The sequence below is a fragment of the Phragmites australis genome, chromosome 24 (genome assembly GCF_958298935.1).
Source record: "Phragmites australis chromosome 24, lpPhrAust1.1, whole genome shotgun sequence".
Classification (NCBI taxonomy): domain Eukaryota; kingdom Viridiplantae; phylum Streptophyta; class Magnoliopsida; order Poales; family Poaceae; genus Phragmites; species Phragmites australis.
Window position 1 is genome coordinate 10182850 of NC_084944.1, and position 71257 is coordinate 10254106.

The 71257-nt window shown below is 44.3% G+C and overlaps 3 protein-coding genes and 1 long non-coding RNA gene across 6 annotated transcripts; 2 read left to right on the forward strand and 2 right to left on the reverse strand.

Annotated features, from left to right (window-relative positions):
* The first annotated feature begins 24404 nt into the window (after window positions 1-24404).
* Window positions 24405-28716, forward strand: LOC133907680 (shewanella-like protein phosphatase 1). Of its 3 annotated transcripts, none has more exons than XR_009908002.1 (11): window positions 24405-24866; window positions 24962-25065; window positions 25310-25423; window positions 25518-25733; window positions 25928-26063; window positions 26420-26595; window positions 26722-26813; window positions 26900-26969; window positions 27367-27470; window positions 27702-27835; window positions 28312-28716. XR_009908002.1 is itself a non-coding variant. In XM_062349752.1 (10 exons), exons 1-9 carry the CDS (start codon window positions 24659-24661, stop codon window positions 27451-27453), a joined length of 1203 nt encoding a protein of 400 aa, XP_062205736.1. In that variant the 5' UTR covers window positions 24405-24658; the 3' UTR covers window positions 27454-27470; window positions 28312-28716. The 3 variants fall into 3 exon arrangements, 1 of the variants encoding a protein (XP_062205736.1); XR_009908001.1 differs by having other exon boundaries at window positions 24408-24866; window positions 27716-27835; XM_062349752.1 differs by lacking the exon at window positions 27702-27835.
* Window positions 28717-30543: 1827 nt separating this feature from the next.
* On the reverse strand, window positions 30544-32262 carry LOC133907763 (GDSL esterase/lipase At1g28590-like). The gene is made up of 5 exons (XM_062349846.1): window positions 31990-32262; window positions 31667-31879; window positions 31404-31552; window positions 31042-31321; window positions 30544-30928 (listed from the first exon to the last, which is right to left on the reverse strand). The coding sequence occupies exons 1-5, from the start codon at window positions 32243-32245 to the stop codon at window positions 30663-30665; spliced, it is 1164 nt and encodes a 387-aa protein (XP_062205830.1). The 5' UTR covers window positions 32246-32262; the 3' UTR covers window positions 30544-30662.
* A 4605-nt stretch (window positions 32263-36867) lies between these two features.
* On the reverse strand, window positions 36868-39398 carry LOC133907579 (SPX domain-containing protein 3-like). Its single transcript, XM_062349647.1, has 3 exons — window positions 38727-39398; window positions 38494-38635; window positions 36868-37602 (listed from the first exon to the last, which is right to left on the reverse strand). The coding sequence occupies exons 1-3, from the start codon at window positions 38961-38963 to the stop codon at window positions 37226-37228; spliced, it is 756 nt and encodes a 251-aa protein (XP_062205631.1). The 5' UTR covers window positions 38964-39398; the 3' UTR covers window positions 36868-37225.
* Window positions 39399-41395: 1997 nt separating this feature from the next.
* LOC133907559 (uncharacterized) lies at window positions 41396-42873 on the forward strand. The gene is made up of 2 exons (XR_009907981.1): window positions 41396-42045; window positions 42600-42873. It is a non-coding gene; the product is annotated as an uncharacterized LOC133907559 (long non-coding RNA).
* Window positions 42874-71257: the final 28384 nt, after the last annotated feature.

Sequence of the window (71257 nt, forward strand, 5' to 3'; positions counted from 1 at the left end):
AGCCCTACCTTCTACTACACGATCTGCTACCCCCTGCTCGAGTAGGGAACATTCAGCAACACCTCCGACACCATCACATGCACCTGAGGTAAGAAAACTAGTCTGCAGGCTCCATCCAAGAGTTCTTCTTTGGTTGCTTCTATGGGCTGTACAACTGTGATTGTTTACCGTCATTGCAAGGGAATGAGCCACATCATGAAGCATTGCCCAAGTCAGCGAGCGTGAAGAATATTGAGGATGTGGGAAGAGTGTTTACCGCATATTAAGTTTGCTTACAATAGGCCGGTACACTCTACTGCCAAAGTAATTCCATTTCAAGTAGTGTATAGTTTTAATCCTTGTGCTCCTATTGATTTACTACCTTTGCCTATCTCTGAAAAACTTAATTTGAATCCTAAGAAGGGTGCTAAATTTATTCTTCAGTTGCATGAAACAACTAAAGAGAATATAGAGCGTATGACTGAAAATGTCGACGATTGGTGAACTGCCAATCTTACAAATTTATAGAATAGAAGGGAATTTTCTCGAGTAGACGAATCAAAGGAACACACAGAGGGAATTTATGATAGGTTTGGGTCTCCCTTGGGATAATAACCCTACATCATGTTTATCTTATATTGATATGAGCCTGTTGCAAGAGGGTGCGTGGCTAGCCTAGATAGATTTAAACCTAGTTGGTCACTTCCTTGCTCAACTTATGGTGTCTTCGAGCTTCTGCGGCTTGTAAAGACTTGTTGGCTCTCAATGGCTCGTAATGGCTTCCAATCATTTTTCATCCATAGGGGCCCTAGGTTTCGTATATATAGGGGGCGTCGTACGTCTTGTGGAATCTTCCTTCTCATTCTTGTAGATAAACTTCCTTATTTACGAGATATCCTGGGTGCCTACAAGTAGTTCCTTTCATCAAGGGATCCCTTTCTCAGAGATAGACATATGCCACAAGAATTGCGGGAAACCATGTGGTGCTAAGATATGGTAATTATCTAGTAGTCATCATCTAGCCCCTCACCAGTACATAAAATGAGGCTTTAATGACTCAAGTGCTTCAACGGGTCAAGTACTTGGCTAGCAAAGGTAAGCATTTTATCTGACCGCGCCATCAAGTAAGACTCGGGTTCCCGTTTAGGATGATGCATCAAACCGAGCTATCTGGGTTCTCATATTATCTACTAGGGGTTTTGAACACCTACGGAGTTTTCAAACGAGTCTTCGAGAAGGTGTTTCATCTAAGTAGGTTTTCTAATCAGCCCAAAAGTATCATCCTGTCCCCACGAGAGGACAGGAAGGAGAAGACTTGTTACTGGTCAAGTTTAAAAGTTGGACCGTCGCAGCGGAGATTTCGGGTAGTGGTGAGAATCTTTTTCCTGACAGGAGACCATGATTACAGTGGAAAAACGCACGCGAGAGGTGGCATGGTGCACTGAGTTCCTCGGGTTACTACTCCAACTGCTATGCATGCGCCGGGCATTAAATACGATGTGGTGGTAAAGCAGGGGATCGTGGCCTCAAATCGTGCCACAATGTCAGTCGAAGAGCCGTTTCCGAGAACCACCACCCTGTATAAAAGCAGAGGGGCTCCACTTCATCATTGACCTCACCGTTATTATTTGCTTTCCATCATCCTCTTTGTGCTCCTCGCACCTTTGTCCCAGCCCCCCCCCCCACCCCCAAAAAACTGTCCTTCCCCAACTCCTTCAGCACCATGGGCCGAAAGAAGATAGAGAAGGAAAGCTCCAACACCAACAAGATGGCAAGCACAATTCCGGCCTAGCAGGAGTCCAAAATCATAGAGGAAGCTCTGGTCAAGGCGTAGATCGATGAGGTGATCCTTCCTCGGGCCTAATCGCCTACGCGCCAGCGGCGGGACAAACAATCCCAAGCTAGGACACCACCTGGACGATGATGTTCCTTGACTTCTTCCATTGCGACTTCTGCTTCCCCCCTTGTAGTTTTCTCCTTGAGGTGGTTGATTTCTATGGCATGGAACTAATCCACCTCAACCCCATCTCCATCATCATGTTGAGCATTTTTGCACATTAGTGTGAGGCTTTCTTGGGCTTTTGCCGTCCTTTGAACTCTTCAGGTACTTTTACTTGCTGAAGGGGTTCCAGAACAAGGTCACCGGCGGCGCCGGATTCTAGCTTTGGGAGGGCAAGTCGGTGGAGTATATCGATTTCACCGCCATGTGCTCCAGGTCGGGGTGACATAAGAAATGGTTCTGCTGCTAGCCCAGTCCACCGGGGCTTCCTTACCGAGGCCTCCCCCGTTGCTGAGGCCCACTTGGATGGAAGAGCCAACGATGGCCGCCCTCTGCTGGAGTCTCATTAGAGAGATCCGGCACCTAAAGGAGAGAAAGTTGACAGCGTATGACGTTGCCAGAGACTTCATCAGGCGTCACCTGAGTCCTCTAAAGTTGAGGATTGCTGGTGCATGGAAATTTCCGGCCAAGATGGACCCGGCCCGAGAAGGTGAGGTAGGTACATACCGATCCTGAGTAGCCACTTTTAAAGGAACTACAAGCTTAGTCCTCATAATTTATTTGTTGCTTCTCGCATTGCTTTCGCTGGAGATGGACGCCAAGAAAACCAAGCTCTTGTTTGACGTAATCTCCTTTTCTAGCCGCTCGTACATCTCGGTCCCCATCGAGGAGATGGATGCCGACGCTCAAAGGAGGATCATGTCGGTAAGTCTCATGAATCTTCTCGCTTTCTGATTTTCTCTTCTTTCCTGGTAGTTTTAACCATAATGACAACCGTCATGGACTTGTGTAGCTCCCCGGGCGTGGGCATCCTAACCCGAAGACTGAGAACATTGGGACTGCAGCTGCAGACCCGGATGAAGTTATGATTACAAGGAGCAAGGGTCCGAGAAAGAGCGGCGGTAGTGACACCACATCGTAGGCCACATCCTTCGCCAGCGGCATAGTGCCAAAGGCGGATGACTATGCGGAGGCCGACTCGCTGGCGGGTGATTCCAAGCCACCGACACTAACAGCTCCAGTCCCCTCAGTTCATGCCGACCCTGTGCTTGCCCTGCTAGCTGGGGATCTGACCTTGGTGATACCTTTCAGAGGTTCGGTACAAGCTCTCGAAGCAGCGGGCTTAACTTTGGTAAGTTAAGGAATTATCCAAAGCATTTTTAGCCGTACTGTTTTCTCTTTGTTTAGCCCCCAACTCAAAATTGCGGAAAGGCGATCATTGTCACAGGTTCATCAAGTGGCGCTCCCCCAACCCCGATGGGGTCGGGAATTGAAGGAAGTGTCCTCGAGAAGACACTCAAGAGGTAGGCGTCCATTCTGATCCCGATGAAGTCTTCCCTAGTTTAGAAATATCCCAAGTATGCATCATTGCCATGAATGTCTTTCTTATATTGATAGGAGCACATTATTCAAACCTCTTTTGTTGCAGGCTACTCAGAGCGCCGTCGACAGCCCTGACCCCTCAGGCTCTAGGCGTCACCTCCTCCCAAGGAGGTGAGAGCAAGCCAACAAGCCCCAGATATTGGTTACCGACTATCTGGAATTAACGATCGCTGCACCAAAGGCCACCGTAGCACTCACAAAGGGGATGTACGGGATCCCTCCAGACACAGCTTGGAGGGATATCGTTGAAGGAATGATGGGTCGCCACCCAGACTCGACATTTAATGCCCTCTTTGGGTTAAGCATATGCCTGTAGGTTAGCCATTTAATCAATGAAATAATATATTCTAACCTGATGTTTTCTGTAGTTGTTCGTGCATCATTTGGGCAAGTCCTGCAACGATACCGACAAGGCTACCACCCAGGTAGCCAAACTCAAGAAGGAGGATACCGACATGCACCATCATCTCTTCAAAGTTGTTGCGAAGAAGGAGAGGGCGGATGCCGTGCTAGAGGACCAAACAAAGGGTTAGTATCTGGTATTCCTGATATGCCATCTATTCACCTTGTCACTTTAACACACTGCTATGCAGAATTCTCCGTGGCCCAAGAAGCCATGGCCCAAGAGGAGGCCCAAATGTCAGTCACCCGCCAACAACTCACCACAACCCTCAACATCTTCTAGGAGGCGCTTGTTCGGATTGGGATCCAGGCGGAGGATGCAGACGATGAAGGTGCTGCCGGGCTGGCCACCTGGGTGACCAAACATGCCAAGGCATGCGAGAGACTACAAGGGAAGGTGGCTGAGCACGTCTCGAGCCAAGCCAAGTGGAGCGTGGAGCAAGCAATTGCCTTTGTGCTGGCCATAATGAAGACCCGCTATCCAGACATCGATGTCGACGTTCTCGAGGAGAGCTTCGAGGATGAGTCAGAGGAGTTATCATCATAGAAGGTGGAGGAGGCGACTTGGGTAGCCAAAGCTTTTGTGGATGAGATGTACTTCGGGCTCGGGCCCTCATCATAGTTTTTCTTCTTCTTTACCCTGCGGTTTGTAATAAACACTTGTTAGGTTTTGTTAAACTTAAGGTACACAATATGTTAGGCTTTGTTAAACTTAAGGTACACAATATGAGTTAGAGGAGTTTCTTCTCATTGAAATTTGCTTTCAGAAGGTACACAATATACTGTTTTTGGTTTTCAACACCTAATACTTGTTAAGCCCTCGATTGTCTACCAGAAAAAGTTTTTGGATAGACAGTCTAAATAGAAAAAATGTACTAAAGCGAAGAGAGGTCATATTGGCTTTGGGTCAAGAAAAGCTTTTCACCGCCCTGGGTGCACGTTTGGGATGAAGAACTCGAGAAGCGGCTCACCCCATTTGTCAGGCATGAGGATGCACAATCAGATAAGTAAAGCAAAAAAAAGAATTCGATTGACTTTCTAGGCAATATGATCTTTATTATTACGAAAGGTACTCTTAGTACTTACACTTGGGACTTACAGAGTTTCTTGATGACTCACGAGCTATTATAGACCTTATTATCTTAAACCTAAATGACACAAACTAGATTAAGCCAACAAGCAGTGACAGTTATTACTTTAGGGGTAGCGTAGGTGACGTTACATGGGTTCCGAACTAGACGTGGAACCAAGTCCCTGGGTTTCTAAGTTTGCGTTTCGAGGTGTTGTGGTCACGGTCATGACTAATGCTTCTTGAGCTCTTGAGTTCCTTTCTTGGTTGGTGTTGAGCTGCCATATCTAGACTCTGCATGTCCCAATGGAGACCGGCCTTGGGGAAGCCCCGGACGGTGATGACCCCTTCGGGTCCCGGGATCTTCATGCATTGGTAAGCATAATGCGTGGTGGTCATGAATTTTGTGAGAGTAGGTCTTCCCAAGATGGCGTTGTATGCCATCTTGAAGTCAACCCCGTCGAACATAATCTTTTTTGTCCAAAAATTGTCATGCTTCCCGAAGGTAACATGGAGTGATATTTGACCGATAGGAGTGGCTGAAGATCTGGGTACTATACCGTAGAAGGCTCTGTAAATGGCTTGATGGCAGATCAGAAGATCTGCATCCCTTCGAGTGCGCCAATGAAAAGGATGTTCAAGGTACTTCCTCCGTCAATGAGTACTCAAGTGACCCTGCAGTTGTTTATCGTAGGCTTGACCACTATCGAGATGCAGCCTGGCCGTACGAAGTTCTCAGGGCAATCATCTTGGTTGAAGGAGATCTCTACATTTTTTCCATTTAACAGCCTGACGACCCTTGGGGATGGCAGCTAAGACTTCCCGAGCCACCATATTCTACTACCTCTTGGACTCGTAGGATGCAGAATTTCTGAACATATGGTCGACCGTCCTCTCGTCCGGCTGAAAAGACATTGGGTCTATGTCGTCCTCACTACTACTGGAGCTGGAGTCCCTACTCTGTGCTATGACCTGGTCTTCTTTCCTTTGGTCACTTTCTCAACCTCAGCCTTGACCATCTTCTTCCAGAGGTGGCACTCATGGAGGCTATGGTTGTTGGTCTGGTGGAGGTCGCACCAAGGCTTACTGTCGTGCTCATCATAGCCTTGTGTGAAGATCTTGCCCCGGGAAGAGCCGAAATGCTTATCGGGACGAGTATCAGGCAGATTTGCAAAAACTTTATCAGATTTAGCTTTCTTGCCCTTACCTTCCTTAATGTTCTTCTTGCTCTTCCTCTTGACCTGTCGCTATCGATCCTGAGTTGAGGATGCTTGATGCCTAGGGTCTTCTCTTGACTTAGCAGAGCATGTTCTCAGCTATGGTAGACTTATCGACGATCTGGATGAGCTCTTTGATAGTTTTAGGCTCCTTTTTAGTCATGTCGTCAACATATCGCCGGATCTTAACCCCTTGAGTGAACGCCTGGATGAGATCATAGTCATTGATCTTGGGGATGGTGTTCCGAGTATTGCTGAAGCGGCGCACAAACGCACGCAAGGTTTCATTCTCCATATGCTCCCAATAGTGGAGGTCATTTTTCGTGTCGGGGCGGAAGTACATAACATGAAAGTTAGCTCAGAACACATCGCAAAACTGCTCCCACGAGTAGATTGTCCCCGGTGATAGATTGGTCAACCATGTCCTGGATGCCCATTCAAGGGCTGTGGGGTGGTAATTTGTCATTACCTTCTAGTCCCCCCTAACTACTTGGATGGCTGTGGTATAGATTTGGAGAAACTTAACAAGATTCGTGCTCCCGTTGTACTTCTCGGTTGATCCGAGGTGGAACATTGCCGGCCAGTTTACGTTCCGTAGGTTCGTAGAGAAAGCGAGACACCTGTTGATGCAGCCTTGCTTGATTCCAGTAGCCTCATGTGTTTTTCCATGGGGGTTGGGGATCAGCCCTGACTTGAACGGTGTCAGAACGTCCCTTGATTATATTGCCGAAGGGTAGATGATGTCACCTCGGGGGTCCTTGGACATCTTCGTCAGCTGTCGATGACCTCATGCAAGTCGATGATTGGATGACCTTTGACTGGCGAGGCCCGGTGACAGTTATTCGCCCGGTTATCATCCTGGGAAGCCTTGTTCCAGGGACTATGCCTATCTAAATCCGATAAATCTCGTGATAGGGCATTGCACGATCTACCCCGATTAGATCTGTTCCTGGCAAGGGCTTGATGGGAATTGTTAGTCTGGATGAGAACCTCCTTCATCATGTTGATTGTCGAATTCATCCAGTCCTTATTGACTAGGGTCGCCAGATCTGTAGTCGGAGGACGTATGAGGGCCTCCTACAGAAGAATGAGCCTCTTAGAAGTCGCAGATCTAAAGCGTTGAGCCCCCCGCTGATGATCAGGAGATTTTGGACCCTGCACCCCATTATGGTTCAAGATCTGGGGTGGCGTGTTCAGCTATTGCTAGCCATCACCTGGAGCTAGAGCGGGAGGGACTTGCATTTTGCTGGGTCATCATCATGATTGCTCAGACTGTCACTCTCGTCTTTGATGGTGAAGACTTCTCGGGGGTAACCTCCACTAGAGGAGGAAGTGTCCAGATCCATCATGAATTTTTCATCGAATTGCTCCGGATAGGTGTCTTGACAATCCATGTTGTCGGAAGTTGTGGAGATGATCCCGACTTGTGGTGAATTAGGTATTCACGGTTGTCTTGGCAGTCGAGTGGTTCAAACTCGATGCTGTAATCCTTGGTGCATTGATCCTTGAAACGACTTACCTCATTGCTAGAATCGTCACCGAAAAGATCTTCATTAAAATTTACACGAAAGATCGCCGATTCATCGGGGGAGAGTTGTCATAGAACTCCTCATCCGAGAAACCGGTCCTCAGCGTAGACTTGGGCGAAGCTGATGACATGTTTTGTGTAGAATCTTCAATGCCTATTGTCCTAATCCCCACAGACAGCGCCAGCTATCAATGATCAGTGAGTCGCCGATTTTACGAATTTGTAGAATAGAAGGGGGATGCCTCGAGTAGACGAATCAAAGGAAGACACAAAGTGGGTTTTTAGACAGGTTCGGGCCTCCATTGAGATATTAACCCTTCATCATATTTGTCTTATATTGATATGAGCCTGTTACAATAGGGTGCATGGCTAGCCTAGATAGATCTAAACCTAATCGGTGATTTCCTTGCTCAGCGTATGGTGTCTTCTAGTGTGACTTGTAAAGACTTCTTGGCTCTTGATGGCTCGTAATGGCTTCTAATCGCTTGTCCTCCACAAGGGCCGCAAGCTCCGTATATATAGTGGGTGTTGTACGTCCTCTAGAGTCTTTCTTCCCATTTTTGGAGATAAACTTTCCTGTTTACGGGATACCCTGGGTGTCTACGAGTAATTTCCTTTCATCCAGGGATCCATTTTCTGTATATAGAGATATGCCTCAAGAATTGTGGGAAACTCTAGGGTGCTCGGATATGGTAATTATCCAGTAATCATTGTCAGGAAACTATAGGGTTGCTGGAAGTAAAGGTAGGAAAGAAATAAAATTTGAACCAGGTGATCTAGTTTAGCTACATTTATGAAAGGATAGGTTTCTGAATTAAGAAAACCAAAATTGATGCATAGAGCTGATGGGCCATTTAAAATAATTGAGAAGATAAATGACAATGCATATAAATTAGATCTACCTGTAGATTTTGGGGTTAGTCCCACGTTTAAGATTTTAGATTTGAAACCATACGTGGGAGAAGAAGATGAGCTTTAGTTGAGGACAACTCCAATTCATGAAGGGGGGGGGGGATAATAAGGATATCACTCCTTCGAATACGTGCAACACTAACATTCCTCCTACAGACATACAAGGGCTAATTATAAGAGCGTGTGCATGACAATTAAACAACAAGGTAAAATCGTTACTCGATGTTCATGCTTTTTTGGTAAAGAATGGTATGCTACTAACTTCTTGTGAAGTTTTGTTGCTTAGAAATATGGGAGAAGCACCACAATATCACACGGACGTCACTCCTCGATGGCCAAGTCAAATCGGACTACAAGTTGGACTCCAAATTTGGTTTGGAGTCTGCGGACATTACGTTAATAAAACAGATTACAATTGTCGATGGAGTCGAGAGGGATGGGGAATTCGATGGGCATATGGTGAGTGGCATGGGTCGTTCGAGTCTCCCTCGGGGGAGATAGTTGTCATCCCTTCTGCTTCCTGCCACAGCTGCATGTGTCAACGCCTTGCTGGCCGGCCGCTCTCATGATGTGCTCTGGGCGGCTGACGTTCTTTAGCCAGCGCCAGCATCTGTGAACATCGTCTTTGGCTCCTTCAAGGGTGCGTATCACATCCCGTGTCCCATGCTTCTATTGCCTTTTCGCATGTTGCCATTCTGCACATCACAGGCTGAGGCGCTGGACCTAGCTGCCATCCCCTCCCATGCCCGTGATGACGCACCTTTTAGGGGCTACGACCCAATGAAGGATGAATGCCTTCCCCGCGTCACGGGGGCTGTCTGCGTCGCTAATAGACCTTTGGCACCTCGGCACATAAAGCTGGTCTACTCCAGGTGGCGCTATCATGCTATCAATACCGGAGGTCAAACAAGGCAGGTGACTCCTTCGGACTCTGCTTCTACAGCTGGGCTTGGTGCTCATGTGACTTGGATCAAACTTCTGTGAGCCCACCTTCCTTGGGCCGCTCGCGTCTCATCCTGCCTTCCATGGGCACTGGCCTCTCACCCCATACGGTATGTGCTTCGTGTGGCTCACCATTGCGGCCAGATCATCATTTTTGTTGCCGGGTTTGTTGTTGGACAAGCAGCAGTAGCCCCTCCGCATGGAGCCGGGCTACTAATTCAGACTCTATCAGTGACATTGCTGTGCCCACCACACGGGCGCCCAGGACAGTCAACTCTACGGTGCTATCCTTTCTTCAGGATCTCACGAAGGAAGTCCCAGCACTCCTGGCAACACCTACCCGCAAGTCTACGCTGACGCCATATTTAGTCCAAGGTCCAAGAAGGAGCAATCGGCTTGCAACTAAATCCAGTCTCTCAGCTATTCGGCCTTCCAAGCGTGGGGAGGTCCTGCTGATGCGTAGGCTAGGTCTCCTAGGGAAAGGCGGTTTCGCCGCAGCTACACCAGGCTTGCATCCGTTTGTTTGAGAACCATTTGTCAGTGCAGCACCTCCAGGCGATCCAGGAGCTCTTCCTCAACCATGCCTTGGCAGCCTCATCACCTGTGGAAGATGCCGATGCTCAGGCTTGCTAGGGGGTCCGCTCCACAACATTCTGAGCTATAATGTCCAAGAGCTCAACAACCGAGCCCGTCGTGACGTTGTTCGTACGATGATATCTGATCACAATGTATCGGTTGTTTGCTAGAAACTAAGCTTGATGTAATCACCGCCTTCCTAGTTAATGAGATCTGCAGATCCGCATTCTCTAAGTACTCCTTTTTGCCAGCAACGAACACAAGAGGGGTCATCCTCGTGGCCTATTGTCCGCCGCTGTCCTTGGCCATCGTCCTGGTGTGGCGTTTCTCTGTCAACGTTCAGATCTCGTCACAACGAAGGATTCTACTTTTTTCTTGACGACCGTGTATGGTCCAACTGACGAGGCTCAGAAGGATTGCTTCCTCGCCGAGCTCACTGAAATCTGTGTGTCACTGCCGGGACCTTGGTTGCTCATGGGAGACTTCAACATGATTACTGCTGCCTCTGACAATAACAACAGTAATATCAACAGGCATTCCATCGCGTGTTTTCGCAGGTTTATCTTTGAGCAAGAGCTAAAGGACATGCATTTGTTTGGCCGCCGCTACACTTGGTCGAACGAACGATCTTCCCCTACCCTCGTGCGTCTTGGTAGAGCAGTGGCCTCCACAGAGTGGGACACCGTAATCCCGGACTGCTTCTTACAAGCAATGTCATCCGACTGCTCCGATCACTATCCCTTGTTGCTCTCAACATCGCTGCGTACTACCAGGCGCTGATGCTTCCATTTTCAGGCTTTTTGGACCAAAATGCATGGGTTTCTTTCTGTGGTGGAGAGAGGATGGGTTCTGAGGCCTGATGAGTTCTCTAAACCCCCTCTTTTACGGCTAGATATCCTTCTCAAGTGCACTGCCAAGGAATTGAAGAGCTGGAGCAATAGGAGCGTTGGCAACATCAAGGACCAACGTCTTGTCGCCTGTCTTGATGCTTCTCAGGATGGTCAGTCGCTCACGCCGGTCGAGTCACAATTGCGTAGACACCTCAAGGTCATTTGTCTTGGACTCGCCTCCCTTGAGCGCTCGATCGCTCAGCGTCAGAAGGGGCCTTAATCATCTGAACAATGCGCTAATCACTTCGCTACCTAAGAAGGAGTCAGCCTTCTCGGCGTCGGATTACCACCTAATTAGCCTCATCCATAGTGTTGGCAAGCTAATCACCAAGACCCTTTCTCTTCGGTTGGCTCCTCAACTAGATTCTATGATCTCGAACAATCAGAGCTTCTTTATAGCTGGCAGATCCATGCATGACAACTACAAGCTGGTTCACTCCACCACGCGTTTGCTGAAGAAATCCAAGTGACCAAAGGTATTGTTCAAATTAGACATCTCTAAGGTGTTCGATTCTGTTAGTTGGGCTTTCCTCTTGGAGGTTCTACGGGCCTAGGGTTTCGATCCCCGTTGGATAGAGAGCATCATGGGATTTTCATCAACTCAGATCCTTCTCAACTCCATTCCTGAACATAGTCTTGGCCATGCTAGAGGTTTGCATCAAGGCGACTCCCTCTCATCCTTTTTGTTTGTGGTGGTTATGGATACCCTTGCTCGCATTCTTTTCAAGGCGAACGCCGCAGGCGTTGTTGACTCGGCGGGGCACAGCTCCATCTTGCACCGCTGCTCGCTCTACGCGGACGACGTGGTGCTCTTCTTGTCGCCTACTTCGGAGGACATTCATGCACATTTTGCCATCCTCCGTTTCTTCAGGGAGGCTACCAGACTAAAGACTAACATCGACAAGTGTACTATGGTCCCCATCAACTGCGCTGATGAGGAGATAAACCTCATCCATGCCAGGCTCTCGTGTAGTATGTCATCTTTTCCCATTCGGTATATGGGTGTGCCCCTGACTGTCGGACAGCTACGCAAGAACCACTTGCAGCCACTAGTAGACTTGGTGGTGGCAAAGCTGATATCCAAACTAGGCCGAGCCACCTTGGTGAGATCAGTGTTGTCTGCTACACCATTAGACACTCTCATGTCAGTCTCAGTCCCACCTTAGGTGATCAATGAAATTAACAAGATTAGGAAGGGGTTCCTTTGGGCTGGTGATAGAAATGTGTCCGGTGGCCGATGCTCCGTTGCTTGGACTAAAGTTTGTTGGCCATTGCACTACGGGGGGCTCGGAATCTAGGACCTAAGGTTGGCTGGTTTGGTACTACGCCTTCGGTGGCTTTGATGGTAGAGGTGCGATCCCTCCAGGCCTTGGGCCGCTCTACCTTTGGAACATGAACGAGGGGCGGTTGCCGTCTTTGATGCTTCTACCATCTTTGAGGTGGGCAATGGGAAGTCCACCTATTTCTAGACCGATGCATGGATTGGCTGTCAGTCTATCCGTTCGTTGTCTCCTGATCTATTTGGTTGCGTCACTTGGGTAGCTGCTAAGTGTAGAACAATTTCTGAGGCCTTGCGAGAATGAAGATGGACCAGGGACATTACTAGGCCTTTATCCCTACTGGCTTTCAGTTAGTATCTTCAGCTTTGGGGACTCTTAGACTCCATCCATCTGAACAGTGGGGAAGATCGAATTATTTGGAGATGGACATCCTCGAGTTAGTACTCCGCTAGTTCAGCTTATCAACTGATGTTCCAAGGAAGTATACGCTTTGGTGGAACTAAATTAGTTTGGGAAGCTTGGGCTCCTAGGAAGGTTAAGTTCTTTGCTTCGTTGGGGATCATTGGTACACTTTGGACAGCGTCCCGAAGGCGACAACATGGCTTACAGTCGGATGATTCATGCTCACATTGTGCTCAACTTCCTGAGACTACCGATCACATGGTCTTACACTGCTTGGTGGCGTGGGAGGCATGGTGGCGGGTTTTGGTAGTTCATTCCCACCAGGTGGAGACCGCTTTCCTTGACTAGTGGCTTGATCTCCATGCACGTGTGGCCAAAGAGTTCCGCAAAGGGTTGGATTCCCTAATACTTCTGAGTAGCTGTAGAATTTGGTTATCCCGCAATGATATTGTCTTTAACAATCGTTGCATCTCTTCCGACTCGTTGGTGGCCCTCATCTGGGAGGATGTCAACAGATGGTGCAACGCCGGAGCCGTGCAGCTTTCCGTTGTTAGGGCTCATCTACGTAGTTTTGGCTCGGTGATCTAACCGCCGCTGGGTTCTCGAGCTTTTCCCTTGTTTCCTTTCATGTAATATAGTATGCTGATGTTAAGGCTCTTGGACCTTGTAGGTCGTTGTGTACCATGTACCACTTGAACTCGTTTTCTCCATCTTAATACAAAGATGTGCAGCTCTCTTGCGTATTCAAGAAAAAAATAAATACAACTTTCGTATACAGAGTTCAATTGAGGTGTTCTTGTACTTGTTAGAAATCTTACGGTGATTCCTTTCCAACGAATCTAGTCCCACCTCTAGAATGCTTAGAAATCAATTAGAATCGAAGAAATGATGCTCTACCCACTCTGCCTAACCTCTGGGTGCTTGGTGTTGTCGAACCCTTATTAAAGTAGGGTGATGCATCACTGTTTTGGGTTGTGTCGGGCCTTGTAAGCGTGTTGAGGTCCAAGACCAGGTTGTGTGCGTCCCTCCCCATAGCCACACAACCCTAGGTTGACCTCATCATATCTCCCTCTTATATATTTAGTAGCCGTCAAAGTTTAGGCTCGGTTTTTTTAGATTATTCCGCCAAAATGCAATTTCACCGCTGGTTCGATTTGAGAAATCTCACTTTGTGAACTTCATCTATATTAGCAATAGTAATTTAGATTGCATCTTATATTCTCTTACTTGTATTCTCGATTCGTATGCACGGAAAGCCTTCTTGGCGAGGTCAACCACGTTTGGTACGGTTGATAACCACAGAGTAGTGGTATAGTGGCTGCGAGAGTTTTTGATCTGTTCTGATCAAAGCCTTTATATCATCAATATCAAAGCTCCACTAATTAATGTATCTCAAACCTTTCGAAAGATTGGACCATTCTTTCATTAGGAACGTTTCGGCAAAATTTCTACTAGGCGTGTGCACTTTACTGCCCCTGGTCATGCACGACTTGGATAAGACCGACCACTTGAAGCGTTCGTTGCTCTCTATTCCTCTTCACATTCCCACTGTTCTCTCTCTCCTCTCCCTCTCTCCACTCACTTCCGTACAGCCGCACACACATAGATCTAGAGGGTCAGGAACCAGATTAGGGTAAAGCAAAGCGCAGCGGCCGATAGCCAGCGATCGGTGAGGGCGCACCGCCCTGATCTCTCTCACTTCTATCTCTGATGTGAGGCTGGGAAGGGAGCATGAGCGTGAATCAGAGACAAACTAGCGCGCTCCACATCTACTTGTGGCGACCGCCGGCGAGGGCACCACCACCATCCATCTCTCTCCTCTCTGTATCTCACACACAAAATCTTTTGTGCAAATTTTGCATGTGAAATTTTTTTGACAATTATTTGTTTCAAACTTTTAGCCACAAATTTATGCCAAAAACTTCTTTTCCTCTATTTTGAAGCGGGAAGAAGGGAAGCTTCCTGAATGGGAACTGTACATCGCAGGAAGAGATGCGGTTCTATCTTTTTCGGGGTTGCCTGAAAATCGTGCGCTGGACAGGCTCCTAGCGCGCTAATTAGTCCCCCCCCCCGCCCACGTTTCGTGGTAGAAACTGGAAACCGCGCTACGAGGCCTCTATCAATACTCTAATATTTTAACATAGCTAGCTTTTTAAATATTAATTAGATGTCTACGTAAATAAAAAAACTGATATGATAAGCTATTTAAAGATAAGAGAGATAAATTTTATTTTCTTATAGAAAAAACTAGCTTCTTTCTTATCTCTCTCCTCGCACCATATTTGATCTTCTGCGCTCTACATGGCAAGCATTATTCACCCCTCCTCTCCGTAAAGCAACATAGTTGGTCACATAATTAAAATAATAGTTTTGATCATACTACATATAATCATTAATTGTCTTAAAAGACATAAAAAATAACATATAGACACCATATATTAGAAGCTTATTTTTTTAACACTAATTTCTTAGTCTATTTTTCTTTCCAAATATAAGCATTGAAGTGGGTTGAGTACGATGCATAACCAGTCTCATTTTCTTTAGTCCACAGCGCTTCTTCCATCGGTCCAAGAACGTCATGCATGGAACAGGCTTATACTACACTCCTATGTTGTCACGATTCATCCAAATCGGAAAGGTAGTATCCTTCTCGTATTCAAACCACACACGGCGTCCATGGTTCTTACGATCGCATTATGTATGATCTGCGCATCGATATCTATATATGTGTGGTTATATTGATACACGGAATTCATCTGTTTGTTCGAACATGGCCGTCGGCTCCGACACCATCCACGACGATGCCGTGGCAGAGATCCTCGCAGGCTACAAGTACGACTGCACCGTCCGCCTTAGCAAGTGGCTCAACTACACCACGGGGTTCGCCGTGTTTTACTCGGCGGCCACGTTTTACTCGGCGGCCACCGGCGTGGTAATCTCCTTCTTGGAGCACCCCGTGTGGCCGCTGGGCGTCGCCGTGGGCTCCGCCTACAGCGTCCTCCTCCTCTTGGTGTGCCTCTTCGGGTACTTATCCTTCAAGCGCATCATCCGCGGCGTGGACGAGTTCCAGGAGGCCACGGTCGCACGCTTGGGAGTTGCCGTGGCCGGCGTGCTCCTCGTCTTCCTGGCGGCGTACGTCCTCGACACGCTGGACCGAAAGTACGCCGCTGCAGGGCTTCTTTGGGCCGTCAACGCTGCCACAGCCGCCGGAGTTCTAATCTGGTGGCTCTTCGAGGCGAGAGATTGCGGTGGCGCCTCTGCCGCGAGCTATGAGCTCACGTCGACGGAGATCTCTCCCGTGTAATCTAATCAATTCAGCTCGCGCTAGATATAGGTCACCGCGTGGATTTTGTGCTCGGAGTTTTTCAAACATTTACTTTTGATATATATGTGAACGATTTTCACTACTTTTCAATGGAGTGTACACATTAGCGAGTAGTCTGTTTCAGAATTTAGGCCTGACTAGTCTTTATTCTAATCAGGGTTTCCGTTGTTGCGCCTGGCGCATGTAATCTCTTTTCCTTCTTATCAATACCTCACTGCATAAAAGGTCATCCATGTTTATCTTTTACTATCAGTTCAGAAATAACTAACAGTATTAAAGTATTATTGTCGGTTTTATAAAAAATACTGACAGTGATAATCTCATCAGGCAAAAATTAGCAGCGATAATCAAGTATCATTGTCTGGTTCATATAATAAACCGATATTGTTAGTATCACTGGCACTGATAATAAAAACATTATTACTAACAATTTGTTATATTAACTGATAATGATAATAAAATATAGTTCATCTTCAAAAATTCATAATTTTTTCATATAGAATCAGATAAATACAAACTTTATATAGAAATTGTAACTCTCGATGAGATCTACAATTTTTTAGTTGATTACTTTTTATTTGATATCAAATAAATGCCCAAATACTTATCTAAATACTGTCAAAAGAAAAAACACGCACTGGACCGTAAAGTAAATTATCGGATGTGGTATAACACTAGTAAAAATGATTAAAAAAACCGCACACCGAATCACAAAGTTGAAAACTGCAACTTCAAATATTTTTATCGCGGGTTTGATGACTCTAATTGATGAAACATCTATGTAGCATTGAATTTCTAATGTAGTATTATGTCTCAAAAAATTTCAGGCAAATTGAAAAATATCAATATTCAACCAAAAACTTCAGAGGTTCTATCGATGGTCATCTAAGCCCTTTTTGAGGTCAAGAAAGATAAATGTGCAAACAATGTATTTTTTTTTATGTGCGTCTGCTCGTTAGCTTCGAAAGTAGAGATTAGACGTTGAAATCGGACTCCGTATGCAAAAGTTATAGCTATTTTTCTGAATAGCGCACGGATTGATGATCTCAAAATTATTAACTTTTTCATATGGAGTTTGATGGAGAAAACTTTATATGAAAATTGTAGCACTCGATAGGATATACAACTTTGTAGTTGACAACATTTTCATTTGAAGCAATTTAAATCTCAAATAATCATCTAAAGATTTTAGCAAGAAAGGTCAAAAGAATAAATTACTATATAGTCATCAGGTAAAACTGTGAGGTGAGGTCACATGTTCAACTCCCACAAACAGATCATCAAATTTAGGACCGAAAACTTTTTCATGCGACACCCAGTGTAGCTCAATCCAATTCTCAGCTAACGCACCTCAAGAATGAATCACAACAAAACGCAACACAAAACCTAGCGGAAACATCACAAAACTACGCTCATAGTGATCACCGAAAGTTCTAATGTGCAGAAGGAATTTAATGCTGGAAATACTGTTCATCAGAAATTCTAATACTGTTCACCAAAAGTTCTGATGTTGAACTCGAAAGTTCTGATTGATCGGAGTATCCGAAAATAACAAAACTCGAAACCTCGAGAAAGAGTCACTGATTTAATCGAAAGTTCCGATTTTGACACTAGAATATGCGAAAATCACGAAACTCAAAGCCTCAGGATGAAAATATTGAATTAATCAGAAGTTCCAATTTTCTGATCGGAAGTTTTGATGAGTTTAAATTTCTGCGAAAGAACAGCGTTGGGAAAAGTGTTCACCGGAAGTTCCGATGTGTATAAATTTCTAGAAGAAAACTGCAGCTGGAGAATCCAAAATGCAAACTTGAAATCCAATCAAACGTGATCCAAATCCAACAAAATTTTAGCCATAGATTTGCACGTACATGGTGAATCTTTGCCCAAAAGTTCTCTTAAAAAGATTAAGATTTTATCCTCGATTTTGTAGATTTGACCAAGAACACAAAATGGGAATTTCTGGGAAAAACCAAATTCAAGGCGCTCATGTGAGGGAATTGATTTGAAATCACCCTAGATGTTCTCACACATGTCCTAGCAGCCTTTTGTCCTAACAAAATTCATCTAAAATCATAGCCAAATACGAAGAATGATAAATCCACCAAAACTTCAAGAATAAGAGACTAGGAGCGAGACAAAAGAACCACGAATTTGCTAAACAACTGAGGAATTAAATTAAGATCTAGCAAGAATCATGGATACATGGCTTGAAAGTCACCCATCATCCTCCAACTCTTGATGAGATCAAGTCTAGAGCAATTAACCATAATCTCTCTCTCTCTCTCTCTCTCTCTAAAGCCTAACCAAGCCTAGCAATTAGCAAAATTTAAAAAGGTCTTAGAGAGGTAGTTTGCAGCCAGCCATCTCCCTTATTTATAGGCGAGTGGATATTTCCCAAATTGCCCCTTAAGTCTAATACATGACACACCCCCGAGGGGCAAAATGGTCTAAGTTTTTTATTATCCATCTGATGGACCTGGCGCCTTCACGACTTCGCTTCGTCTTCACGCAAAAGCTTCGCGATGGTGCCACGCATCCCCCCGACCTTGTCCCCGGTTTTTAGGAGAAACCAGAAAACCGCCTTGCATGCTTCTCAAATCATGATTCATCTCCACTCGTGTAGGTTCTAAGCAAGCTCCTCGATATTGACGTGTGTCCAACTTCCGCCACGGTCTTTGACACCTTCAAGCCTTTGCACTCCCGCCACCGGGCTGCCTCTTGACTTGCCATCATCTTCCTGCCTTGACTTGATCAATGTTGTCTTCATCACCTTCTCTTCACATCATGTCTTCTTGCGCCCTCCATGTGAGCGATGCGGATCGCCCATGGCTTCACTTGGCCTCGCACGGTTCGTCGGTGCCAAGCCTCCACTTGCTCTTCACCGCCTTGCTGTTTTCAGCCATGTCACATTCGTACACCTACACATCATGAGTCAAGAAACATGTTTCTCCACCATCCTCAATTCCCTCTTAATCACCATGTCCAGTTAGACAAAAACATAATCAAGCACAATTGAAACATACTATACAAATCGAAAGTTCCAAATCGATATTCTCATCAATCACTCATCATCATCAACACAAAGGCATTGACAACACCAATGCACAAAGATGTTGATTTGAGAACAAAAAGAAATGAAATTCACCCAAATGACCAAAAGCCAAGCAAAAGCAAGCACAAGGTCACTTACATGAGAAAAACAAGAAAAGCAAAGAAGAACTTCTCAGTTTCCAAAGAAATAGGCAACGGCTCAACACAACCAAGAATACATGTGGCCCCCAAAGAAACGAGTTAAAGCTCAATGCGGCCATGAAAAATCAAAACTCACACAAAAGCATTGGTTCCCAAGATAGGGGAAAAGCTCAACGCAATCGTGCAAAATGAGTACAAGCTCTTCCTCAATATGTGGACACTTTGCACAAATGAATGCAAAATTCCCCCTTTCTTGTGCATCTCTCCCCTTTTCTCTCCCTTTTTAGCAATTTCTTCCCTTCTTCATGCAATCTCTCCCTCTTTGGCAATGCAAACATCAAGAAAAGCTCACAAACAAGCATTCCATGAAATGTTATGCAAATGGGGTGTAAGCCTACAGAGCTTCACATGTAGATCACAAAGTGCTTACACGGACTAAAAATGTCAAAACACTATGAGGAGTAAACTATGTCACAAGCACTGGGAGCAAAACAAGTTTTGATCATGCCTTTCATATATTAAAATATGCCACCACAAAAGCATCCATAGTTCCATTATCAGTACAAGGATTAAGAAAACAACTAGTGATATGTCAAGCTCAAACTAGGCAACCATGTTCCACATGATGGGCTTTGCAAACACCCACAAAGAAATCCAAGCCTTAGTTTGACAAGGTGAAAAAGAACACACTTAGCACATTAATTAGCACAAGTTGACTTTATCATTTGATAATTTAGTATCCAATATGACAGGTGGGTAATATTACAGGTGGGTCCCGCTGATATCGTGAACACCGGATTGTCTGATGATGACGGGAGTGAGCACCAGACAAAACACCGCTCTATTTAACAGAACCTTTGAAATTTTGCATCTTCGTTGAAAACTGAACACCGGACAGTCCGACGTCTAACCATATGTTCACCAGATCATTCTGTCTTAAAAATCCCAATAAGCACACCGGATGATCCGGTGAAGTGAAATTTGAACTCACTAGACTATTTCTTTCCACCGAGAATTCTCTGCCTCTAAAAAGAACACAGGAAGGTCTGGTGAAGCCAATTGAAGAGCACTGGATAGATTTCCAGAGATCATTGCAAACGCCGACAACCAAGCATCCGATGATCCGTCGGGAATAACCAAGAGAGCACCAGATCATCCTGTGAGAAGGAAAGATTTTTGCTGAACTAAAATCTCGCATTGAGTCCAAACTTCAAACAACCACATAAAGAAAGCACATGTTTGGACCAGTTTGAGTGAAATCTCACCCTCTCAAACACTCATTTTCAAATATTTGTCAAAAGGCTATCTTATAATCATTTTGAAATGGGCAATAAAGATCAAAGAGAGGGGAGGAAAACTCCAAGGAAATGTTTGAGCCATATTGCCTATGAATTCAAAGATTAAGGCTTTAAATTTGCTAGGACATGACTCAATAGGCATTAAGTACTTATATCTTTCTAATCACACTTATAGAGGTGTATGTTCACATGGAAAGCAAACAACATTCTCATAGAGTGATATTCTCCTTTGTGATCTCTATCACCAATACCCATGCAATACATAACAAGTGCATGAATTTAAACATGAGTGCAAATTATATGGCATGTGAGTGCATAGTATAAATTAAACTATCTTGTCATATTACTTCCCTTCTCGAGCTTCTTAATGGTGAACCCAACAATATATCTTGAGAGAAACTAAGGAACCACCGTCTCAAGCAAACCCAATGTTCACCACTATCTTGAGAAGGTTAGACAAGTGCCTATCATGAATGCATCTATATGACAAAAGCATCACATGACATTTGAAGCATCTATAACATTTAGCTCACTTCTCAACCTACTAAAAGTGGCTTCATCTAGAGGTTTGTGAAGATATCTGCCAATTGATCTTCTGACCTTACACCACTAAGAGATATATCATTTTTAGCCACATGGTCTCTAAGGAAGTGATAATGAATATCAATGTGCTTTATGCGAGAGTGTTGAACCGGATTAACACTAAAGTCTAACAAGGTTTGCTTTATATAAAGGATTTGAGCATAACATACTCCGGTGGCTATGTATTCGACTTCCGCAGTAGACAAAGCTACGGAATTTTGCTTCTTAGAAGACCAAGAAATAAGGGACCGCCCTAGCAAGTGGCACCCACCCGAAGTACTCTTACGATCTACACGGCATCCAGCAAAGTCTGAATCTAAGTAACCTAAGAGTAGAAAACTAGCACATTTGGGATACCACAAGCCTATGCTAGGTGTATGCTTAAGATATCTCAAGATTCTTTTTACGGCGCTAAGATGAGATTCTTTAGGATTAGCTTGAAAGTGAGCGCACAAGCATACACTAAACATGATATCGGGCCTAGATGCGGTAAGGTAAAGGAGAGACCTAATTATAGAACGGTAAAGCTTTTGGTCAATCTATTTACCCAATTCATCCAAGTCGAGATGTCCATTTCTAGGCATTTGAGTCTTGATTGGCTTGCAATCATCCATCTTGAATTTCTTGAGAATATCCTTTGTGTACTTCTCTTGATGGATGTTGGAGCAAGAATTTGGCTTGCCCCAGCAAGTATGGCGAGAGTTTCTTCTAAGGAGGAGACTCAATCTTGGAGATGAAGTTTGAGAGGAAGGAACACCACGAAGATATTGATGATAGAAAAAATGTATCACTCTGGGAGGAGTATCACAGCGTTCACCGTCTTGCATATTCTTTCCCACTGTGTCCGTCCTTTGCCCAGAGGACCATGGCCTCCTATTTATAGGGCTATGCGTAGCTTAGCGTATAAGTTATCATAATGTACAAATATTCGAGATCCGACCAAATTACTGAGCTTTATCCCAGATAACTATCTTCTATCCTATCGGGAGATAAATATCTACCGTGGTAATTATTATGGTGCCTGCCCCCTGAAGGGGGCGGGCCGGTTGCCAATTACGACCTGGTGCCGCACTGTCAGGGGCGTCAAAGCAGGCACCATCATGCTGGGGTATTAGAGCGGCGTCCACTAGCCTAGGCATTTAATGCCTGTCACCTCCTCGCAGGAAAAGTACGACCGGTTCTTCCCTTTTGGCAGATTTTTCCTGAGGCCTGATGACTCACCCAGTAACCTCCGGGGAGCCAGCCCGGGCAGCGGGAGGCCGAGCCTTCAGGAGGTTGAGCTCTGGAAGGCCGGGGCTTTGGAAGGGGGAGGCTTCGAGAGGTCGAGGCCTCGGAGACCGAGCCTTTGGGAGGCAGAGATCCAAAAGGCAGGGGCTTTGGAAGGCGGAGGCTTTGAGAGGCCGAGCCTTCGGGAGGCTGAGCTTCGGAAGGCCGGGGCTTCAAAAGGCGGAGGCTTTGAGAGGCCTAGCCTTGGGAGGCTAAGCTGATTAAGCCATGGGGTCGTCAGGGGTCCTTGATAACAACCCCCAACAATGGATGAAAGTCTCTTCTTTTAATTGCTTGATTTGAAACCCAAGGAAGTAGTTGAGCTCGCCAATCATTGACATCTCGAACTCTTTTGACATCAAGTCCCTGAATTCCTTGCAAAATTCCTTGTTAGTTGAACCAAAGATTATATCATCAACATAAATTTGACAAATAAAAAGCTCATTGTCGATGGTCTTTGTGAACAACGTGGTGTCCAGCCTTCTGATCTTGAATCCTTGATTGATTAGGAAGTCGTGAAGGTGCTCATACCAAGCTCTTGGGGCTTGCTTGAGTCCGTAGAGTGCCTTGTATAACCTGTAGACATGATTAGAATATCTATGGTCCTCAAAATCGGGAGGTTGTTCAACATATGAAAGTTCATTAATGAAGGCATTTAAGAATGCACTCTTCACATCCATTTTATAAAGCTTAATGTTATGATGTGAAGCAAGTGCAAGAAGGATACGTATAGCTTCTAGTCTTGCCACGGGAGCGAATGTTTCGCCGAAATCAGCGCGTGTGGGCAAGCCTCGGAACACACAACTCCGAACTGCACCAACACAGAGCTCCTCCACCTAATCTCTTCAATCACCGAATCACCAAAATCAAAAGCCGAGCTCCTCTCAACTTCAGATCAAGTGTGACCAACAAAAATCAAAGAGGAAGGAGTGAGCAATAGAAGGGAAAAGGATTTTTCTCTACCCCGATCTGGAGAAGGAACCGACCCTCTTGTAAACTGAGCCCAGGAACATTAAAATTCCTTTATTTTCCTCAACAGACACCAGGTCCCGAGCTCATTGAATTTCCCTTTTGATCACTCTGGATCAGTTTTATCAGCTCATCAGGGCCATCCTGGTTCAGTTGTTCACCCACTGGAAGAAGCATCAGCCTTCTAGCATCAACAACACCGCCAGAGATCTATGCAGACATCAGTTGCGTCATGGTATGTATTAATCCTTCGGCTCCTCACAGAAGGTCCTCCTTGCTTAGGCCCTTCAAGATATCTACCCAATATTTGAGAAAAGAACAAACATGATATATTATTTCACTAGGATCATAGATAAGTTTATCCTCAAAACAAGCCTTGTTCCTGGCATTCTAAATGGCCCAGCACACCACAGCCAATCCAATAACATGAAAAATTTGACCCTAAGATTAAAATTTCTCAATCCAACAATAGTATTGCTTAACAGCCCTAACAAACAAAGCTATATAACCCTACACAACTTAGCTACAGGGTATAGGAAAAACATATGCTTCACATATTCATTCTGTGTGGAGAAATTACAGGTACCATCTCCCCTCCATTTTTTTAATAATATTATCTTTAGTTAGCAATGCACCCAACTCTAAAAACCAAAGAAAGATTGATCTAAGTGGGATATGCATACCACGAAGAAATGCCAGTAGGTAGGAGTGGATCCACCGTGGGGGCGAAGGGGGCTCAAGCCCCCTACACCGGGCACATCTGGGAGCCTCCAATTCCTTTCAATTTTTGGTCTTGTAAAAGAAAGAAGAAGAGATAGAGAAGATGAAGAGAAAGAAAAAGAGAGAACTCCTACTTGATGGTCCTAGATCCGTCATTTTTAGTGGATAATATTAGAATCACCCTAAAGAACTTTGTTGGTTATCATGAGGAAGAGATGATCGGTGCAATACGACACGACCGGCGGGCGCCTTTCGAACGTTTCCTGACGACAGTGATGGGGCTGGGTTGGACCGCTCGGCATTCTTATCCATGGCTCTGGGCTTCGAAGGCCTGCAAACTTGCAGACGAAGGCGATTCTGCATCCTCGGCCAACTGGCCTTCGTCTCGTCTCCTTCCGGTGCACGGGCCGTGGCCAACCTGCTCGGCCGTCTCGACCGCAGCGCAGCATGCGGCGAGAGCGAGCAAAACGTCCAGGGAGAAACTCAATCCACAAACGACTGGCTCGGAGGTCACCTCACCACCGCGAGAGCCGTGTTTGTTACAGCCGCTGGCTGCTCAGTTTTACAGCGCAGCCACAGCAGCTTGCTGCCGGCCCCGCCCTCGGTCCTCTGTCCTTGCCAATTACCATCGCCTCTGCTTCCCTTCGAGAGCTCTGAAACGGAGTGGGCGCGCTCCGGCACTGCCTACTGGCTAGCTCGCTAGCTGGTGGCGGAGGCGACATCCATGGCCGTTCTTTCTCTCAGGCTCGCCGGGACCGCCGGTTTCGCGTCTCTGCCTGCTTATCCCGGCCGCCGCCGAGCTGCTGCCGGCAGCGGCAGGTTCGCCTTCTCCACCTCATCCTGCCGGGCTGCCACGGGAGGACCCAGCCCGATCACCATCGCCGGGGACCCGCCCACGGTCGTGTCCGCGCCCGGCCGCCGCATTGTCGCCAGTACGAACGTCATCTCGTCTCAGCTCAGCTCAGCTCAGTCGTCATACTAATTGTACGCGCGTGCGTAATTGCTTATGGTAACTTGGAATTCGCAGTTGGTGATGTCCACGGCGATCTCTACCAGACCAGAGCAGCGCTAAAGATGGCCGGCGTACTGAGCGCGGAATCAGATGGCCATGTGTGGACAGGCGGACGGACGGTAAATCCTCTTCTACCAAACAGTTGAAATGCTTGATGTTGCACATTTCAAGGCTTCAAGCCATACATATCGTTCCATCAATATTACTAACCAATTTCTCAAGTTAACTTGCTGCCAAGATAGTGAGTCTGTTTACATAAGCAACTTCATTTCAGTATTTCACCGATCTTTTCTATTCTGTTCTCCTTTTCGACAACACAATTGCAATGCGCATTGTCGGTCCAATCGTTGCGCTTCTGTACAGGTACTCGTTCAAGTTGGGGATATCCTTGACCGCGGCGACGATGAGATTGCCATACTCTCTCTTTTGAGTTCACTGAACGTGCAAGCGAAATCTCAAGGGGGTGCTGTATTTCAGGTTTGTCTATCAATGTATTACTCCCTGCCCCTCTAAATGCTAGTATTTTGTTGATGATTATTCTGATACAGTATGGTGCTTTATTTTTCGGTAGGTCAACGGAAACCATGAAACCATGAATGTGGAAGGTGATTTCCGGTATGTCGATCCGGGAGGCTTTGATGAGTGCATACACTTTCTCGAGTACTTGGATGAATGTGATGGCAATTGGGATGATGCCTTTCTCAACTGGGTTAATGTCGCTGAAAGGAGGAAGAAAGAATATGGAGCTTCACCGAATGGTGACTGGCGTCCTTGGAACTTTGTCAAGGTAAGAGAAAATCATTTTGCATTTTTTATGTTTCAATTCAATCACTTGGTACAAAAAATCCATCATCAAATAAACTCTGAATCTGAATTGACATAGATAATTTACAGCTACTACTCATTTGCATAAATGAAAAGATGCATTGATGAGGTATTATCTTCTACCTCTGAAATGTTCCCCATTCAATGTTGACACAGAAGCAAAAAGGGTTTGCTGCAAGAACATCGCTTTTCAAGCGAGGTGGCCCGTTAGCGTGTGAACTGGCACGGCATCCTGTTGTCCTTAATATCAATGATTGGATATTTTGTCACGGTGGCCTTCTTCCTCATCATGGTGAACCCCCTTTTCCTACCATTGCATCAGTGTTAGCCTACGCATCTGCTTACGTGATCCTACTCTAAAACATATATGGGCTCCAATTTATATCTGAACTTACTTAACAGAACTGTGCAACCTAAATTCAGGAAGGTCTTGTTTGAGCGTAGCATGAAAAAAGCGTGGTTTTTGTGTTCTAACAAAATTTCAATTACAAATAATGTTCTCTATGATATCATGTTCACTTTATGCAATCTATTCTTTGCAAAACTTTTTTCTTGTTTTGCCCTTCTTCAATAAAATCTCGGCAACTCTCGTACCGTCCTTTCGAAAAAAAAAAGATTGCATAAAGTTTGTTCTTTTCGTCTTCACAGTTGAATACGGGGTCGAGCGTATGAACAGAGAAGTATCAATGTGGATGAAATGTTCAGGTGAAGACAGTGATGATGAAACAGATATCCCCTTCATAGCTACTAGAGGTTATGACAGTGTGGTATGGAGCCGTTTGTACTCGCAAGACCCTGCAGAAAGCACGCGCCGTTCTTTGATGGTGCGAAAAATCCAACCCACTAACCATATGACGCTTCCTCTTGGATTATGGAAATTATATGTGTGCTAGTGACAAAATTGTTTCAGACTTCACAAATTGTTACACAGATGTTTATGTTGGTTTCAGCTATCTTCTGTTGTTGCTGAAGAAACTCTGAAAATTTTGGGAGCCAAGGGGATGGTCGTAGGGCACACGCCACAAACCCGTGGAGTGAATTGGTATCATTCTCAAATCTGAATTGGAGATTTCTGAGATACCAAATGTTCTGACAAATAAGTTAATAAATGGCTATTTTTGGTGTCAGCAAATGCGATGGCAAAGTTTGGTGTGTTGATGTGGGCATGTCTTATGGTGTTCTCTACTCAAGACCGGAGGTAATGTTTTCTTGAGGTGGAAATCTTTTTGAAAATAGGATCTCCTCACACATTGACCTACTCTGTTTTAAAAAAATCTATTTATTGTTGCCTTGACACTCGAACATGTTGCTAATGTGTTCATGCGCTGCATTTGGTGATCCTCTGCATGGCATGGATACTAACATTTTTTTGCTGTAACCTGTGTATCTGAACTATGGCAGCATCAATGGAAATATTGATGTAGTTCTTTTGAGTAAATGACTTGCTGTTTTTTCATTTAAAATTCCATCCTCCTTGATTCTTAGAACTCTATGTTGATTCTGATAAACTTGTTTTTGTCTTCCTTATTCTACGATGGTCTAGATTGCAGAAAAGGGTACTATTTTGGTGTTTGATGTTTGACTTTATGAACTAGGTCCTAGAAATAGTCAATGACAGACCAAGGGTTTTGAAGAAGCAAAGAGACTCATATGATGAGATGGAAGTGTTGGACTATTTATAAAACGTTGACAAACTTATGTAAGCACTCTTCATCTGAACCTCTTTGTCATTTCTGAAAATAATTGAAGGATGCCTGCTGTTCGTAGAGCTTCTGAAATATAGAAGAGTCTATATTTTGTACCCTGTTTTGTTCTTCTGAGTTCTGATAACTATTTTGTATCTGCGAGACTGTTGATTTCATTTGGACGCCATGATACATCCATACATAGCTATTGCTTGATGCACACCGAAAGTTCTTAGATGAAATAGTCATGTTACTGCAGGTATATAATAGCAAACATTCTTTGTCCTGAAAGCTACTGTACCGGACACTTTTGGTGGAAATACATGAAGGAAAATGCTAGAGAGATGAACATAAACATCAGGAAGGCTTCCACATTGTGGTCAGTACATTTCCGTTGGTTAAAAGTGCATTTCATGTTTGGACAAAAATGCACTGCATTAAAAATTTATATGTTTGCAGACTATATATATATATATATATATCCTTAGCATGTATGATTTACGATATGTAGTTACGCAGAAATTAGAATAAAAACAAACATCCTGGGTCTCCTACATTACCACTTGGAATTGGACGATTGGATCCATCGCTTCAGATGGTAGTATGTTAGATTACAGTTAGCAAGCACAACGCAAGGAACTGCATTTCATGCCTGAAGTACTCAAGGGTGTGGCTACATTTCCTCAAGTATTCAGAAGGAAGTATGTTCATTTATGATTGAACAAAATACCATGAAACCAGAACCATCTTAAATTTTCTGAAGTACCGAGTACCTCAAGTATGAAAAATAGAATATTTGCACAAACCCTTCGGTTGCAGTCACAATTCTGACAAAATCTTTCAAACGACATGCAGATCAACCCTTGTCAACAACGGCAGCTGAACGCGCAAATGAAAGGCGGAGGTCCACGGCTTAATTGTTTCACCATGCCGGACCAATTTTTCGGCGGTCTCACTTGCATCAGCATTCAAGGTTCTCCACATGAGATTGCTCATAGCCTTCTTCATGGCAGATCTGTAGGCATCAGGAATCATTCAAGTAGCACAATGAGCCGGAGAAGACACGAACATATGCTCAGGCTTCTCATGTAACTGCTCTGTTACCATAAGCAAACTTGTCCTCTTTCTTTCTTTCATGTGTCACCTCTCAGTAGCAAAAGGCAGGTTTGTATAGGATCTGCAAGCAGTAATGTAACAGCAAACCACAGAAGAAAAATCACAGATGAACCTATTATGCAAAGCCCAGCCTAAAGCACTCAATTGACCCCCATCGTATGTGGTGTGGCAGCAACTCGTAAGTTCTTGGCAAAAAAAAAAACTTTCGTTCATCTGATAAGAGCTTTTTTTAAGTACTATGTCCCTTCACAGAACGTGATTGAACTTTTTCACAAGACACGATTTTAACACCTCGACTCGACGCTGCCTAAAAATATCTTTAAGAGAGTCAGCCACTGCAGGGGGGCTGCTTACATATACTGAAAGCTGCCTAAACATCTTTTTTCCAGCACTAAAGCTGCATGCGTGCATAAAAGCTAATCGTTTTTGATACATTCATCTCCTATTGCTGGTACTAATTCCTTTAAGGAAAAAATAATGGTACTTTCCATCGCGATATCGGAATGGTTTTAGCTTTTTGTGAGCTATTCTCAAATAATGAAATTAGATTGGTAGCCGGCGATTGTCTTTAACATATTAGTCACAAATCAGACAGGGGAAAGGTATAGGCTCCTACCCTCCATCCTTTGATTCACCTTGAAAGCTCCAATTTTATCCTATAATTTACAAATGCTTATCACACTTCACCTTCAATTAAACATGTTCAACTTTACCGCCGACAAATTTAAAAGTGCATCGTTCAAAAAAATATCATTGTGAGCTCTTAGGGCATCTTCATTGTTCGATTAAGTCACCCGTTCAAAGGAGGAGAGAGAAGGCTGTCCAACTGAAGAAAAAAAAGTACGTTTGCAATTGCCTATACGATGTGTCATCAAGTTGTCTTTTTGCTTTTACAATTCTATGATTTCGCCATCCGTTCAAAGGAGGAGAGAGAAGGCCATCGAACTGAAGAAAATATGTACGTTTGCAATTGCCTATACAATGTGCCAAATTGCTTTTTATATCTACCTTAATTTGCGTGTGAAGAAGTCCTTTTGCTTTTACAATTCTACCATTTTGCTTATCAAATTAGCTTGAATTGTATTAAAATTGTTCCATTCTGATTTTGCCTTTTGAATATGGAACAGATCGATCCAATTTGCATTTCATACGGTTCTAATTTACCTCTTGAATCAGTTTGATTTGCTTACATTTTTTTGTTTAAATAGCTTATAAACCTGGGGTGAATGGGGAAGAACGGTTGGTCTTATAACAATTTTTTTTTGCTTCATTTTTACCATCAAAGTGGGATCATAAAAACGAGCGATAGAGACTAAGATGTTAGGCAACAAACAAAAGTAAGGGGTTTTTGTGTTCATACCATTTTTTTTTCCAAAAAGAGGGGCGTGCATGCCAAATGATTATAGCACGCATGGCCAGAGTTTAGCACCATCCATTTTCTTTTGTTCTTTTAAGGTCAGATGCATAGCCCAGGTCTCATAAAGGCATGTACTTGGGACTACCGTGGGCAAAGTTGCACCTAAAGAAAATGCATATATTGGTCGTCAAAACAGGATCGAGTTGCAAGAGCTTATGGAATAAGTTCATAGGCTACGCCCAACGGTTTTCTTTCGGAGATGAAAATCTTGTCGTGAAGGGATTTTCGTTCCCTTCAGTGTTCTAACGGTTTCCCTTCAAGATTTCCTTCACGACGGAATTCTCAAGATCATTCTCTTCAGGACGGGATTCTCTCTCCTTTCCCTTCGCGATTCTCCTTGAAATGAAGCTATTGAAGATGAGAGAAAATAAAAAGAATGTGAACGGAAAAAGGAATCGGAAAGAGAACGAAATGAAGGAAATATGATTGGAAATGATCTTATAACAATTTCTTCCTAAATGGTTATATACCATTTATCATCCACCCATTTTAAATGGTTATATACCATATACCATCTATTCATATACACCACCACCACCATCATCAAACTCGCTCCTACATATATTCCTAAGAAATGGCGGGCAGCCCTACCAGTCAAAAAGTAGATGACTCAAAGCGAGGGCATCAGCGGGCGCCACGTTATTAGCCGGCCCACGGCCGGCTCGACCGGACTCTAGCCGACGCACCGAATCCTACGTCCGGTCTCCGTCGTGGCCCAGGACATCGACAGGGTAGGCGCGTCGGCGACGTACGATCCCTCGAGCACGGCGCACGCGATGCGCCTGTTGGCGGCCTCCGTGAAGTGCACGCCGTCCCAGGAGACGTACTCCGACGGGTCGGCGCACGCCGCTGTTCCCGCCGCGCCGCAGAACGCCGCCATGTCGAAGTTGTACGCTCCGATGCCGCCGCAGCACGCCGCCAACGGCCTATCCCTGAAACCTGCGATTGACCGAGACGTACACGACGCAAAGAAATCAGTGCTCTGTTCATGCCTCTTGTATCGCGAACGTGATCACTGATGAACTAGGAGACGTGTGTCCGTGGAATCGCACCGTATTTGCCGGGCGACACGATGATGTCGGTGACGGCGCGGTAGAGGTCGGCGTAGACGATGGCCGTGCCGGGGTTGGCGCGCCGGAGGCCGCTGATCATGCGGCGCAGGCCGCGGTTGTGCAGCTCGGCGAGGTCGTTGAGCCGCGTGATGCAGCCGGAGTCCGGGTCGTAGCCCTCGGCGTCGACGCTGCCCTGGTAGAGCGCGAGCAGCTGCGGCTCGCAGCCCAGCGGTATCATCCCCGGGATCACCACCGTGGCTGCTCCGGCGGCGATCACGTCCTGTTTGAACGTTATGGAAACCTGTGACTGAATGGACCGTGGAAGACGAACTTTGAGCAGAGTACGCGCGGGGCGATCTTACGGTCACGACCGACCGGATGGCGCCGATGACGTGCGGCACGAAGTTCTTCACCTCGCCGACGGTGCAGTTCCTGTTGAGGGCGATGAAGTAGTCGTTGACCCCGATCTCTCCGACGAGGAAGAGCGCGGTCGCCGTGATCTTCCTCTGCCCTGCGGAACGTGAGACGGTAACGAGGTAACGTGTTTTCACATTTGCCATACTTATTTCGCAGTACGTTACTATGAATTATGTACTACTATGTATATTTGGTACTAGTTATTTACCGTGAACGGAGCCAAGAAGTTGTAAAACATTCCTGAACCAGCTGGTCTGGTTCCTAAGAGAAACCGGCACGAACGGCTTCAGTCCTTTGCTCTCGAAGAACTCCGGATCAAGCGCCGTCGCCCCGCCCACCGCGAAGTTCACGCCGCGCCGGAAATCCGCCGCCATCTTCCCGGCAAGGTACGGCGTCGGGTGCGGCACCCTGAGCGCCTCAACTGCGCACGCCACAGGAACGTCAGGAATGGAGTCAGTTCGCCCACACAAAGTGCAGTTGTCACGTATCGATCGTTCTAGTTCGATCGGTTCGGATGAGGCCAGTGCTCACCGAAGAAGTCGACGACGAGACGTCCGTCGGACGCGCGGCCGGTGGGGCGGCGGAAGAAGGTCTCTCCGTACGGTGGACGGCTCGCCGGCCCCGCGCTGGTGGCCGGGACGTGCAGCGCGTTGCCTGTGTCGGTGAGGGAGTCGCCGAAGCTGAAGACGCGGGCGTAGCGCGCCTGGCCGCCGCCACCACCGCTGTCCAGCGCCGCGGCAGCGCGAAGAAGCACCAAGACCACGAGGAGATGTGACAATGGCGCCATTTGCTTCGGTGTCACGACTTGTGAGTCCTGAGCCGTGTGGTTCGTATCGAGACTATTTATAGTGGCTCCTTGGGGTGCAAACGGAGGCATCACCATTGATCACGAGCGAGAGGTGATATGTTGGGGTTCCACCAGTAAGATCAAGGCCGGCCCTAGGGCCGCCCCGGGTCCTCTCTCTTATAGGTATATATATGTGTACTACTTGTGCTGATTAGCAGTCGCAATTACATGATCGTGTATGAGCTTTGGCCTTTAGTTGGCTTTGCTGCTTTGGTTCCTTCACAGCAGATTAGTAGCATCTCAAATTAGCGGTCCTCTTGTGCAGTCATACTTGCTGCGTTAGAGTGTGATTGGATTTAATGACGTAAGCGACTCAGCGTAAATCGTAAGGGTCCTAATCAGTGACTTAGTGATTGGCGTTTGCCATTTGTAGACCCTAATTCGTCTGTTTTGATCCCCTCCTTTCATCCTAAAACAAAGGTATGCCAAGCGCCTGACCTTACGCATAATCATCTTCCTTCGGTTGTCCCTAACCTAAGGTTTAAGGTTACCCACTCATTGCAGAATTACATTAAACAGTCAATTGGCGGGTCGGGGATATAAATTTTTGCAAGTTCCACATGATAATTGGTAAGTTTCTTTAATTTGTTTTGGTGTTTTTTATAGCCTTGCACTCGTTTTCAATTGCTAATGTATTTTGTCAATTTTAAGCACGTTATTGATATCACGTCTTCTAGAAAGCTTGCATTTGGCAGCGAAAAAAAGAAATGAGTAGATGAGTTAATAGAATCACAGAAGGGAACCATTGACAAAATTTTAAGAGTAATATGTGCAATTCAAGGAACTAGATGAGTTGTCGATAGTTGTTGTGGAGGAACAAACTTTATGCATTGAGAATAAATTACTGGATGAGATTAATATTGATACCATTATCAATGACTTTGCATATAGAAATATTAGAAAAAAAATGTTTAACATGATCTCTAGAAAATATTTGAGGTAGCGTTGTTTTTTATATACTTTAAGTTTATCAAAAATAAACAACTCCCCCACTGCCCGAGTTTCGGCTTCACTCAGGGTACTCAGGTCGGTCATATGAACCGCAAGAGGATGATGAAAGGCGCTAAACTACGAGAGAGAGGGGAGTAGAGATCAAGGAACAACTCACGCAAGGCAAGAGGCGTTGAAGACAGAGGCAGATGAGAACGAGGAATCGGTAAAAGGGTTGCTCTGGGCAATTCCCCTCCTGCTACAAATAGGGGGCAACTTGCCCCCTCTAGGCGGCGGGCGCACGTGCCATCCTTTCGCTTGCCAGGCTGAAATCATGGGGGAACAAAACCGACTCCCCTGCCCCCCCCCCAAGGACAAGACGACACGCATCCCACACTCTGCCAGATAGGGTAGGATTACACCTCTCCCCAGGGCGCATTCAATGCCCCCTGTCGCCAACATCATCCAACACGCCATTTCGTCACCCGGGCAAGCCAAGTGATTCTTGAACCACAAGCCATCAACCACAAGACAAGGACCGTCGGGGGCTTTGCTCCGAAGGAACCGCGAGCCCGACCGCTCCGCTGGCCGCCCCCGCAAGGGGCTACTGTTGGGGGTCGTTATTAAGGACCCCGACGGTCTCTTGGCTTAATTAGCTCAGCCTCCCAAAGGTTGAGCCTGTTCTCACCTTCCGAAGCTCCGGCATTCCGGAGCTCAGCCTCCCGAAGGTTTCGTCTCCGAGGCTTCGGCCTCCCGAAGCCTCCCCCTTCCGAAGCCACGGCCTTCCGGAGCTCCACCTTCAGAAGGCCCGGTCCCCAAGGCTTCGGCCTCCCGCTGCCCGGGCTGGCTTCCCGGAGGTTACTGGGTGACACATCAGTCCTCAGGAAAGATCTACCAAAAAGCAAGAACCACTCGTACTTTTCCTACGAGGAAGTGATCGACATTTAATGCCTAGGCTACTGGACGCCACTCTGACACCCCAGTATGATGGTACCTATCTTGACACCCCTGGCGGTGCGGCGCCGGGCCGCAATTGGTGACCAACTGGCCCCCTTCAGAGGGCAGGCACTACGATAATTACCATGGTGGATATTTATCTCCTGACAGGATAGAAGGTAGTCTTTCGGGATAAGGCTCAGTAATTTGGCAGTATCCCGGATATTTGTACATTATGATAACTTGTACGCCAAGCTACGCATGATCCTATAAATAGGAGGTCATGGTCCTCAGGGCAAGAGGACGGACATAGAGCACGAATCACAACAAACTTGTGATTCTCCCCCCAGATCGATCCATTTTCCTACCATCAATATACTCGTGGTGTTCCTTCCTCTCAAACTTTATCTCCAAGCTTGAGTCTCCTCCTTAGAAGAAATTCTCGCCGTATTTGCTGGAGCAAGAAACATTACGTGCTATGAAAGTGCTATGATTGACTTCTAGGCCACTGCTATTTCCTTACGGCTGAGATAAGGTGTTCTTGTTTATGATTTCTTCATGAACTTCATGGAACTGCAACACGTCAATCAATTCAGAATACTTCTTGTATTTTGATCGAAGGTGATTGCGTGTGGATTCTTCCGTATTCAGGTGAAAAGTGGAGAGAGTCTTCACAAAATTGTGCAAATAAGGTGCAGCGCAGAGTTGTACTCTCTGACATGCTTGTAGTCACAGAAACATAGCCGAACCCATTCTTGCTCTCGCGAGAGGCCTGATGGTGTATTAAGGTGCTCAAAACGCTCATGCATTGCTTCCTATAGTGCCTTAGCACTAATCATTGCCATGTACTCATCCTTCAAAGTGGGGGAGAGATGGTGGTGGAGAAAATAAAATGTCTGATCATTCTCATCCTCCGTGGGAACCATTGCACTACGTGTTCCTAGGCCAATGGTAGTGCGGAGCTTTTCCGCTCCAAGTACAATCTGGACATCCGACGCTCAAGTGGGATAGTTGCAGCCATGTTCACTCAACTCAGCGAACTCCATGTTTGTGATGCTAGCCATCTTCATATTTTAAATGACGTATGTATTACTGCTAGTAAAGTTGTATCGTGTAGCTAAATAGGATTGTCGCAAATTTTTCGATATTTTCTATGCTATTTTACTGAATTTAAATGTGTAACATGCAATTGAAACAGTAAAAATAACATAAAAATAAATACTGCATAATTGCAAAATAGATGCAAAATTCAAATTCTAGAGGTACTTTTCTGCAAGAAAAGGTATCTTTGGGATTTCTATAAAGTCCTAGGGTTTATACGCAAAATTTCTAGGATTTGTGTAATTTCCCAAAACCATATGGTTTAATATGCATAAAACAGGTCCTTGGGATACTTTTCTGAACAACCAAGGGCCTAAACGCAAAAGTACAGAGATTGCACTCAATTAATGGAAATCCTGGGGGGCTAAATGCAAAAATTTGGATTTCTCTTTTTTCTTTACTCCTAGAGGCTTTCTTCCTTATTTGGGCTGGCTCGTTGGCATTGGGCCAGGTCGGCCCACTCCAGCTCGCGAATTTCACATAAAACGGGGCGGCTAGGGTTTCCAAACCCTAGCCGCCACTCTTACCTAGCAGCGGCCTACTTCAGGCCGGCCATGCACAGTGCGAGGGGGGTCATGGCGGCGGCGAGCGGCACGTGTGTGGTCGGTGCGGGGTGGCGCCGGCAGCTGGCAGCGGGGCAGCGCGAACAGTTGGTGAGGTCTGGTGCGACATCTGCGTGGCTGTTGCGGAGCAGCGTCGGCGGCCAGTGTGAGGGGGCCACAGCAACTACAAACGACTGCGTGGCGGCATGCTGGCCGGGGAGGAGGTAGCAGCGCATGACCGGCTGCTGCCCGACCGCTTGCAGGCGGTGAGTCAGGCCTACAGGAGCTGTAGCGGCGTGGCAGTGCGTGCTTTGGGCGGCGGGTGAGTTTGTCTGCGTGCTGCAGGCGGCAATGGGTAGCCAGCTTCAAGCGACGGCGGCCGGGCACGGCTAAGCAAGGGAGGAGGCGGCTTGTAGGGCAGCTCCATCAACTGGGAGGTGCGGCGCTGTTGGTGGCCTGCACGACGCGCGGTGGGACCACTTCGGACGATGCAGCTTCGGGCATACGGCGAGCGATAGGCTGCAGTATACCCTTTTTTCAGTTTCAATCTGTGATGGTGGCCTTCGAGCTACCGCAATCTTGTGTAGGGGTATGGCCACCGGTTTACCGGTCGGTGGCGTAGGCGGCTGTGGGGCTGACCAGTCATGTTTATGCCGACGATGCAATGTCGTTCTCTGTGATGTGCTGTTCATGCGTACGATGCTACTGTTCATGCAATTCATTACTGTTCATACGATTCGCTACCGCTTCTTCTGATCCATTACTATTCATATGATTCCATATCTATTTTGATGCAAAAACAGTAGTAGCGAAAATACGTACCAAATCAATCGTACCTTTTAATTCTTACGAATAGATTCGTGCCGCATAGGGCATATAGGCTAGGTCATGACCTGCCTACTCGACGAAGATGTCAATGTAGTGCAGATTCGTTCCGCTAGTTTGGTCTCTAGTAGAGCTTCGTACTGATAACATGTTGAGAAACCGTTGCTACCATGTATAGTCCAGCGATTCTTTAAGAGAGCGATTACAAAAGGAAACACAATATAAAGAAAAATTTATTTATTTTTTATTCATCTGTGTTTACAACGATAGGTGCTGCCCCTTATATATAGTGTTAAAACTTCTAAGAGATAGAATCAATTTCAAAAGATAGAATTAATCTCTAAAAGATAAAGACCCATTGTAAAAAGACCAAATTTTTAAAGATCAAAACGAACCTAAATTCTACTATAAAACTTCATATTTCCTAACATAAATGAGTTGTTCACGCCTGAACTCTGGACTACTCATCAACTACATTCTACGTTTGCTCATCTCATACTACAATCTGGGGCCGGTAACTGGCCATGAAAAAAAAGTACAAGCGAAACCCCCCGTGTACCAACAAGGACTGACAGCTCCCCGCGTCTCAGATGGGCACGGGATCGGCGACCTGGATGCACCGCAGGAGGTCGGGCTCCGGCGCGGTCATCGGCGGCAGCGAGAAGTGCCCGTACGTGGAGCTCCCGCTGCGGAGCTCGCCCATGGTCACCAGCGCGGCGACCGTGCTCCGGAAGATGCCATGCTCAGTGGCCGCCGCCGGCGCCGCCATCGGGACCGTCCTGGCGCCGGCGCCGTGCCCTCCGCCTGCCTCGAACACGGGCTCCATCGTGACCTCGCACTCGCGGACGAGCCTGGAGATGAGCTCCGTCGCGAAGAAGGGCTGCCCGAGCACCTTCTCGATGAAGGGCAGTCGGAGCAGCCGGCCGGTGCGCTTGTCGTACTTCTTGAGGATCTTGGCCAGCCCTGCAAAGTTCACCGGTCGATCAGCATGCGTTCAGCCTTGTTTGATCTTCAGACGTATGGCAAAATCGCTATAGCACTTACTCGGATGGCCAGACATGAGACACAAGCCGATCTATTCAGGTTGGTAGAAAAAATTGCTCATTTGCCTACGCTATCTGACGGATTGTGTTTAATCCTTACCTATCTAAATGTATGCGATGCTTCATGCATGCCATGTCCGATTTGTTGCAATCCTTCGATATTTTTGTTATTTTATTAGTATTATAGTAGTCTTAGATTTTGCATTTTGATGTGCCTCCTTTTGAGGAATTAGTGAAAAATTTTGCAGCCTAAGACTCGACTCTGCATAAGAAGTCACGGTTGACTCATGGGCTGATTATGACTAGTCTCTGCTAGTTGAAGTGTTCAACCCAGGAGAAGTTTAAAATTTAAAAGGTAAAACTAGGTGGAAACTGACCCGTTCCTAGAAAAACTCGCTCTTGCGACCATATACAATCTTTTCACCTCTTCGTTATAAAGGATACTTCAAATTGTCGTCAATGTGAAAAACTTGGTAGTCTATTGGGTCACATGTATCAACCAATTCACTAAAAATATATCTCCATAAAAAAAAAACCTTAAGCTGATGAGAAAATATTTGTGGTGTCTACATTATAGAGTACAATGCGATGGAGCTAACGCGATATAACATCAACGCAAATTAATAGATCGCAACATATGGAGCTAACTAGATAGCTAAAGATCTCATGGTGACAATGACCGCGAGCCATTCGATCGCAAATCGACGCTCGCAACAGCGCCAAGTGGCAAGCATCCAGTCTGGTTTTACAAGCCACCTGCAAAACAGAAGCAGAAACGGGCAGTGGGTAGAGCAGAGGAGGATTCACCAACCTGTGTAGTTGATGGCGCTGTAGTTGAGCAGCAGCACCATCTCCCCGTGAAGGTCCACGATCTCCTTCCTCGCCCTCCTCATCTCCGGCGCGCCGGACGGCACCGCCCCGCCGGCCACCTTCTTCACCGTCTCCTGCAGCTCCTGGCACAGACAAACACGCACGCCCAACCATCACACAACCAAGCATACACATCGGCATTACACGCATGCCGGTATGGGGATGTACACGTACCCTGTGCCGTATGACGAAGTCCTCCTCCTGCTCCATGAAGAAGGCGTTGAACCTGTCGACCTCGCCGATGAGCAGCCGCACGAAGGCGGCCTCCGCACCACCGCCCCGCGGCGGCGACGAACCACCAGCCGAGACAAGCCGGACGAGCTTCTTGAGGCGCTTGTACGCCAGGAACTTGTCCCTCCACTCCGGGAGGCTCTCCTCCACCTGCTTCTTCAGCCTCTTCCCAAACTTCATCTCCCTGCCACAGTGCTGAGTGCTCCCCTACTTTTTGCTCACTCCCAACAAGTAGTAGCAAGCAGTTTTTATATATGTGTACATATATACTAAGCTTATGTCTATATGGATATGTGATTGTGTCTTGGGTTTGGCAAATTGCAGTTACTTGAGCCTTGATCGAGATGGTGTGATGTTATGGAGGGAAGAGATGAAACATTGTTGGGGAGGAGTGCTAGGGTGGGTTAGTACGTTGGGAATATCTCGTAGCATATGCCATGGTTGGCATGGAGTGAAGGAAGGGGATTAGGGGAAGGTGAGCCTATTGATGGTGCACAATGTGACTTCACAAGGTTCCTTTTCCATTACAGGGGAAGTTCATGATCTGGTAGGGCTTAATCGGCCGCGTTTGTCAGGATCGCCGACTGTGTCATGCGCACACTTGGTCCCGGTCCAAGCGTCAGAAAGAGGGGAGAATTCTTCAGACAAGAGTAAAGCGTCAGAAAGAGGACTGGAAGAGATCAAGAATATATGCCAGGGATATTCCATGCAATGCGACGACCCGGGACACGACCATGAGCTGCGAGTCTCCAGAGAGTTTTTTTTGCTCCCCCATTGATCCACACTAATTACCATCTTGCACATGTTCTGTCCGTGGAAGGTATGATTCCATGGGATATTCTCAAAGTCTACTGTTGACATTCCAATGGAACCTTCCCAATGTCACTTTCTCGCTCTTCAATGCTTTCATATGCTTTCATAGGTCCTCTCTCCAGATCCAGAAATGCTTTTGCAGATCGGACTAGTATTATGCGACTGTTTCCGGTCAGGTTTACTTGTTTTTTATGACCTTAAACTTGCGCACATTTAACCAGGCTATTAAAAATAGTTATAACATATAATGAAATATGAGTTGTTTCGATGGTGAGTTTAGTGATCTCTATATTTTGATCGTAAAATCAGCAGATCTGTCCATCTTATATTGATAGAGAAGGAACACATGAATAGATGAGAGTAAAAAAAAAAAAAAAAACTAAGCCAGGGGACGAAAGAAAAAGCCGAAAGGAAAAGCTAGAAATTCGGAACGAAGGAAGACAAGCTCTTCGTTCCTGTAGTGCATTGTGCGCTCTTGCCTCCTCCTTAATCTTGGTGACGAGGGTGGCCACCGGGGCTTCGTGATGTTGGAAGATTCTTGTATTTCGTTCCTTCCATATTTCCCAGCATATTAGAATTATAATGGATCTCAAGGTTTTCCTTGATATTCCTGTTCACCATTACTTTACCGAAGTGAAGTGGTCCCAGGAGGACGAAAATTCTATAAGACCCGCGTGTGAAGGATCCCGGTGAGACCCTCATCCGCGCCGTGCACGCTCGATCGCACGGCGCGCACGTGCGGACCTGCATGCGCGCGGGTACATATCACGGCGCGGCGGGGGTCTACGTGAAGGATCAGATCTCACAGAATTTCTTTCCGTCCCAGGATGGTCTGTTGGAGACGTCCCCTGAGCACCATGCATAAATGGCGTCCAACACTCTTGGAGAATCGACGAGTGCAAAGATGTGGATCACGGTTTCATCTATCGTCTGGCATAAGGGGCATGCCCGTTGGTTTGGCCAATCTCGAGCAATTAGTCTATCGGCAGTTCAAAATCTATTTTTTGAAAGGCTAGCTATGAGAAGAACTCGCACTTCGGCAGGGCCCAGACCTTCCATACCATACTCTCCATTTCCGAGTTGATGGACCCTAGAAATTGTGCCCGGTATGCCGATGCCGTCGTGTATTCCCTATGAGCGATGAATTTCCAGGTGATCATGTCCGGGTTGCTGGCCGTGAGATAGACTTGTTTTAGCCGTTCCCAAAGTGCAGTAAACTCCGCCGGGTGTTGCACGGACAAAATTGCCAAGAGATCGATGTCTTGTACCCAGGTGTTGTTATGTAAAGTGTAAAGCCGCACTCACTGTTCTTCACTTTCTTTTGGAGATCAAAAGATGTTTGGAGCAAGGGCTTTTGGTGATTCTCCATTTAGACATGTTGATTGCCAGAAGCTCACCTTCTCGCCGTTCCCAAGGTGATAGTGGTTGCTGCCACAAAGAGGGCTCGGTCCATCTCAGTGCAGGGAATCGAGGTACCCATCCATGGCTTACTGACTGTAATACTGAATTTTTTTGAGAAAAAAAAGAGAGAGAGTTGACCAAATATTGACTTTTTGATCCGTTGCTCGTATGGCCGATCGGAGACCGTTGTTGCGTTCATCTCGTCGAGACGAACCCATTTTGCTATTCATATGTCCGTTCCGGGCACTTTGATACCCGTAGCGAGTCCAATAAATTTAGACCGTTCGTTGTTTTGAAAAAAAACCCGATCCATCCAGACTCTTCAGCGCTTGCTTTTCTCTCTCGCGTCTCTCTCTCTCCTGCGCACTGTGCCGAGCCCGTCGCCGCGTGCTTGCGTCGCCGCACCTCTCGCTGCGCCGCCGGCCGCCGCGCCTCCTGCTGCCGCCTGTTGCACCCGCACAGCGCCGCCGCCGCACCTGCTGCCCGCGCCGCGCGCCTGTGCCGGCCGTCGCCGCTGCTGCGTGCGCCGGTCCGCCGCCGTCGAGCCGAGCTGCCGCTGCCGCTCCTGCGTGCCACTGCCGCGCGCCGTCGTGGTGCTGTGCAAGCCGGCTGCTGTGCCTCTGTGCTAGCAGCTGAGTCAAACAAGCAAGAAAGCCAGTGCAACGCCGAAGGAGAAGCCAGGAAGAGAAGCTAGGGAAGAAGAAAGGAAGAAAGAGAAAAGAAAAGAAAAGAGAAGAAAAAGAAAAAGAGAAAAGGAAAAAAAAAGAGAAAAATGGAAAAGTTGGAAATTTCAGAATTTTGTTGGATTCGCCGTCAATCCTTCGAAGGCGATTTCTCGGTGGTGTGACCTCTCGTCACGACTAGCGCCCGGCTTCATCGTCGATAAAGGCAAGTGAATATATTGTATGACTACGCTTTAACCTATTATTGGGTTGCCTACATTCTTTAATTACAATGCATTCATCTGATCTGAATAACTGATTATGAGCTGGTTAATATGTTGTTTACTTTTCCAGAAGTTTACTCGATGATTGATTTATGAAGTGCAGTAAGTACGATATGCCATTCTGCAGTTGTTCATTATTGTTTTATGCAATATTTTTTAAGTCTCAAGCATTTTTCAGGAGTTATGTTGGTTATGCTTGAAGCACGTCATACATATACATCTCATGCATTGGAAGTTTATCGTCGTCTGCTGGCCGCGACCGTACCGGTACAGTACCGTATGTCACCTGAGGAGGGGTACGGTGCACACCCTTACGTTACCCGAGGAGGGGTAAGGGTGAGGAGAGCATGTCATGTGCATGGTTATGTCTTCTTATGAAATTCAATGAACCATTCGCATCAAATCTTATTTCCTTTAGTTAGCTTGTATATAGATATATATGCGGCTCTGAAGGTTTATACCAACCGAATGTTAAAATGTTTAATGTTATCGTTGGACTTGCTTAGTCATAATTGTTTCTCCTACTGTTGGCGGTCTGTTTCATTACTAGTTTCTACTTAGAATTGTTGGCACATTCAACTGTGGCTAAATAGCTTTTTGTTAAAGTACTTTTCACTTGCTGAGATTTTCGAATCTCACCCATGCTTTCTTTCTAGGTTCCTTTTGAGGTGTCAAACGCTTGCGGGATGGGTAGCTACACGTCGCCTACGCGTTCCCCTTTTTTTGGGCTAAAATTGATGCCCTGCCAGATATTATCTTTTGCCCTGTAATGTATATATAGTGAGTTTGATGGTGGTTCAGTGGTTTGGTCAAGGCTTGTACCTCGTTTGCTAGGATCTTATTTTTTTGCTAGTGTGATATTCTATATCTGTTCTGTCTGGTTTGTTGTTGCCTGTTATACCTCCATTTTCAGGGGAGGTACTGCCGAAATTTTCCCTTAGCTTTCGGCAGATTTGTAGGTTGGTCTAAGTGACCTTCCGGGCTTGTTTTGGTCCCCGAGGTGTTACAGTTGGTATCAGAGCCTAGGCTTTAGGTCCTAGGTAATTGAATGATGAACCTGACATATTTGCACAAATAGGATGGGTATGGGATGCATTTCATTGCATACGTCTTGTTTATCTTTGTTCGCTTATGTTCACTATCTCAAATAAGTACTATTGAAGTTACTTGTTTGATTCTCCACATATTCTTTAGTGTTTTATCATTGATATATATATTGTTAAGTTGTTGGAGTCAGTTTCGTTGGAATGGTGAAATTGTCAGGGCGTTAAAATGGTTACCTTGGTCATTAGAACCTGAGAAGCTTCAGAGGATCAATAGCATATTTGTTATATGGCACTGCTGATGGGTTAAGTGGAGGGCCCCCATGATGCCTTTTCTGCATTGCCAGGTGAGGTTGACCAAGAGTTAGGTTTGCGATCCAATTATCCACATACAGAGCGAATGTTTTGGGCACGAGATGGACTAGCCCCCATGTCGTTGACCCTAACTATTCGTTCTCGAAATGTCTAAGAAATGGATCGATGTGTGCCTTACCATAGAAGATAAGGTGATAATGTTTTCAACCTAACCATTAGAATGGTGTAGGATTTTTTCCCCATGGAGTCGGGGCGATCTTTTGCCGATTGTGTGAAGATGTGTTGATAGTGAGATCCTAATAGGGTTCTGGGAGTTTTTCTAATCTTTTGCTAGACTTGTACCCTAGTTGTTGATGTTTTGAGGGTTAGTTAACACCTCGTGTCTAAGTTGAAATGTTTACATATCTTATGTGTCAGTTTCTTTAATATCTGAGAATAATCTTTTGTGGTTGGAATATCTATGCATGTTTTGAAATGATTATTTGAGGTAGTTATTTTGGTTAAGTTAGCCTTTGTGGAATAGTCCACTGGCTATGGGAGTTGGAGATATCGATTGCGTTGAAACAACTGATTTGTATCGAAGTGATGCTAATGGAGCGACACCTTCCTTAAGGAGGCATCAGTTGTTTCAAATCTGTTTTATGAGGTTTCACGATTAGAATACCTAAGGTTGGCTCTTGCGGGGCTGAGGTAGAGATTTTGGTTGAATCGTGTTATGTTTCTGATATCGCTTAGCTAAACCTGTCATTTGCTTTGAAGCTTGAAGCCAAGAATATACTTGGGTTGTAGGAGCATTGGCGTTGCCAAGGGTTTGCTGAATAGTCTATGACCTATAACATCATGATAGGATGCTAAGTTGGTTTGTCACCATGGGAGCATTATCAATTGAACCTAGTGAGTTTTGCTCATTGAAGTAAATGTTGAAACTTAAGGTTGCCGGAACTTTTCCTGACCTAATAACCGAAGGTGTCGTTAGGGCTTGTCATGGTGTTTTATTGACATATTTTTAATGTGATACATCCTAGAACTTTGTTTCTTGTTGGCTCTTGTGGAGTGAATGAAGTTAAAGAAGTAATTGACTAGCTTCTGACTTGAAAGTTTTGGATTTTTGTTGGTGACCCAGTTCTCTCTAAGAATGGAGATTTGATTGAGAGATGCCTGAGTAGGTTTACATGCTAGAAGTTTGTCTCTATTGGGCGTAAGTCTATCCAAACCCTGGTTCAAGGGAAGAGTGGGGTTCATTCCGGAATTTAAGTGCTGAGATTAGAGTTATGTTTGGGAGCTAAGGGTTGCTCCCCTGTTTAAAGGAGTGTTGTGAAAGAGGATGAACCATTGGGGTGTATCTTTGTAGTTTTGTTGCTGTTCAGGAGAGGTATGCCTTTTAAGGACTCGGAAAGAAGCATTGTATGCTAACGCTCAACCCGTTGACGGTAAACTGGTGTTGCAAATGGTGCTTGCTAAACTAAATTCGCAAAATAATTAAATTGGAGTTGGATTAACAGGGTTGAGTTTGCAGAAGTCATATTTTCAACCCTCTCCATGAGCCTTCCGCAGTGATCATCCTGTCGGTTAGATTAACCGATGTCTTTGCAACTTTTGAGGAGGATGTGTTTTGCATGCAAGTTTGCTTTGAAGAAGTTGTGGCGTGGTTACCAATAGTATGACTGTCCTAGGAATGTGAGCAAGATGTGAAGTTCTTTAGTATGCCAGTTTGGCATGTTTCTGAATGTACCGGTCAACACAGCTTACCTATTGGTGCAACTGCCTCTGGATGAAAGTGTTTTGGTATTCAAGATGGAAAGTGCAATTCTGAACATGTACCATGAAGACAAGTCGTTAGATGTTTTGGAAGGATTGAATTAGGCAAGTGGTTGTAATCTCCTGATCACCCCTTCTAGACTTGGTGATATATCGGGATGAGAATGACCAACTAGAGGTTTATATTCCTATTGGGGGTTTCGACCCGAGTTTGTGGAGTTAGCCAAACAATATTTTTGGTGTGATTGCACCCACCAAAAAGGATGTTTCTGGGCAACTAATGCCTTGGTTTTAGAACTAGTCGAAGAGAGTGTCTCATAATTGGCTGGTATAGTATTAGCAGAAATGTTGTGTGCTCTTGAATTCGTTTTCCCTTCTAAGAGTGAGAAGGCAACGAAATGGTAAAGACCGTCCAATGTAACCGAGATTCGGAGTTTTCTTGGATTCGCTGGCCATTATCGACATTTTATACAAGGTTCTTCCTTTATTGCAAAGCCTATGATTAGACTTACCGAGAAGTGTGTTCCATTTGTATGGACTGATGAATGTGAGACCAATTTCCAAACATTAAAGAATAAGTTGGTGAACGCTCCTATTTTAGCTTTGCCCGAGAGTGGTAAGCGTTTCACAATTTACACTGATGCTTCTTGGATTGAACTTGGCTGGGTTTTTATGCAAGAAGGTCGGGTGATTGCATATGCTTCCAGACAATTGAAAACTCATGAACAGAACTATCCCACTCATGACTTAGAATTGGCTGCAGTAGTTTTTGCCTTGAAGAGTTGGAGGCATTACCTGTATGGGGAGTCATGTGATATTTTCACTGATCATAAGAGTCTCAAGTACATTTTCACTCAGAGAGATCTGAATTTGAGACAGCGAAGATGGTTAGAATTAATCAAAGACTATGATCTGACAATTCAGTATCATCCCGGAAAGGCAAATGTGCTAGCTGATGCCTTAGCAGAACAGGTGTACCTAAAGCAATAATGTCTTTACATTCAGACTTGGATCAGATGGGGATATCTTTTTGCTTTGCTGGCACTGTGCAGAAAGAAACTCAAATGATCATCCAATCTGCTATACCTGAACGTGTACGTGAAACTCAACAGCATGATCGTCTTCTTTTAGAAGTCAGAAAGAGAATTTCAGCAGGAAAATCAAAAGAGTTTAGTGTGGATAAGCATGGTGCAATACGCTTTAGAGGACGTCTCTGTGTACCACAGAAGGCAGATGTGAAAATGGATATATTGAGAGAAGCTCACCGGACTCCTTATACGATTCATCCAGGTGAAACCAAAATGTATCGAGACCTAAAGCAAAATTTTTGGTGGAAAAGGATGAAAGTGGATATTGCTAAGTATGTTGCAGCTTGTGGTGTCTGTCAACAAGTAAAGGCTAAACATAAAAGACCTGCAGGATTAATGCAATCCTTAGAAATCCCAGAATGGAAATGGGAACATATCACTATGGACTTCGTTGTTGGGTTGTCTCGTTCACCTCGAGGCAGAAATGCTATTTGGGTTGTCGTGGATAGGCTTACCAAATCCGCACATTTCATTCCAATGAAGATAACCAGTTCGGCACATGATTTGGCTCCCTTGTATATCAGGGAAATAGTGAGGTTGCATGGTGTGCCAAAATCGATCATTTCAGATCGGGATTCCAAATTTGTATCTCAGTTTTGGCAGAGTTTGCAAAGTGCCTTGGGCATAAAACTTTCTCTTAGCACAGCCTTCCACCTTCAGATGGATGGTCAGTCAGAGCAGACCATTCAGACTTTGGAGGACATACTTCATGCTTGTGTCTTATCTTGGAAAGGTAATTGGGAAGATCATCTAGCCTTAGCAGAATTTGCTTATAATAATAGCTATCAAGCAAGTATTCGGATGGCTCCTTTTGAGGTTTTGTATGGCCGAATGTGTGTTTCCCCTTTGTGTTGGGATTCTGCTGGAGAGAGATCACTACTGGGTCCGGATTTGGTTCAGCAAACATTAGAAAAGGTATACCAAATACGTCAGAACCTGTTGGCTGCTCAAAGTCGACAGAAGAGCTATGCAGATATCCGAAGACGAGACCTAGAATTTACAGTTGGTGACTATGTTCTTCTCAGAGTGTCGCCAACCAAAGGTGTTGTGCGTTTTGGTATCTCTGGTAAGCGAAACCCGAGGTACATTGGTCCATTTCTAATCACAGCCCGAGTAGGCAGTTTGGCGTACCGTCTTGAATTATCAGACTCAATGAGTGGAGTACATAATGTCTTCCATGTTTCTATGCTAAGAAAATATCTGAGAGACCCTGAGTATAAAATTGATGTTAAATCAATCACAATAGAGAGAGACCTGACCGTAAAGTACCACCCGATACGTATTCTGGATTCCTCAGAGCGAGTTATGAGGAGTGATGAGTAATGTTGGCCTGATCTTTCGATAGGTAGCGATAAGTCGGTGGGTGGAGAACTCGACGTTGATGATCCAAAGGCTTCGACCCGAACAGATCGTCTCCCTTGCAATCACTACACCACAGCTCCGATGGTTATCAACCGTGTCGCGCGGTTGACCTCGCCAAGAAGGCTCAATCCCTGCAAGTGTACCGAGAACACAAGCAAGAACGTAGAAGATGCAATCTGAAATATTGCGAATTGAATTCAAGCACTCAAAGTCAGGGTTCCACAAACACTTGCGGCGGCCTGGTCGGTCCGGAACAAGAGCGAAAATCTCACAACTGTGTGTAGATCAATATCTAAGCAAAACCCAACCCTAATTAGGGCGGCGGCTACTGTATATAAAAGACTAGGGTCAGCCAAGGACCCCTGGATGTGTCCCTAATGGACTCCAACACGTTACACGGCCCATCGGCCCAAAAGATGGTGGCGCAGCACCCTGATAGATTCTGGACATCGCCTTGTTTCGACGATTCCTATTGACTCAGAAATAATTTGGACATGGGACTAGTTCCGTTGGAAAGCTTATCTCCTTAGCTTTCCAACCATGTGTAGAACGTCGAAAACGGAGTCCGTATCCATCCTGGGCGAGGATTTTAGTGCAGACTGGTCCTGGACTCCGAAACGGACTCGAACTGGATTGGACCTCCACCTTGGCTTGGGCGCCCTTGCTGTTCTTCTCCCGTATTCCTAAGTAACAATACATCACAATTATTCAGTAGCATCCCATCCTCATCAAAATATAAAGGAACACTAAGGAACGAGCTCACCTCATGATTTAGTTGACGTGCACGAGCTCGTGTCAATGGACCTATTGTTGGAGGAATACTCGGTGTGTGTGTATCCGAAAGAGTGATGTCCTCATCAAGGAGGAGGACTATCAAGTTTGTGAGAGTCCTTTGGACAAATCAAACAGAACGAGAAGCAACTTAGGAACTTGAAGAACAAATGCGCAAGGAGTATCCTAAGCTCTTTGAGACTGGTGAGTCATAAGTTTTGAAATATTTTACCTCCATTCCTTGGTTGCCATGGAAGCGGCAGAATTCGGGGACGAATTCCTTTAAGGGGGGGGGGGGGGAATGTAATATTGAATTTTTTTTGAGAAAAAAAGAGAGTTGACCAAATATTGACTTTTTGATCCGTTGCTCGTATGGCCGATCGGAGACCGTGGTTGCGTTCATCTCGTTGAGGCGAACCCATTTTGCTATTCATATGTCCGTTCCGGGCACTTTGATACCCGTAGCGAGCCCAATAAATTTAGACCGTTCGGTGTTTTGAAAAAAAAGAGAGGATAAGTACTGTATAGATCGGTCCTCAACCCGATCCATCCAGACTCTTCAGCGCTCGCTTCTCTCTCTCTCTCTCGCGTCTCTCTCTCTCTCCTGCGCACTGCGCCGAGCCTGTCGCCGTGTGCCTGCGTCGCCGCACCTCTCGCTACGCCGCCAGCCGCCGCGCCTCCTGCTGCCGCCTGCTGCGCCCACATAGCGCCGCCGCCGCGCCTGCTGCGCGCGCCGCGCGCCTGTGCCGTCCGTCGCCGCTGCTGCGTGCGCCGGTCCGCCGCCGTCGAGCCGAGCTGCCGTTGTCGCGCCTGCGTGCCGCTGCCGCGCGCCGTCGTGCTGCTGTGCAAGCCGGCTACTGTGCCTCTGTGCTAGCAGCTGAGTCAAACAAGCAAGAAAGCCAGTGCAACGCCGAAGGAGAAGCCAGGAAAAGAAGCCAGGGAAGAAGAAAGGAAGAAAGAGAAAAGAAAAGAAAAGAGAAGAAAAAGAAAAAGAGAAAAGGAAAAAAAGAGAAAAAGGGAAAAGTTGGAAATTTCGGAATTTTTTTGGATTCGCCGTCAATCCTTCGAAGGCGATTTCTCGGTTGTGTGACCTCACATCACGACTAGCGCCCGGCTTCATCGTCGGTAAAGGCAAGTGAATGTATTGTATGACTATGCTTTAACCTATTATTGGGTTGCCTACATTCTTTAATTACAATGCATTCATCTAATCTGAATAACTGATTATGAGCTGGTTACTATGTAGTTTACTTTTCCAGAAGTTTACTCGATGATTGATTTATGAAGTGCAGTAAGTACGATATGCCTTTCTGCAGTTGTTCATTATTGTTTTATGCAATGTTTTTTAAGTCTCAAGCATTTTCCGGGAGTTATGTTGGTTATGCTTGAATAAGGCAAGTGAATGTATTGTATGACTATGCTTTAACCTATTATTGGGTTGCCTACATTCTTTAATTACAATGAATTCATCTAATCTGAATAACTGATTATGAGCTGGTTACTATGTAGTTTACTTTTCAAGAAGTTTACTCGATGATTGATTTATGAAGTGCAGTAAGTATGATATGCCTTTCTGCAGTTGTTCATTATTGTTTTATGCAATGTTTTTTAAGTCTCAAGCATTTTCCGGGAGTTATGTTGGTTATGCTTGAATAACGTCATACATATACATCTCATGCATTGGAAGTTTGTCGTCGTTTGTTGACCGCGACCGTATCGGTACAGTACCGTATGTCACCCGAGGAGGGGTACGGTGCACACCCTTACGTTACCCGAGGAGGGGTAAGGGTGAGGAGAGCATGTCATGTGCATGGTTATGTCTTCTTATGAAATTCAATGAATCATTCGCATCAAATCTTATTTCCTTTAGTTAGCTTGTATATAGATATATATGCGGCTCTAAAGGTTTATACCAACCGAATTTTAAAATGTTTAATGTTATCGTTGGACTTGTTTAGTCATAATTGTTTCTCCTAGTGTTGGTGGTCTGTTTCATTACTAGTTTCTATTTAGAATTGTTAGCACATTCAACTGTGGCTAAATAGCTTTTTGTTAAAGTACCTTTCACTTGCTGAGATTTTCAAATCTCACCCGTGCTTTCTTTCTAGGTTCCTTTTGAGGTGTCAAACGCTTGCGGGATGGGTAGCTACACGTCGCCTGCGCGTTCCCCTTTTTTTGGGGCTAAAATTGATACCCTGTTAGATATTGTCTTTTGCCGTATAATGTATATATAGTGAGTTTGATGGTGGTTCAGTGGTTTGGTCGAGGCTTGTACCTCATTTGCTAGGATCTTATTTTTTTACTAGTGTGATATTCTATATCTGTTCTGTCTGGCTTGTTGTTGCCTGTTATACCTCCACTTTCAGGGGAGGTACTGCCGAAATTTTTCCTTAGCTTTCGACAGATTTGTAGGTTGGTCTAAGTGACCTTCCAGGCTTGTTTTGGTCCCCGGGGTGTTACACTGATGGACTTCCACTCATACAAGAGCCAACGTAGGGCATAAGTGAATGCCAAACTAATTTTTTTAGAGAGGTTGTAAAATTGTCAAACAGAGGAGTTGAACATGTCAAATGATTCGGCATTTAGGAGGAGTGAACACCAGATTATCCGACATTCATGTTTTCTGTGCTATTGCTCTTTCAACAGAGATTTTAATTTTGACTAATTGGAGATGGTTTGGAGATGCATATTTGCTTGTTCGATGTTGTGCAAGTGATGAATGCAACTGGGTGGTCGATAGCAGGATGATCGGGGCGAAAATGGTGCTTAGTGCCGAACAATCGAGGAGGCTAGGCGGACTCAATAGTGATCCTAGCTATGCATATAGAGGTCAAGCAAAGTGTCTGAAGATGGATGAAGAAGGTGTGTTAACATTATCTAGCGAAGGGGATGCCGGTGCAAGTGAAAAGGCGGTCCGAGAGATAGGGAGCCAGATAGACTTATCGACGGTCAAGATCGGAAGACGAAGTACATGTGTCAACATTGGAATGCTTGCTTAAGGCAATAGCAAGTGGTAGTGAGTCACACTATAAGAAGCGTATTGTCACACTCGGTTTGAACGGACAAAACCAGATGCGGCTTATGTGTGCCCAGGATGTTCAACACACATAAGGACGTCATAGGTGAAGTAACAAAAGCAATACTTTTATTAAATAGCATTAAACTCTTACAACAATTGACATATATTGTCTTCTATGAAGATATCTGCAGCGGAACAGAAGCACTGGTGCCCAATAACACCGCAGGCAACCGACCGGGAGACACGCGCCTAAACGTCACAACCTCGTCTTGATAGTCTTCAACATCTTCACTCATTGAGCAGCAGTACACATGTCGCATGGCATAGGGAATAGCAAGTGTGAGCACATAATGCGCTCAGCAAGTGTGAGAAAGATAATGATATGCAGGCTTATATCAAGAATAGGCTAACACATGGTATTTTTGCGTAAATGCGAGTAATGAAAACACATTTGGACTCAAAAGCATTAAACAATTATTAAGTGAATGTAATCCATACAGTCCAACACTTAGCATACAAGGTTCCCCACCTTGCATACCATAACTGTCTAGTACTCCCTGTACCAGAACCATAACCACAACCATCTAGTACTCCTTGTACCAGAACTATAACCACAACTAAATCCATAACTACAACCCATAATCACAACCTACTAATCATGTGAGGATCCAAGTCTCTCATAACCGTGAACACGACTGTTATAACAGTTTTACACTCTGCAGAGGGTGTCTAGCTTTCCCCACAAGTCGTGATTTCCATGTTGCCGTGTTAGCTAGACACTTAACACACGCCAGTGGTGTGTCACCTGGAAAGTCACTTTAAAGTCGTTACAAAGTTTTATCCAGTATGTGCATGCCCGCTAGGTTTCACTGTCATCAAAGTGGCATTCACACCACCCAGAAGCCCCCTTTTGCGGCTTGTAGCTCCAGAAAGTTTTCACCCTTCCCTTGCACTACACATCTCATACCACTAACCAAATGATTCTGGCCTTTGCCGTCCCTACACATCCACTCTTTCGTTTGGCATGCACAAAAACTGGAATCCACTAATTAATAGGCTAGGCCTGTCCCATACCAGGTCTCGTGGTTGGTACGATATTTCTTGGGTTGTCGCTCCACGAACCGGTCCTTACATAGGTCACTTGAGCAAACACTAACTCAACATCATAACTTCATCATCATCGACCCAACTTTGCTCAAGGCCTAATGTTCCATATTGCTAAACCATTAACACATTAATGATCATTGTTGCATATGTTCATTAGTCAAGATTATGACACTTCTCAACATCCCAAAAGCATGGCTAAACAATCTACCCATAAAAGACACCTAACCATCAACCATCTAGGTTCCAAGGGATGATAAGGGAAAATCTAGAGAAAATTCTAACATAGGTGACTACCCATCATATTGACAGACACTGCATGCAATTTATAAAACAAAACAGTTTAAAAACATAGGTTCAAGATGATCAAGGAGACTTGCCTTTTACCCAATGCTACTCAGTGTTGTCGAAACCTTAGTCTTGAAGTTCCTCGAACTGCTCCGGAACGTTATCGACTAATCGCGATAACTACCAACAAACAACACAAAGAAAACACTAAGAACAACATACCAAATATTATTAAAACACTTTAAAAACACTATAGTTGGATAGGGATGATTTTAGAAACATTTAGATGTAAGAATCGTCTAAATCAGAGTTAAGATGAAAAGAGAATGGGTTTTTGGAAGATGGATTAGATTGAAAAGGAAATGCTGATTTTTCAGAACTATCTTCCTATGGAAAAGACATTATTGCACAATTACTGTGTCAGGCTTGACAACATCATTGCGTAAGATTAAAGAAGTGTAGGGAAGACTAGACTTCACTGACTAGGCTAAGGAGAATGATGTGGCGCTGACTTGGCATGCTATGTAAATAACATCTTGGATTAAAGAAGGGATACACTGAGATCTAGTATCGACCACCTATGATGGATCAAAAAGGCCGAATATTGCGCTTATAGGTTAAGGATACTACTGGTGACTCTATGTAGCGGCGGTGGTTCGGGTTTCGTCGAAGATGGCGATTGGGCACGTGGCCACAAACATCAATGTCGGCTTCAGTGTATTTCAGTGAAACAAGGGAAGCATGGCGTAGAACGCGGAAAGACTAACTTAGCGGTATGGTTGGTTTTGGAAGGGGTCATCCAAGGTAGAGACAAAATAGCGATGACTGCTTCTAGGTTTGGTGGTGACCGTGAACAGATGCAGGAACGAAGACGCTCGCGTTCCAGGAGATTGGCAATGAATTTTGAGGAATTGTTTGAACAAAGATGTTCATATATCCCAGGAACACAATGCTACGGCATAGTTTTGGGTAGATCATCCACTGAGAGGAAGAACGATCGGCATAGATGAGACAGGTGATGGCTGCGACGTGCTGTGGTTGGCAAGAGCGTCCTGGTCGTGTCGCTGCATAAACGTGGGTGGGCTCCTAGGGTAACATAGAAGACCCCATGGGACACGCCGTGACGCAGTTGGTGCATCCATACGGCTTTCGGATTGACGGGGAACGCGAATGCAAATCCGGTGCGCGCGTAGAATGCATTCAGAAACCAGACAACGGGTATGTCAACCTTGATGTTGACGTAGCGTATCACGGGCGGCGGCGGTGGCGGCTCCGGTGAACGGCGGCGCTCTAGCGACGCACGGACAGGGCAACAGTGACTTCTAGGGTTTGATGGCATGGAATAAGGGTAGGAGAGGGCGTGTAACTCATATTTATAAGGCTAGGGGCAGCTGGTTGAGGTGGAGTCCAAACCGATTACGAATCGGATTCGAGTTCGAGTCGGTTACGATTTCCTTTTTCGCAGCTCTCTATTCCGAGGATGATATCTCCATCATCCGGACTCCAACTTGGATGTTTCTTGATTCTAAATTGTAGCACTAGAAAAGATCTACAACTTTTGTAGTCATTGGAGCTTCTGAAAACGCCATCTTTATTTCCAAACATGTGCCACAAGATAAACTATTTGAACTCGGACTTATCTGCGCAGCACTGATATCGGGTGCCATAACTCCTAGTTCCATTATCCAAACGAATACTTCCATAGGTTCAAATCGAAGCTCTCGATGAGACCTACAACTTTGATATTGTCAAGATTTGCATTTGAGGCCGTTTTAAACTCAGAAACTTCATGAGAAGATGAGGCTGTCCAGGACTCCGCAAAAATTTCCAGATTTCATGGATCATTTGTTGGGCCATCTAGAAGACTTGGCTAAGGGTTTGGACTTAAGCAAGATTGAGTCCAAAGTCACTTTAGGTATATCTAGGGTTTAGAAAAAAAAACTTTTGCAGAGAAATTTGAATGGTTTGAATTTGAATTGAGCTTGGAGTGAATTTAAGAGACACGAAAAAGATGAGGTTGAACAAGAATAGGAGTAGATAATGAATTTGAATTTGGATTTGGGTAGAATTTGAGAAAGAAGAGAGATTGGCTTTAAACAAGGATTTGGATAAGATTTGAATTGAACTAGAGAAGGATTAGGTATGATCAAGGATTGAATAGATGATGAATTCAAAGATTTTGAATTCCAACCATTGAGATCCTTAACTTATTCAATACTGAGTTTTGTAAAAACCTTTTCAAAATCTCTTTCACTCAAAACACCAAAGAGAAAGAAAAGGAAAAAGAACTGTAATGCATTTACCTGGCTCCTAACAAAACTCAGCATGCAATGCACACAAAATAATAACCTATATTGATTGATTGATTAAGAAAATAGGTTTTAAACCTATACTACTGTTGAAGCTATTCAATAATCTTGGAAAATTTTAAAAAGTTATAAATCTTGAAAACCAGGGTGTTACAAATCTACCCCCCTAAAGGAATCTCACCCTCGAGATTTGGGCAGATCGAAAACGAGATAAGTGATCTTAATCTTCAAGTCTTTTTCTCGCTTTCCAAATTGCTTTTTCTTCTCGGTGTTAACCTCATTGCCCTGACAAACTCTGGTCACTTTGCTTTTGACGGCTTTTGCAACTGCCTCGACAAATCTTGATTGATTACCCTGAGTATGGTGGATTTTCTCGGTTATTCCATTCCTGGTCTCTTCAACGGTTGTAGTTGTCTCTGATGTACTATTCTAACTTTTTTGACATGTGTCACATAGGACCATATACTTTGCTACACCACTCTTGTTTCCATACAACTAATAACAATCCTTGAGATCATGATACATCTTAGTGCTTTCTGATTCCTGAGAATTCCGTAGCTTTAGTACTCCTGATAAGTTTCCTTTATTATTTTCTTAATGATCTTCTCATCTATTGATTGACCTTGGCAGACCTTTTTATCCTTGAAGATTTACTAAGGCATATCCTAATTCCAAAGAAAGAGTACGTATTCTTCGCAATCACTTGTGTGGTCAGAGTGCAACTTCTGGGTACTATCCTTACTTTAGCACACTTTATTATCACATTACCTTTGCTGACTAGCCATTTCCAATATCCGTCTTGAGGTTCGAGAACCAAGAGATTAGCTAGGAAGACTAACCCCCTTAAAAAAAGAGCGGACTTCTCTCACTTACATTTCCAGTTCATGAGAAGTAGACAGACATGTAGCCTTTGACATGGAATATATCATTCTTTTTTTTGTGCCTACTAAGCTTTTGTGAGCTTGATGGGATCTTGTCGATCTTGGCTATCTTGAGTTACAACTTGAAAGTTGTGACAGTCTGAATGTTGGACTAAGATCTTCATATGGGATTTGGGGTTAATCCAGTTCCGTGCGGGCTGCTTCATGGGACATCTTTTGACCCAGTGTGTAGGTTCTCCAGAGTGAACACACACCTTCTTATCGTTAGGTACAAGGATCCTTATGGGACATCCATTGGAATAGCGTCTTTCTTCTTCACAGCAAAAACACACCTTCCTTATAGGGGTACTCTGTAAATTTTCTCTCGACCTATGAAACTTCCTGGTTGATAGAACAAAGTGCTTGTTCAGGAGTGGAACATAACTAAGAATTGTTGTTTGCTTGATGGTCTTCAAAGGCTTTCTTCCTCTTCTTGATGTTGCCTTGATTTCCACACTCGTCTTCTGCACCTAGAGCTTCAACGATCTGTAGCAGACTTTCCATATTCTGAGCCATATTTTGAAAGATTTGAGTCTGCTTCTCCAAAAAATTGTTCCTTGTTGAATTGAGGTTGCATCTACTGGATGTTGTTCTCATTGTTGTTGGTACCTTTACCAAGCTGATCTTTCTTTGTATTCACCATCTGATCGGGATTGAGACAGAAGGTTGGGGGCAAGAAAAGAGGACTTCCATAGGTTCAAATCGAAGCTCTCGACGAGACCTACAACTTTGATATTGTCAAGATTTGCATTTGAGGCCGTTTTGAACTCCGAAACTTCATGAGAAGATGAGGCTGTCCAGGACTCCGCAAAAATTTCCAGATTTCGTGGATCATTTGTTGGGCCATCTAGAGGACTTGGCTAAGGGTTTGGACTTAAGCAAGATTGAGCCCAAAGACACTTTAGGTATATCTAGGGTTTAGAAAAGAAACTTTTGCAGAGAAATTTGAATATGGTTTGAATTTGAATTGAGCTTGGAGTGAATTTAAGAGAAACGAAAAAGATGAGGTTGAACAAGAATAGGAGTAGATAAGGAATTTGAATTTGGATTTGGGTAGAATTTGAGAAAGAAGAGAGATTGGCTTTAAACAAGGATTTGGATAAGATTTGAATTGAACTAGAGAAGGATTAGGTATGATCAAGGATTGAATAGATGATGAATTCAAAGATTTTGAATTCCAACCATTGAGATCCTTAACTTATTCAATACTGAGTTTTGTAAAAACCTTTTCAAAATCTCTTTCACTCAAAACACCAAAGAGAAAGAAAAGGAAAAAGAACTGTAATGCATTTACCTGGCTCCTAACAAAACTCAGCATGCAATGCACACAAAATAATAACCTATATTGATTGATTGATTAAGAAAATAGGTTTTAAACCTATACTACTGTTGAAGCTATTCAATAATCTTGGAAAATTTTAAAAAGTTATAAATTCTGAAAATTAGGGTGTTACACGTATGAGGCGGTTTGACGGTTTGACCTCAAAACCGTGGAAAGATGAGGTGCACATGGCATCATCATGAAGCTTGCGTCGAGACGAAGCTTGCGTCGAGACTAAGCTAAGTCATGAAGAAGCCACGATCGAACATGAATGGAAGGAGCTCCAACATTCGAAGCTTTCTTCAGGATTTGGCCCGAACACTTTGGCCCAAGCGGGTTCAAGTACTTGAAGAGCATATCTACCAAAACCTTAGCCTCCTACAAGGCTGTCTTCGGCTCCTCATTGGCTTTGTCTCTAATCCCCCTTCATCCTTATACATTGAACTTAGGTCTTTGCTTCGCTCACTTCACTCATCCAGTCAAGAGCATCTAGGAACGGAGTGAAAGATGGATCAAAATGCCCCGATGGTAGGTAGGAGACTATTGGAAGGGAGGGGTATTTTGGGAATAAGGAAACTTAAGGGCTAAGCTACTTTCTAAGCTTATAAATAGAGGGGTAGGGCTATGTAGGAGGTTTGAGCCATCCATTTGAGTTTGTATGCTAAGGTTTAAGAGGAAATGAGAGAGGAGAGCTTAGCTTTTGTAATAGGTGAGAGCTTTTTGTGAGGAAACTACCTTATAAATCTACCAAAAATAGGGATGCCCTCTGAATGAAATTAAACATTTGTTCCCCTTTGTGCTTGTGCTCATCTCGTTCTAGTTTTCTTCTTTTGGCTCATTTGCTTTGTTGTGAGTTTTCCCTTTTAGGATGAGATTTTTGTTTTGATTTTTGAGCTGAATTTCCCTCACCTTGTGAAGTTGTTCTCCATATTGCTAGGGGCATAAAATTCACATACAAATTTAAACAAGTGGGTCTTGAATCCCCTTGCCTCTTTATCATCAACTTGGAGAATTTATTCTTCCGGTGATCTTCTTTGGATCAAAGGTTTCTTTCTTTAAGTTGTTATCTTCCTATGTCGATGACTCGTGGGATATGTGTCAATGGAACCTAGAGTTCATTTACACCCATGAGAGCAATGCTTGGAGTTTTTTTTGTAGCAACTAGTTTCTCTCCGGTTTTTGCTTCCACTTAGTTTTGAGGTGAATTGGATGACAAAAATAGGAAAAGGCCATTCGTTTTGAAAGAGACTGTGAGGCGCCTATTCATCCCCCTCTAGTCGCCATTCTCAATCCTATAATTAGTATCAGAGCCCAGTTTGATCACTTATTCAACTTTGCCAGCTTTGTGATCCATAGGCGACAATGGAGAAACATGGGAGATCTCTCTCTTTGAAGGTCGTGACTTTTCATACTTGACTTCAACTATGAAGTGCAATATGGGAGATTATTGACTCCAACTATAAGATTCATGTCGCTCACACTTCTCAAACCCAGATTGAACAATATGAGTCTAATAACAAGGCAAGGAATATATTGTTTACCAGCCTGAGTGGTAATGAGTTTGACAGAGTCCAGCACCTTTGTATTGCTTGAGGGATTTGGTCCACTCTTAGTATCATTCATGAGGGAACCAATCAAATCAAGGCTCAGCGCCAAAGCACGTACAATCAAGAATATCAGATGTTCATGCAGAGTCCTAGAGAGTCTTTGAATGCCATGTTTGCTCAATTTGATGGGATTGTTAGCAATCTTAGATCGATTGGGGTTTTGCCTTACTCTAACCATGAGAGGGCGATCAAGCTTCTCTATGCTCTTGATCATATCAGATGGGAAGTGAAGATATCGAGTATTGAGGAGTCATCCAGTTACGGTACATTGACTTGTGATGAACTCTTCAACAAGCTCAAGTTCACTGAGATAGGTAAGGTGGCTAGGATAGGTCTCAAAAACCGCCTGTCTCAAAACATGGAGCTGGTTTCTAGATCTAGCAGTGACACAGGGTAGAGTTGGTTTTTCTTGTGCTAACACTTCATCTGGTAGATTTTCTTTATCTTCCTTGGTCTCTATCATTGAAGAGCAGGTGGACGCACTTGATGATGATAATTTGGCTTTGATTGTGAAGAAGTTCACCCGCTTCTAGAACAATCGATGAGGTGGTTCTCGTGCTTGTTATGAGTGTGGTGACACAACTTATTTCAAGGCAGACTACTCAAGGCTCAAGAAGAAGGAAGACCATGACCACGACCACGACAAGGACAAGAAGACCAAGAAGCCCTTCTTCAAGAACCATGACAAGTTGGCTAACAAGGTGACCAGGGTAGCATCTCGAGCTTTCGTAACAGCGTTCAGCGATGTCGACACCTCCACAAGCGAGGAGGAGAGCTCGGAGGAGGAGGTGCCACTCATGAAGAACAAGAGTAAGAACAAGGACTTCATCGACTTTTGCTTCATGGCGGACAGCAATAATTGTGACCCCAAATTTGATTCTTCCAAGGTATCACCTTCCTACAATTAGCTTTCTGTTCAGGTCGATACCTTAAATGATGCACTCGTTAGTTACGATAGATTGCTCAAGAAGTGGTTCGTAAAGTCAAGAAACTCAAGTCTAGGCTAGAATGTTCATCTTCTGAGCTTGAGTTGCTTAAGTCTAGGGCCAGGGATGGGAAGTGTGATAGTTGCCTTGTGATCATGAGTGAGCTTGCTGAGCTTCAGACTCTACATGCTCAAATCGTCAATCGGCTTGAGACTACTGAGAAGAAGCTCCTTTAGGAGGAGTCTATACCTACTCTCTTAGGTTCTTGCAAAAATGCCCTTTGCTCTCAAAGAATGTTGATGTGAAAGCCAAGCGCATAAAGGAGCTAGAGTCTAGATTGGCGAGTGCTGAATATTCTAAGGATGTGCAGCTGAACTATTCTACCTGCATTATCTTCAAGGACAAGCTCAGCTGAGTTAGAGAGCAAATGAAAAAGCTCATGGCCGAGAATGAATATCTGCTTTCTCTTGTGGAGAAATGCTCAGAAGGCAAGGACAAGATGAATTTGATTTTGGCCAAGACCAAAATATGCGCAGATAAGGAAGGTTTAGCTTTGGAGTTGGGTTTTGAGAGGGTGGCTTACAATGGGGATGGAAAGATTATTTTCATCACATCTACTACCCTTAAGGGCAAACAATCCAAGATCAATACCCACCACAACCCACAAAGAAGAAAACCACACCACAACTCAAAAAGAAGCTACCCACATTACAACCCAAGAGAGCTCCACAGCCAAAGGTTAAAGTCCCTATGAGAGAGCCTAGAGTGACTGACAGTCTAGTTTTTGAGAGACACTACCACTGCACCTACTACTAGGGAGATGGTCACCTAGTTGGCTTTTGCTTTCACCGTAGGAGGGATGAGCGGCGTGAGTGGGAGAGGAGTACTCGGGACATGTACCACCCATATTTTGGTGTACATGAGCCTTTTCCTCGCTCTTATTCATGAGGTTTCGGTGCTTCTCAATCTCCTCTTAGAGGTGGTGCTCGGTGTGGATCTTACTATGATTCATATAGTTTTGGTTCACGTGTAAGAGGCTTTGAGTTGTAATGGTTGGGCGGACCATGCTTTTCCTATCGTGGCACTCGCCCTCAGCGCACTAGTGTTGATTTGCATGCACTTGCTTTTATTGCTTCAGGACGGATGACCCAGTATTGAAATCCCAAGAGGTTTTTGTCTAACCCCAATACTGAGCCATCCATCTATTAGTCTTCTCATATATATGTGGCAGGTGGAGGCTTGAAGAACAAGTGGCTCATCGACTTTGGTTGTTCGTGCCATATGACCAGAGATGCATCTTGGTTCTTTAGCCTCACCCCGTCGAAGTGACACAGGTACATCACATTCGGGGATGACAGAAAAGGTAGAGTGAATGCCAAAGGTATGGTAAGAGTGAGTGAGAGTTTCACTCTCATGGATGTGGCTTTGGTGCAGCATCTGGGATACACCTTGCTTTCTGTATCTCAGTTGTTGGATGAGGACTTGGAAGTGCGCTTCAAGTGCAATGCTTCTCGAGTTCTTGATTCCTCGGGCACATTGATTTGCCAGATTTCTCGAGTAAGGAGAGTTTTTGGAGCTGATTTTTCTGAGTCTTTTGTTTTTTCTTGATGCCTAATTGCTCAACCCTCTTTTGAGCTTTGGATGTGGCTTAGGAGACTAGGGCACATGAGTTTTGATTTGCATTCTCGTTTGAGTGCCCTAGGCTTAATCCGAGGATTGCCCAAGCTCAAGTTTGAGAAGAACCTTATATGTTCTCCTTATCGGCATGGCAAGATAGTTGTCGCCTCTCACCCACCAATTAATCTAGTGATGATTGAACGACCATGAGAACTTCTCTGTATGGACACTGTTGGTCCTTCCTAAGTTCATTCGGTGAGTGAAAAGTGGTATGTACCTGTCATTGTTGATGACTTTTCTCGCTACTCTTAGGTGTTGTTTCTTGTGAGCAAGGAAGAAGTATTCTCTCACTTTCGGATCTTAGCTTTGAGATTGTTCAAGGAACTCCCTAGCGCATTGAAAGCAATTTACAGTGATAATGATACCGAGTTCAAGAGCTATCTTTTTTTTTGCTTTCTATCTTTAACATGACATTGAGCATCAATTTTTTGCCCCACGCGTTCCTCAGCAAAATGACATGGTTGGAAGGAAGAATCAGACTTTGATTGAGATAGCTAGGACGATGTTTGATGAGTCTAGGACTCCTATGAAGTTTTGGATAGATGCTATTAGCACCGCTTGCTATATTTCCAATTGGTTTTTCTTGCGCTTGATTTTGAATGTTACTTCTTATGAGTTGCGCTTTGGGAGCAAACTGAAAGTTTCTCATTTGAGAGTGTTTGGATGTTGTTGCTTCATCCTAAAGCATGGCAATCTAGACAAGTTCGAGTCTTGTTCTTCCAATGGGATTTTCTTAGGTTATTCTCTTCATGGAATCATCTGATGTGACCTTTGATGAATCAACCCCCTATGCTAGTCCTGTTCTTAAGTGTGCAAGTGATCAAGAGATGAGTGAAAGCATATTTGTAGATGACGACATTTCAGCTCTCAGTGATGATGAGGATGATCCACTACTTTCTACTATCACACCTGCTTTAGAGCTAGCTCTTGCTTCTTTTACACCAGCAGATGGTGATGTGGGTTTGCCTGATCTTCCAAATGTAATATTGTAAGTCGATATTGTGGAGTTTTGATGTTGATGATCAAAAGGATCTGATCAGAATAGATTGAGAACCCTCACAATCACTACAACACTACTTCGTGGTTATCAACGGTGTCAAGACGCAGTTGACCTCGCCAAGAAGGCTTTTTCTACAAGTGAATCAAGAACCAAGCAAGAATAGGTAGATGCAATCTGAATGTTGCTAATTACCAATGAAGTGCTCAAGTTTGGGGTTCTACAAACCGATAAGCAGTGAAACTGTCTAAAATAGAATAATCTAAGCAAAACCTAAGCCTAAAACTATGATGACTATTGTGTATATATATGGGGCGCGAGGAGGTCACCCTAGGGTTGTGTGGACTTGAGAAGAGGCGTACACAACCTGGACTCCGATCTCGACTCGAATACAAGACCTGACAAGGTCCAAACGTGATACAACACCTTATTCCTTTGACTCTAACTAAACTATAAGGAATATTTTGTTGAGGCTAGATTCATTGGAAAGATCTCGTCATAAGCTTTCCAGAAAGTCCAAGATCACCTTAATTGGACTCCATATGTGAGAGTTATGCTCATTTTACTGATGTGCTGTCTTGGGACTCCAAGTGGACTTTGGAGTTTGACTAGGACTCGACTTTGACTGTGAGTAGACTTGGACTTCAAGTGATAATGTCTAGGTGAGGTTGTGGTGTGTCCAAATAAGGTTGCGGTGTTTCTCCTAAGTCCCTAAGCAACAAAATAACACAAAACCTTAGTGGTAAAATGGCTAGTTGGCAGGTTTGAGGCTATAAATACTCTTCCACTCAGTCATTTGAACGTGTGGCATGCTGCTGGAGTCTAGAGGAAGATCATACACACTTGAGAAGATATTCAAGCCACCAAAGTGCTTAAAGTGATCATCCAAGGTAATTAAGCACAAGATTAGAGTGTTTAGTACTTATAGGCCTAGAGTGAGTTATAGCTAGGTGTTGCAGCTTGAAGAAGGGATCAAGGAGTGATCCTACCTTGTATCGAGAGGTACGCCAGCACCTTGGACTCTTGGTGACTCACCAGAATCTTGGGTCTTGGTGGCTCAAGCTTGTTGATCCTTTGACTTGGTTTGGAGCGGTGGCAAGACATTTGTACGGGGACGCGGAGACCCTTACCTTGGTGGCTCAAGCTCCGAAGTGATCACGGTGGTAAATGACCGAAAGAGAGGCTAGTGGTGAGACTCTTGGCTTAGTGGCTCTGAAATGATCACGACGGTAAATGACCAGAAGAGAGGCTAGTGGTGAGGCCCTTGCCTCGGTGGCTCCGAAATGATCACGGCGGTAAATGACCGGAAGGCACAAAGGATGTGAGAAGTGAGAAATATCATGTGCTTGTTACTAAGCTCAATAGCATCAAAGAATTTTCCCATGAAAGTGCTAATAACATGTAATCACATTTGAATATTCTTTTCAATGAGATCAATGGGTTAGGTTTAACGCCAATTGACGATGAACAAGTGGTGAGAAGAATTTTCATCATCTACGACAACAACAACATCAAGAAGATGACTCCAAGTCAAGTGCTTGGCAAGATCACCGCCCATGAGATAACCATGAACATGAGAGTTCAAGCTTCTACCTCATCCTACGTGAAGAACCTTGCTCTCACAAGCAAGCAAGCACCATGCCAACACATGTAGGCGAAGATGAGGAGGTAAGAGCAAGAGTCAAGCTCAAGCGAAGATGATGGAGATGAAGATGAAGAGAGCAATGAAGATGATGAGCTAAGTACATCAATTGATGAAGAAATGGACCCCGAAGTCGCCAAGCTCATCTCTCAAGTGGAGAAGAATGTCAAGAAAATCAATGCCAAGATTGATCATCGAATCTCTATGAAAGACTTGGTCAAAACTGCTAATCACATCAAGAAGGAGAAGAAGACTAAGAGCAAGAGGGAGACAAGGGGAAGAGCCAAAGCATTTGTAAGTATGGGAAGATGAGTGTGTGAAGATGAAGATTCAAGCTCAAGTGATAAGAGCTTCATCACCCACTCCTCTAAGAGAAGCTCTTCCTCAAGGTTATCAACACACAAGCCATCATCACACAAGTATCTTATGACCAAATGTATGAAAAGTGATGTAAATGATGATGAATATGATGAAGATTCTCTCTCTAATTACTGAGCAAATTTAATTTGTTAAACAAGGAGCATTAGGAGCTTAAGACAAAATTTGACTACATTGAATCTCAATCTAAGGCCTCTTTGGAGCAATCTACCTCTCTATTTAATTTTAAACCTAAGGTAGATGCTTCTAATTCTTGCAATGATTTAGTTGATATATCATGCTCACCACTTTGCAATGAGATATGTGTTGAGAATGTTCTTATAGAACCATCTAATAAACTTAATGCACAAGAAAATGATGAGCTCAAACAAGAAATAAAAAATCTCAAGAAGGACTTGGCAATATTAAAGGTAAAGAGCCATGTCCAACCTCCTCAAGATAACCATGCTACCATGGTTAAGAAGCTTGCGGAGGGGTCCACTGTGACATGCTTCAAATGTCATCAAGAGGGCCACAAGTACTTTCAATGCAAGCAAGTCAAGAAGGAGAAGGAGAAGATCATGAACCTCTCCAACAAGACCTCTACATTCTACACCAAACCCAACTAAAAGATCAAGGCCAACAGCAATCACTACAAGCTCAAGAAGAACAATGGCAAGGTGGTTGCACATATGGTTGGGAGAAAGAATTGAGGGTGGAACCAACCTATTTGGGTGCCTAAAGAAGTTATCACCAATATGAAGGGGTCCCAATCGGTTTGGGTTCCAAAGAAGACTTGAAGCTTTTGGCGGCTATAAGGATTTGGAGACTTGGCTCACAAGATGAAGTAAAGGTTCAAGCAAAGAAACCAAGTGTACAAGATCAGGCATATTAATAAAGATCATGGTCATCATATACCCAAATTCATATTCAAAGGTAAAAAAGGTAATGAAGCTAGATGCAAAATCTTTCAGTTGTTGTAGCTCTTTTATCTTGTCTAGGATTGTATGTGCATATTTTAATTTATTGCAATACATAGTATAGGTTTTCATATGGTAAGTTGCTTGTGTTTCTCTCTTTCTTATAAGCAACCTACATGATTTATTAGTTGTAAGTTTCTTTCATGGCACTAGTTTCACAATTGATATCTTTTATGTGCCATGAACCAATCTATAGAGTACCCTTCCCATTGTTATTAATAACAAGTGCATATGTCTCGCAAGTATTCAAAACTTGTATGCACACATTGAGGTTGTGATTTTGAGACTAACATGTGTTGCTAGATGTATCTTTTATAGTCTTATAGAGAAATCAATACGTCCCCGGTGATACGCAATGTTTAAATATTTCATTTGGTATCATTGTCAATTCATTTCTACATTTAAGCTATCTCCATACATGATATGACTTAAACTTCCTTCCTCATTGTCTAGATGTGCATATATTGCTACATTTCTATAAGTGGTATTCACAAGTGAGTCTCATTATATGTATGCACACATAAATGGGAAGTTTAGATTATATCAAGTGACTTTCATGAATTATGATCCTTGCTTATCTTTTTCAATTGATATCAATGCCTCCTATCCTTACAATTGGTATATCTTTTCAATTGGTATTATTCAATGGATCATGATTTATGAAACTCTCTCCCATGTGCTCTAACGCTTTTCCTCGAGTTCAACATATGTTTGTAGCCCTTTTTGAGATTATTGACAAAGGGGGAGAGATTTGATGACCAAAGAAAGAAGCAAGATACAAGATGTCTAGGAATGCTGAAGTTAACAAAGGGGGAGAAGAAGAAGATACAAGAAGCAACATGAGGCACCTAGGTTGACAAAGGGGGAGAAGTTCTTGCATGGGTCAATCAAGGAAGATAGTGGCAATGGAGAAAGAGAAAGAGGGAGCTATAACAAAGAGGGAAAAAATAGTAAGAACATGCATCCAAGCAATGTGGTAAGGCTTTGTGCTCTTTATGATTGGTAACATTTATTATTTGCCACTTGTTTTGGTTGTGTTGTCATCAATCACCAAAAAATAGGAGATTGTAGCGAAAATGGTCCTATTAGGTTATGATTGTGATTTTAGTGATTAATGACAACATAGTCATTGGGACTAATATATTTGTCAAGAATATATATTAGTATGTCTTATGGATACAATACATCAAGAAGCCACCACAGTTGGGACAAAGATTGACTGAATTAGAGAAGTCATGGGAGAATTGACTTCACCGGATGGTCTGGTGTTCAGGGGTTGAACTCATCGAGTATTTTCTCCAGAGGCAAAGTGATGGCTAATGACTTCATCAGATGGTCTGGTGCTCTGTGTATTGAACCCACCAGAGTATTTCTGACAAAGGGGAGAAGGCTGAGAACCTCACCAGATAGTCTAGTGATCTGCACTGGGTAATACTGGAGTATTTCTTGCGGAGAAGAATGCAAGTGCAGAATACTAAAGATCAACCCACCGGATGGTCCGGTACTTGGTTTGTGCACACCAGATTATAGCACTAGAGCATTTCTTACCGAGGTGACTGCAAGTGTTGAAGAATGAATAACAACCCACCGGAAGGTCCAGTGCTCTGAAGATGAATGCACCAGAGCTTTTTTACACAGAGAAGCTGCAAAGGCTCGAATGACTCAAGATAACTCACCAGAAGGTCCGGTGATGGATTTGAAGGCACACTGTAGTGTTCGATGTTCACAGAGGCAGTGAGGTTAGTTCTAATGGCTAGTTTCTGAGTTCGTATTCACCAGATGATCTGATGGTAGTACACTGTTCTCATTGGATCATCTGGTGTTAACAGCTTTCTTGGGCTATTGGGAAAACAGCTAGTTGGCGGGTTTGAGTCTATAAATACCCATCCACTCAGTCATTTCAATGTGTGGCATGTTGCTGGAGTCTAGAGGAAGCTCATACATACTTGAGAAGACATCCAAGACACCAAACTGCTTAAAGTAATCATCCAAATCAATTAAGCACCAGATTAGATAGTGTTTAGTGATTATAGGCCTAGAGTGAGTTGTAGCTAGGTGCTGTAGCTTGAAGAAGAGATCAAGGAGTGATCCTAGCTTATACCGAGAAGTACGCCAGCACCTTAGAGTCTCGGTGACTCGCTGACATCTTGGGCTTTGGTGGCTCAAGCTTGTTGACCCTCCGACTTGGTGTGGAACAGCGGCAAGACATGCGTACGAGGACACGGAGATCCTTGCCTTAGTGGCTCAAGCACCGAATGATCATGTCGGCAAGTGACCGGAAGAGAGGCTAGTGGTGAGACCTTGCCTTTGTGGCTTGGTGGCTCATCTGGCTTGAGGCCTTGCCTTTGTGGCTTTGTGGCTCAAGAGTCATGAACGGGTACCGACTAGAAGCATATCTTTGGTGGAGCTCTAACTTGTACTAGGGGTGGCATTTATTTCATCGATATCATGGGATAATAGTCCCTTGTCCTGAGTTTGTCTCTCTCTACCTTATTTATATTTTCGCATTTACATACTTGTAATTTACCTTACTAGAGTAGGTTGTAATCCTCTTGAGTGGTAGAGTAGACACACTAGATAAACCTAGAGCACAATTAGATAGAAATTGAGATATGTTTATCTTGTGAAGTTTGTGGAGCCAATTTGGTTTAGGTTTCTAAGTGTCCTAATTCACCCCCCTCTTAGGACATCATCGTTCCTCACTGGAGTTGCAGCTATACTTACTCTATCTTACTTTTGTTGTATTTGTATTGCATCTCATCTTATAAGATAACTATTGTAGTTGAGCTTTGACTTGTATGTCTTTAGCATTTTAAGTTGCTAGACTTGAATTTGGACTAAATTGAGTAGTCATGTGGAGTAATCTTTTAAACTTAGTTTCCTCTTGATACCTTGACATGAATCATTTCAAGCAAGCTATCTTTCCTAAAGATGAAACTTGGTAATTTTATGAATCATGTAGATTATGAAATGCTACATTATTGATCACCATATTCGTAATTGCTTTAGCTTAGTCAATTCTTGTGTTAAGGCTAGTTTGATGAATATCTTAGTCTAGGTTTCTTGGTTCAAGATAGTAGATTGTGGAATATTGCACTATATTTTCTGTCTTTATCAAATATTTAGCTCATGATAGAACCTCGGAGGAATATGTGTTCCTTGTGTCGCGAAGACACTACTTGACCTAATCTAAGTGAAAACTTGATATTTTTATAATTTAAATTCTTTTGAGCAATCAAGTTTCTTGTACTAAAATATGATCCAATATGGCTGTCTTAATGCTTCATGCAGTTTGCCAAAGAATTAATCCCATAGTTGCTAAAGTCATCTTGAGGATGATATGAATCACAAAGAAATGTGCCTAAATGATCAATTTTGTTTTAATCACTTGATTTAACTAAGTTTTGGTTTTATATGTGAGCGTTTGCAAAGGCTATTGTCATGAATACTTGCTTGCCTAGTTTGAGATTGAAGTTTGCTAGTTCTTGATGCTTGTATTGCCTCGGCATGAGTGGATGCTTATGTGGTGGTCACCTTTAACATGATTCGGCTACTTGAACTAAAATACACCAAAAATTCTTCAGAGTTAGCTCGTAAAGCTTTATGCTCTGATGTTACCGTCTCTTTTTGAGCCTTTATGCGATTGTGAGCTCCACATTCTACTCTCCATGGCCTTGTGATGTTTCTAGCTTATGCAAATGCTTTGTGGTATACTTGTAAACGCTCATTAGGTTTGCATATAAGTGTATCTAATGGCATTTTTGGTCCTTGATGTTTGCATTGTCAAAGGGGAAAACTTATAAACTAAATTAAAAGAAGAGTAATCCTGAAATATGTGCATTCATAAAGGGGGAGCTTTTACATTTGGCTTATCTCTGCCTCCCTTTAAGCTTTTGTGATCCTTCTTATGCCAAGTGACATCTTTTGTTTTTTCTTGAGTTTTTGGTCACTTGGATGAGCTTCTGTTGTTGAAAGTTTTCAAACCAAAATGTTTGTGCTTTGAGGATTGTCAATGCACTCATCAATGGGGAGATTGAGAAACCAAGTTGAAATATACCTTGATTTATATGTGATATGTTATTGATAATTTTATTATTTTGGTTTGTTGATTTGTGGATTGCATGAGCATGTATATGTGTTGCAATTATGATCATGGCTAACCAAAGTTGCAGAGAGAAATGGAGTTGGCGTGTTTGTCTCTGAATCTAGAAAAATTGTACACACCGGATGATCCGGCGCTGGGGATTTTGTACACACCGGAAGGTTCGGCGTTCATATGAATTTCACGCTGGAGTATTTTATCCCAGAGGCAAAAATTGAAGTGTAGACCGTATGGTCCAGCATTGGGCAGAAGTGCATGCTAGAGCATTTATTCTATAGAGGTTGCAAATTGGTTTTGATGGACTTATACTCTCCGGATGATCCGGCACTCAAAGGAATGAATGCCAGATGCTTCGTTGGAGTAATTTTTTCAGAGAGGGTGCAAAATGGGTTATGACATAGATGAATACGCCAGATGGTCAGGTGATGGGCATAAGTGAACGCCGGACTAATTCTTCCAGAGAGGTTGCAAAATGGCCGAACAGAGGAGTTGAACACGCCAGATGGTCCGACGCTTAGGAGAAGTGAACAACGGATCATCTGACAATCACATTTTCTATGCTACGTCTCTTTCAACAGAGATTTTAATTTTGACTAACTGGAGATAGTTTGGAGATGCATGTTTGCTTGTTTGGTGTTGTACAGGCGATGGATGCAACTTGGCAGTTGATGGTTGGATGTTCGGGGCCAAGCGGGTTGCTTGGTGTCGGACGATCGAGAAGGCTGGGTGGAGTCAAGAGTGATCCTAGCTGTGCACATGGAGGTCAAGCAAAGCGTGTGAACATGTATGAAGATGGCGAGTTGACAAAGTCAAGCGAAGGGGATGCCGGTGCAAGTGATAAGGTGGCCTGAGGGATTAGGAGCGGGAGAGACTTGCTGATAGTCAAGATCGCAAGATGGAGTACACGTGTCAACATCGAAATGCTTGCTTAAGGCGATAGCAAGTGACAGTGAGTCACACTTTGAGAAGCATGCGAGGCGGTTCCACGGTTTGGCCTCAAAACCGTAGAAAGATGGGGTGCATATGGCATCATCGCGAAGATTGCGTCGAGATGAGGCTAAGTCATGAAGAAGTCACGGTTGTTCGATGAACATAGTGAAAGATGTGCCAAAATGCCCAGTGATAGGTAGGAGGCCATTTGAAGGGAGGAGTATTTTGGGAACAAAGAAACTTAAGGGCTAAGATACTGCCTAAGCCTATAAATAGAGGTGTAGGACTGTGTAGGAGGACTGAGCCAGCCATTTAAGTTTGTATGCTAAGGTTTAAGAGGAAAGGAGATAGGAGACCTTAACTTTTGTAATAGGTGAGAGCTTTCATGAGGAAACTACCTCGTAAATCTACCGAAAATAGAGCTGCCATCTGAATGAAATGAAGCTTTTATTTCCCCGGTGTACTTGTGCTCATCTCCTTCTAGTTTTCTTTTTTCAGCTCCTTTGCTTTGTTGTGACTTTTTCCTTATTGGATGAGATTTTTGTTTTGATTTTTTAACTGAATTTTCCTCACCATGTAAAGTTGTTTATCATGTTTCTAGGGGCATAGAATTTCTTCTTCCGGTGATCTTCTTTGGACCAAAGGTTTTTTTCCAAGTTGCTATCTTTCTATGGCGATTACTCATTGGACATGTGCTATCACATCCTAATTCCTAATCACGTCATTAAACATAATTTAGCATCATAATCATCATGTTTAATTGTTAAGCATTTTGGATTTGCATGTTAAATTCAAACG

Coding starts and splice junctions, on each gene's coding strand:
- LOC133907680 (XM_062349752.1), top strand. CDS start 24,659: ATGGCCGTTCTTTCTCTCAGGCTCGCCGGGACCGCCGGTTTCGCGTCT. Junction 26,814..26,899: donor CAAACCCGTGGAGTGAATTG/GTATCATTCTCA, acceptor TTTTGGTGTCAG/CAAATGCGATGGCAAAGTTT. Junction 26,970..27,366: donor TTCTCTACTCAAGACCGGAG/GTAATGTTTTCT, acceptor TTTATGAACTAG/GTCCTAGAAATAGTCAATGA.
- LOC133907763 (XM_062349846.1), bottom strand. CDS start 32,245: ATGGCGCCATTGTCACATCTCCTCGTGGTCTTGGTGCTTCTTCGCGCT. Junction 31,322..31,403: donor CCATCCGGTCGGTCGTGACC/GTAAGATCGCCC, acceptor ACGTTCAAACAG/GACGTGATCGCCGCCGGAGC. Junction 30,929..31,041: donor CGTGTCGCCCGGCAAATACG/GTGCGATTCCAC, acceptor GGTCAATCGCAG/GTTTCAGGGATAGGCCGTTG.
- LOC133907579 (XM_062349647.1), bottom strand. CDS start 38,963: ATGAAGTTTGGGAAGAGGCTGAAGAAGCAGGTGGAGGAGAGCCTCCCG. Junction 38,636..38,726: donor ACTTCGTCATACGGCACAGG/GTACGTGTACAT, acceptor TGTCTGTGCCAG/GAGCTGCAGGAGACGGTGAA. Junction 37,603..38,493: donor CAGCGCCATCAACTACACAG/GTTGGTGAATCC, acceptor TGAACTTTGCAG/GGCTGGCCAAGATCCTCAAG.